The 72,089-nt window shown below is 42.7% G+C and overlaps 1 protein-coding gene across 1 annotated transcript; it reads left to right on the top strand.

Annotated features, from left to right (window-relative positions):
- The first annotated feature begins 16,661 nt into the window (after positions 1-16,661).
- On the top strand, positions 16,662-58,787 carry LOC147429058 (PITH domain protein (DUF1000)). The gene is made up of 9 exons (XM_086495326.1): positions 16,662-16,886; positions 56,913-56,993; positions 57,151-57,200; positions 57,291-57,368; positions 57,620-57,677; positions 57,761-57,810; positions 57,888-57,996; positions 58,084-58,145; positions 58,362-58,787. Exons 1-9 carry the CDS (start codon positions 16,761-16,763, stop codon positions 58,396-58,398), a joined length of 651 nt encoding a protein of 216 aa, XP_086351452.1. The 5' UTR covers positions 16,662-16,760; the 3' UTR covers positions 58,399-58,787.
- Positions 58,788-72,089: the final 13,302 nt, after the last annotated feature.

Raw genomic sequence — 72,089 nt, 5'->3', positions numbered from 1 at the left:
AGACAATATACCGCGACAGTGAATCACAGACCTCCGCCTTTGATCTTCTCCTTCTTCAGCCATGGCAGATTACCGCTCCAGATCCTTGGGTTCTCGAATGTGCTCTTCTTTTGGCCTTTTGATCTGTGTTCAAGTGTGTTGTGTGTGTGTGTGTGTGTGTGTGTGTGTGTGTGTGTGTGTGTGTGTGTGTGTGTGAGAGAGAGAGAGAGAGAGAGAGAGAGAGAGAGAGAGAGAGAGAGACTTCATCTCAACAAACTGACAAAGACATGTGCAAAAAGTGGCGTCTAGTCCCCTCTAAAGAGGCAACTGCAGCGGAGTCTAATCTACTTTGACAATGGTGGCGAAATGGAAATTGCATGGATAAAAACATCCCTGCAATGGACTCTTGGTTGAGTTGGTGGGAGGTGTGTATTGCACATCAGGGGAGCATCATGTCAGCAATAGAGAGAAGTGATGATGGGGCAAACACTCCAAGAACCAACTTGGCCGAGAGCAAGCATGGTAGTTGGCTTGCAGGCGAAGAGTTCAAAAGAAAAATCTCATTGTATGACGTTGTACTTCAGATATGGCAAATGCAATACTACAAAGCATGAAGGTAGTTTCTTACTCTCAAGGTAAACATATTGGAAATGGTCCTTCACTAGAGAGGCTCAAGGAAAGATTTTCCTCTAGTCTAGCACAAGTGATAAGAGTAGTAAATGAGGCTACATCTGTAACACCCATGTATAAGGCTCGTTACCTGCTTGAAGGAGACAAAGAAATTGTTTGGCAAAAGCGAGGGCCATTGATTGTGATTGATGTTCAGGATGAATCGACGCATAGGCCAGAGTACAATGCAAAAACACAAGACTGCACAACACAAGGAAAAGCCAAGGAAGATCATTTTCACGGAAGATTCAAGGGTAGTAGATGGGAGTGAGAATTCCAAAGAGAAAACGAAGCTTTGTGTTTTGGATCGAAAGGTCAATGAAGCTATGTGGGAAATCAAAAGAAACCCTATCGGTAGTCGTGTGACATGCAGTGGCACCCCCAGCACTAGAAAAAGATGTGGACAAAATATTGTGGCATGTAGTAAAGGGACTCATGCACCATCCTTTGAGGGGTATAGAAAACATCCAAAAATGGTTTTGGTTTTTTCCCAGACATGTTATTCATTGCTATGTGGTGGATCATAATATAGAACCAAGGCCAGCTCCTTGTCCCACAACTTGGCCAATTGATCTAGAAATAAATCTCACAGATGAAGAAGCTAAGGTACTACTTGAAGGAGGATTTCAAGTGGAGACAGTTGAGTGCAACAACCATGCGAACTCCTCCTAGGGGTGGAGGTGATTCCTCTTCCGCTTCAACAAAAGCAAGTAGCAGTGGTTCAATAGTAATAAATGGCATAAGAGTCAAATTTTGGACTTCCATTTCAGAGGAGGCAGCTAAGAGAATTGGTCTCGCTCTTTGTTTAAAGGCTAAGATGATTAAAGAGAAATGCATTGTAGACAAAGCACATGAAGTTTTCAAGGTCGAGCATCATGCAGTAGATGGACATGTGGGGGTGTATGAGGTACACATCAAGGATGTGCCCTATTGCACATGCCCTGATTTCATCAAGAGGGAGCTCAAAAAAAGATCTTATTTGTCTTGCAAGCACTTGTACTTCATTTTCTTGAGAGTTCTTGGATTGGGCCAAAATGAAAGTGTCATAAAATATAATATCTAACTTTACCAAATGATTTTCTCATATTAAATTGATCATTTAATATTGGAAGATAAAAGGGGAACAAGAGTTAGGATATAGATATATGCTTCTAGACCTATCTCAACAAGGGACCAAAAGGAGAAATGGTTGCATCTCAATAGGGGTCCAAAAGGAGATGGTCTACCAAAGAGCATTGTGCAATAAGTGCTTCTAAATTTACCTCAGCAAGGGACCAAGAGGAGAGATGGTTACATCTCAATAGGGGTCCAAAAGGAGGTAGTCTACCAAAGAGCAACGTGCATCTAATGGAGCTTAAAAGACCTTAGGATTAGCTTCATTAAAGACCTCCAAAAGTTAGTGTTAAAAAATCATTTGACCGGACCTTAGGCAAGCTAGGGCTAACCTTGAGGTGGGAATCCTACCCACGCATGAGGTGTTTGTCGGCTTGCTAACTTAAGTGCTTAAATTGTTTGTGGAAACCTTGCCCAAGCTTGAGGTGATCCTTATGCTTAAATGACTAAGGTTCTTGAAGCGTTTAATTCAAAGATAAAATCTCAAGAGGCATAAATGGTTTCCATGCTTAATTGACTAAGTGCTTGAAGTGTTCAATTCAAACTAAATGACTTAAGAAGCATGAAAGACACATGTCAAAATCCTCCACATGTGGCCCTCATGATGTGCTTGAATCCTATTGGATAGGCTTTAAAGGGGTCCAATGAGAATTTAGATGCATAAAAATAAATATTAAGTTCTTTCTCTCAAAGAGGAAAAAGAGGACACATGTCCAAATGATATAACTAAATAATACGAGAGAGAGAGAGAGAGAGAGAGAGAGAGAGAGAGAGAGAGAGGTGGACCAAGCTTGAGAGGGGGGGCGGGGGGGTATACTCCCCCCCCCCACACACACACACACACTCTCATTATGTGAAGTGAAAAGTGCAAGAGCTCCATCTCCTTCTCCAAGCTTGTTGAGAAGTTGAGAGCCTACACCAACAATCTTGGCTATGCAATGCAAATCCAACCAAGATCCATGCTTCAATGCTTAAGCTTTCCATCTTCTTCATCTTCATTACTATGCCATTACGCTATGCTAAGCAAGAAGAGTGATGATAAGTGAGGAACTATTTCTTTTTCCTATGAATGATTCTTCTTCCTCTTCTCTACCCTCATTCCCCGCTAGCTCTCTCCACCTTTGAAGGTGTTTGAAGCCTTGGGACTGAGGCTTGCGATAGTTAATTAGTTTTGCAAAGTTTATGTTATGCTCGTGATGCATGAAGCTTTCCATCTTCATAGCATCACCAAGGTCACAAGGAACACAAAGATTGTGTTGTACCAAGTCTCTCTTGATGGGAGAATTTATAATACAAACGTCTTTTGGAGGGGGAATCGGCTCCAAGTAAATCCGGTCCTCAACTATTATTATGTTCTCTAATACACTCTCTCTTGCAAAAGTATTGTTCATGCCAAATTAATTAAGTACTATGTTCATGTTGCTACCATCAATTAAGTTCACCCTCCATGTTCTCAAAGTAATCTCAAAAAAATGTTCACTCTAATTCTTGTAATTCTGCTATCTCAAAGTTCATAGGCCATTTTCATTACAAAAAACATGTTCATACATCAACCCGTGCTAAGTAAAGTACATGTCTACAATGCTCGTAGCCATAAACGCACATATCCAAACTTAGAGTGAAGCCCAAGATTGTACAATTTTGTGACGCATTTTTTGCCATATATTATAGCTGGCGAAGTTGATATAGATTGGGTAGGAATTGGACCTTTGGCAAAGATGTTTTGGATTATCTTGGGTTTTACAAATTTTAATCTCTCTTTTTGTTAGCAATAATCTTGATGTAAATTGATTTAGATGTATACTTCTCCTTGTGTGTGTGTGTGTGTGTGTGTGTGTGTGTGTGTGTGTGTGTGTGTGTGTGAGAGAGAGAGAGAGAGAGAGAGAGAGAGAGAGAGACAGAGAGAGAGAGAGGCCGATAGAGGGTCAATGGAGAGAAAAAAGGAGCAAAAGCAATGGTGACGACGATGTGAGATCGAGGTGTGTTTACCAAGGAAAAAAATCTAAGAGAACGAGAGAGAGAGAGAGAGAGAGAGAGAGAGAGAGAGAGAGAGAGAGAGAGAGATTTAGATAGATTTTATTATCGTCCTCGGAGGTCAAATATGACCTATGGGACCAAAGCTACATGTGATGTAGTATGTGTATGGCTGATGAGTGACTCTCGATGCTCCAAAATTGTGGTGATGAGAGTCTCAATGGAGAGCCCACACCATGGCTGGGAGAGGAAAGTGTGTACGTCTAAGTCATGGCTGAAAATGTGAGAGAAGCAAGCTCGGATGTGACCAAAAGCTAAGCACTCTAGTAGTGTGTGGTACTCAAACTCGCGAACTTGCAGTGAGCATAACGTGCATAGTCGATTTGACTCTTCTCCATTGCCCCAATGCCTTGTCTCGCATCGAAGGAAATGGGAGCTAAGCCGAATGGCTACGATAGTGCGTATCGCCAACAAGGGGATAGGCTCAAGCATGTAAGTGTGAGTACGGTTTCCTCTTTCAACAAAGAACATGGTTTTGTAGTTGGGGGCAATATGGGCGGTGTAATGTATGAAGCGTGACCCACCGGATTTCTCCCAAGCCGTAATACACTGGCGTTGTAGAAAAGCTTCATTCACTTGGGAGTCAATTGAAGCATCATGTAGCAAGTGTAATGCATCCCATCTCCCAAACCACTTCTTTATGTCTTACATCCATATGGTGCTCAAGATCTTACTTTTATGCGTCTTTTGAACTTTTTTGCTTGCTTCCCATGCAATTGTAGGAAGTCGATGTGAGGGGTTTTGACGCATCTTTATCACAACCCTTTCCATGCCCATAACCTCAATTGGAAGAGATCCCGACTCAAGAAGTAGGAGCATATATGGTGTTTGTGTCTTGACTTGGAGAAAGTTTGTAAGAAAACGCTTTTGGACATTCTCAAACTCTTTCCAAGTAGACTTTGAGATGCCTCCGCCCCACACTTCAACTCCGATGTGAGGGGTTTTGACGCATCTTTATCACAACCCTTTCCATGCCCATAACCTCAATTGGAAGAGATCCCGACTCAAGAAGTAGGAGCATATATGGTGTTTGTGTCTTGACTTGGAGAAAGTTTGTAAGAAAATGCTTTTGGACATTCTCAAACTCTTTCCAATAGACTTTGAGATGCCTCCACTCCACACTTCAACTCCATAAAGAAGAACCAGTGTCACCAATGCATCAAAAAGATACTTCTTGAGAACCCAACACTTGATGGTTCCCGCACTACACATGTTCTTAAATGCATAATATGCTCTCTTTCCCGCTTCCAAACGACGCAAAGCACATTCATGCCACTTGTGATTGGATGGAACCTCAAGGCCAAGGTACTTAAAGCTCTCAACAAGTTCAAGTGTCTCATTGTTATACAAAATGCATGGCTTCTCCTTATGGTTGGTTTTCACAAGCATAACCTTTGTTTTGGATTCATTCACAATCAGCCCACTATGCAAGCAAAAGTTATCAAGGACAACCATAAGCTTTTTTGCATCTTCTAAAGTGTGTGCTAGAAGCACTACATCATCCGCATACAACAAAAGCATGATTACCGCTTCAATGCATTCTTCTTGCATAAAGTATACATTTGTTCCAGTTGATCGATGCATAGACCAAAGAGAGTTGGTGACAATGGACATCCTTGTTTAACCCCATTAGTGCTTACAAAAATTTATGAAATTTATCTTCCCATGCACAATTGACAAATCACCTTCTCATAGATTCGAGAAACCGCAAGCATAAACTCACTTGGCACTTGGAGTTCTTCCATCCTTCTCCACAAATTGTAAGAGAGAGAGAGAGAGAGAGAGAGAGAGAGAGAGAGAGAGAGAGAATAAAGTTGAGAAGAGAGGAAAGAATCTTTTTGAAATCTGCTCGCCAGATTCTAAAAAAGCGCTCGCATGTTCGCCAACAAACATCCCCTGTTCTAATCAAGGTACATATTTACAAACAAAACACCTAAATTTAGCATAAGTAAAACCAACGGTAAATCTTTTGCAAGTTGAAAATTGACAAATTTTCAAAGGCTCTGTGATTTGGATCAGTTGGCTCTGGCATGCAATTAAGTATGCATTTTAGAATCCAACCTAGAGAGTATACATCCGTGGCTTTCGAAAAGGGAGGAGAGTTGGTGGAGATGCACTCGGTGGCAGCCCAAGGGTAGTCTCGAAGGTGATTGTTTCGACACTCCAAAGATAGATATATTAGCTTCAAAAATGTCTTTGTAGTTGGGAACAAGCTAGAAGTGCCCCAATCTATAATGCCGCAATATACATGCTTGCCAGCAAAATGCAACATAATGTTGCGAGGGTGAAGGTCGTTGTGCAAAAAACATGGTGATGTAAGTACTTCAACGTTTGTAGAAGAGCATTGACAATGTGTAAAATATTGTCTTGAAGGCGCTCTATATTGTCAATTGTCTGCAAAAACTCTTTGATGGCAAGCTTGCTTCCATCGAAGTGGCATGCTTGTATCCCATGGCCACCGTTCCAATATCTAAAGATAAGCATTGGCAACGAGGAGTGTCATACGAAGCCAAGTGGCAGGATTATGTGTCGATGTTGGATATTTAAAGATGTGGCTTCTTCCATGGCTTGTTATGCAGCAATTGGCATGTGTGGATGGGTCTTGAATACTTTAGCTGCATACACAAGGTCTGAGAAGACATGATGTAGTACATGAACTTGCTTGACATATGCCCATCTGCCTTCTCCGAGTTGGGATGCTTACAAGTGGAAAGCATGGTGGTCCTGTAGGAGGTGCAATAGTAGTGGATCATCGCCTTGGGCTAGTGCTCCCACGATGGTAGGTTGAGCAAGAGTTTCCACTTTTGCCTCAATGACTGGCTCCGTAGGCTCAGTCACTCTCGATCTTTTGCTCGGGCCTTCTAGCTTGCTTTTTCCTGCCATTTCTGTATGCAAATGATGAACCAATTGCATTCATTTGCGTACTAGAGGGAGAGAGTGGACTTTAGGGTTTTGCAGAGCATCAAAAGCAACCAAGATTTGTTCCAAGATGTCTTGACAAGTCCCTCATTTGATCGCTAGTGAAAATTGCAATATCAAATGATATTGTGGGAAATGATTGTTGTAATCCCTCAAAGCAATGTTTTGTCAACGTATTTATAAAATCATTGAAAATGGAAGGCTTTGCAGTTTCAAAACATCCACGTAACTGCTTCTCTTCAACACCATGTTGATAACGAACAATAGCTTTAGTGACGATTTTTTGATGTGCTCGTGATAGCTTTGTCTCTGACATGCATATTGAAACAAACAATGATATATTAACAAAAAGAGAATAATTCAAACATGCTGAACTATGTAGACATGTTTTCTAATATCAATGTTGAATATTTAGACATATTTAAAGTGAAAGATCTGTTGCATCAAATGAAATATATACAATTTTTCATGATTATGATCTTTGAATAAGAAATTATTATCAATAATTGAATAAAGGTACAATCAATTTATATGTAATGAATTGGAAGATAAATTTCAAAAGACAAATCACTAAAAGTTTAGGTTATGAAAAACTAGTCCACCTATGTGAGTTAACGACTCTAACACAAGAGTGGACACGACTAAACATAAAACACTAGAAGTTTACGTCACATGAAAGTAGTCTATTAGACTACTAAAAGTGTACGTTATGCACAAGTAGCCCGACTGTGTGAGCTAATAGCTCTAACAGAAGAGTGGTCACTACTATTTAAATGATTGAAAGATTGCACAATCAATATGGTCACTGTTGAAGTGTGAGAAGAAAATCTCTAAGACGACGCAATAGCAAACCGTTAATCATCACATCTAGAAAAAGCTACTTCTCATAGTTACAAATAACAAGTAGAGAGTATATCTTTACTCACCTATTATGAGTAGCAGACATTATACAGCCGTTTAAATGGAACCCAACAAACAAGCTTTATAAACCCAAAATTTGCCTTTTCTTAGCATTTTTGATATTATGAGTTTTTATTTATAACTTAACGTTGACTTAGGAACTAGAAATTGAGGCTTGATTTTTTTTGTTTTCTATGGTTAATATTTAATAAATGGACTTTACAAACATGAAAAATGCAATTTCTTCAAGAAGTTATAAGCAAATCATGTACTTTTTAACAAAACAACTTATAATTTTTAACTCCAAGCTTTTCATAAATCTCTTAATACATAATATATTTTGGCATGAGAAAAATTTGTCAATTTTTTAAACCTCATAACCTATTGAAACAATGAGCAAGACATGCAAAATGTGTTTTTAGCCTAATAAGATAAATGCATCAACTTGGTGGAAAAAATTGTCCCAAGGCACTTTATGTCCAATTATAGAATTAGTGCCGATGTGCTTGGCCTCTCATGTTGAATGTCCTCTAACCTATGGCAAAAGTCTTTGGTTCGCCAATGGTCTTAGTGAGTAGGTCATGGACAAGACTAAGCCAAGACTAACTGTGTACTAAAAGAAGGAGATTAAGAACTTTGACTTATTTGCAGAAGGCACCTAAGGTCAAACAATATCAGATTCTCCTTCTTTGTTGTTGAATTATCGCCGTCATTTTCATGTGTCATGTATTGATTCCATTGGATGTAGTCAATACTTCGCTAAATTTATTCATCACAAATGTCCGAGGATGAAGGCATGTTGCCATGATAGCCAACATCTCTTATACTTCTCTAAGTGACCTCTTCTTTCAAAGGGTGTGCACATGAGGCTTAAAGCAGCTCATTGCGGCAAGAAAACATGACGTGGCAAGAAAATTTGCAAAATGCATAAAAGTAGGGCTCGCTATGCAGTTTGATGTTGCAGGCCTACAATCGAGTTGGCAAGCACAGAGAGAGAGAGAGAGAGAGAGAGAGAGAGAGAGAGAGAGAGAGAGAGAGAGAGATATTTCGAGGGTTGTGAGGTAGATTGTGTGCATGAAGAGCCTTTCGCGGCAACTTTATGAATTGCAGGCTGAGAAAAAAATAGCGTGTCAAAGGGCACCCTTTGAATAGCTCCCTCTCTCCCTCTCTCTCTCTCTCTCTCTCTCTCTTTGTGTGTGTGTGTGTGTGTGTGTGTGTGTGTCTCTATCAGGTGACAAGCACTTACCACGCTTCTCTTAACTCGTGACACGTGGTCTAAGCAGAAATGTAAAATGGAGGGAACTTGGAAACATAAATCTCTTCACTTTCCTGCGAATTTATGCTGCATTTCGTATTAAGACAGCGGCCAGCTCTACTCGTTCGCGCATCTCAACGATGTTTTCGTTTCCTTACACACAGGGTTTTGCATGCAGTAAAGCCGTCCTTTGCAGCTATGGCTTGTACTCATAGTCACGACTACTCGGGGCACGAATGTGCTACTTCTTGCTCTCTCTATAAACACATCGATCTTCCTCGGGTACGTGCCTGCATGTGTGTGTGTGTGTGTGTGTGTGTGTGTGAGAGAGAGAGAGAGAGAGAGGGGGGGGGGGGGGGGGGGGGGGAGAACAAGAGGAGGAGGAGAAGTTTTAGACAAGCAAGCTAGTTTAATCTTCTAATTTCTTAGTGATCGAAACTTGCAAAATATGAGAGAGAGAGAGAGAGAGAGAGAGAGAGAGAGAGAGAGAGAGAGAGAGAGAGAGAGAGAGAAGGAAATGGGGTTGCTTTTGGAAAAAAGGGGGGTGAAGAGGTAGTAGACACCAATTTTACACCAAACGCGTTTTGCTTGAATTAGCTCGTCAGTGGTGTAAAACTTAGGTGGAAAGGGGGAGTATAAATAGGAGTGCATGGTTCAAAAATCTGTATAGAGCCCAGTAATCAAAGTAGGATGGTGCCAATTGAAGGAGAGTTACTCCCCAATTCTTTTAGCAGGTACTCAAAAAAGAGGGGGAACTTGTAAGGGATGTACAGAAAAGGAGGCTATTAAAGAGTGTACCAAAAAATATAATGGAGGGTTAGGGGGTGTAATGGAGTTACAAGGAAGAGGCCAGATAAGGTGGCAAGTATCATGGATTATTAAGAGGAGGAGTATATGAGGTGTGAAGTTTTATGGAGAACGACCTTCGGGGGGCCGGGGGGGGGGGGGGGGGGGGGAAGGTTGGGAAGGGAAAGGGGAATTATGTAGGACTGGGTTTTTCTGAAAGGAGAGAGCCCAAGATTGGTGCATTGAGCCAACATACGATTGGTTTTGGGAGGTGTGCTAGCTCGGGATTAGCTTTGAGAAGATTAGAGAGAGGTTTGTTAATGGAGAGGGAGGGGTTAAGAGTGCGGGTGAGGGGCGAGAAAGGAATTTTTACAATGGTGGGTGGTGGTTTAGTTTTGTGGTTTTTTTGTAGGAGGGAGGGTCTGGAGTGGTAAGAGACAAAATGAAAGCATGCTTCCAAGAGAGAGGGAGGGTAACCTTTAGCCCTAAGCCTGGTAAAGAAGAGGTTTCTGATACTGATAAAGCCCTCCAGGGAGCTCTCTCGAATGATGTACCTTTTGATTTCTTGGAGAATGAAGGAAATCTTTTGGTGTGTTGGATGCCAGGACTGCCAAGGGATATAATTGTAGGAATTCATACTCTTTTGATGACACTTGGAATCAAGAATCCCATGGGTGGCAAAGGAGGTTCCTTTGAAGAAGTGGATATCTAAAATAACAGCCTCTTGTAAGGAGATGAGGGAAGATATCTTTATATGCTGTTGGAGAGGGTGTCCATAGTTTTGCAGCATTTGGCTCAAACTCGAAGCAGGGCCATCCCAAATACCAAAAGCATCATCCACGAATCTTTTAAAGTAGAGAAGGGAGGGAGAGGCGAGGAGGTTCATGCCTTCTTCTAGGGAGCAAAGAAAGAGGCATGCATAGACTACAGCAAAGTTGGAACCCATTGCCGTTCCTTTGATTTGGTGCCAACACTTTCCTTTAAAGGAAAGATAGTGATGGTTGAGGATAAGGGAGGCTAGGGATAGGATAAAGTGGATTTTGGGAAGAGGGAATAAGTCCTGGATGGTGTTTTTGAGAGCAAAAAGACCCTCTTGTATGGGAATGCTTGGATACAGGGATTCCACATCAAAAGTAAATAGAAAAATGTGGGGAGGAAAAGAAATGGTGGCTAGGTCCAAGATAAGGGAGTGGGAGTCTTGGAGGTGTTGGGTTTTAGATAAGAGGATGGGGTAAAGTTGTGCATGGAGCCATTCAGAAGCATTTTCCAATATATAACCTTTGTAGGAAAAGATAGGGTGACCAACAAGGGTGGGTTTATGGATTTTAGGTAGGAGAAAGAAAGGGCACGGTTTAGGTAAGGTTTTGCCAAGAGAGGAGGAGAGGATAAAAATTTGTTCATTGTATGGTAGAAGGGGGTAACTTGATACAATGGAGGCGAGGAGGGAAGACAAAAGGTAAGGGGGGAGAAGAAATAATGGAGTAGGTGAGTGGATCCAAAAGTTGGCGAAGTGCCTCCTTATCATACCAAACCCTTGAGAGGATTACCCGCCCAAGATTCTTATCAGCCAGTTTGATTATGATGTTGTGGTCATTTTTTAAGGAGGATATGGCTTCAAACAAAAAGGGCTTGAAGTGGAAGGTAGGGGTAAGAGAGAGAAGGGGTTTAAGAAAAGAAAAAATGTGTTTGAAGGCAAGGTTAAGAGATAGAGAAGGAGAGGGGGGATTCCAAGAGGGATTGGGGATAGATAAAGAGAGAGGAGATGAGGGAGAAGTAGTTTTAAAGAAGAGTTTTAGTTGAAGTTATCTATTAAGGTTAGAGTAAGCTTCTAAGATTAAGTTAGGAGGAGGTGGAGGAGAGGGAGGAATGTAGTTTAGACCAAGCCTAAGAAGCTTTTTTTTGGTAGAGGAGAGGGAGCGATTGGAGAGATTGTGTAAGGAGAGGTTGGTGACTTTGTGTTCAAGAAAAAAGGTAGAGAGATTTTTTAAGACTAAAATTTTGAAGAGGTAAGGTTTTGTGAGAGGAAGCCAAGGAACATTTTTTACCAAAAGGGGAGGGGAGGGTGAGGAGAGGGAAAATACAAGGAGGAGGGGTCCAAAGATGGGAATAGAGAAGAGCAAGTGGACCCAAGTTGTAGGGTGCTCCTTCCCTAATTCAACCTCCTCCACTGCAAGTTTTTTGAGCTCTTAGGTAGGCTAAATTTGGGGTGAATTGGTTTATTTTGAGGTGTGCGGGAGGAGCTAGGGGCAGGAGATACAAGAGGATAGTTAGGTGTTTAGAGAAGAGAGGGTAAACAGGAAGGGTTGATAGAGGAGGGAGGGGGGCGAGGGAGAGGAGTTTTTTTTAGAGGGGGAGAGTGGAGTGGTGAAAGAAGGGTGCTTTGGAGCGAGGGAGGGGTGAGAGGGAAAAGAGGGAGAGATACAAGAGGGGGAGTTGGTGTGAGGGTAAGATAAAGAGGGAGAGTTTTTAGGCTTTTTTAAAAGGTTGATGAGAAAATCCTTCATGGGGGAATTTGGACAAGGGACAAGGGAGGGGATTTTTGGAAGCCATGGTTAGAGTTCGTTATAGGAGGAGGGAGTTTGTTGTGGGAAAAGGGATGAAGAGTCTTGTTTACATGCCTCTTTGGTGGTGGGGGGGGGGGGGGGGGGGTTTGAAGGTGAAGGTGAGAGAAGATTATTAATTTGGGTAGTGACTTCATGGTATACCAATTCTCCCACGGTTTCTTCCTTAGGTAAGGATTCTATCTCCTCTAGGAGAGAGACTTGGGACCTCTTTCTAGCATTGTGAGCCACTAAGTTCAAGGAAGAGGCTAAATGGGTTTGAAGGATCTCATTTTGTAAGAGAGCATCAAACTCATTAAGGGAAGCTTGCTTCCATAAGAGTAATTGGTTTGCCCAATCTGAAAGTAGTACTCTAGGAAAAGAGATGGGTGCAAGCTTTTTAGTGAGTTCTAAAAGCCTCTCTTCCACGGTGTCGTGGTAGTCATCAAAGTTTTTTTGGAGGTTCTTTACAAGTAAGGCTTGCGCTTGAATATAAACTCTGGTGCAATCAAGTTGGAATTGGATATTGAGGGTTTATAGCTTAGCGCTTAAGAGCGCTTATGCATGCGAGTCTTCCAATGTAAGACGGAGAGGTTTCATGCAAAGACTATGTGGAGCTTTTTGGTTGGCAAGAAGGTTTTGTAGGTGGGAGAGGTGAGAAGTTTCTTTATTGAGTTTAAGGTTTAGGGCCTTAAACTCCTCGAGAGAGAGTGATACAATTTTATGGAATTCCAAAGGTTTGTTAATGGTGGGAAGAATGGGAAGAGACAAAGAAGAAGAAGGGGTCGAATTTGAGGCGCTCGCGGAGAGAGAGCCGAAGGAAAAGGGGAAAGTAAGGGAGGGATTGGCAAGGATACCACTTTGGAGGGAATTGGAGAGGATGCCGCCAAATTTAGAGCATGAGAAGTTCGCCATGCCATCTTGAGGTGCAACGATGGGGAAGCCCTTGAGGGTAGAGGGGATGGAGAGTTGGTCTAAATCCTCAATAGGTAGGTTTGCGGTAAGACCCATAATTTCTTCCGGGCTAAACAAAGTTTTCTTCGAGGATGTAGAGGCAAGGGTAGAGGCTTGCATAGGCGTGGTTAAAGTTGCAAAAGTGGGTTGATGAGGCGCCGCCAGGAAAGGTACAAGTGCCGCTGGGAGAGGTGTTAAGGGCTTGGGTATCCATAGGGGTAGGGAATGAGGAAGAGGATTGGTTATTGGGAGGGTTGGTGGGAAAATTGGTGGATGAAGTATCGGGAGCTCCCATTATCCCCACGGTGGTGGGAATAGGGGTTACATTAGCGGGAGAGTGTGGGGGAGGGGGAGCGGTCTCCATCCGACTAAATAAAGTCTCCGGGTGAGAACCTTGGAAAGCCGAGTTTTACCGCCCGATCCAAATCTCGTAGGTCGAATGTGAAGCCAAGATTAAGAAAAATGAAGTAGCCCCGAGTTTGTAGTGCCGCCGTGCAGGTTGTCGCATTAGGAGCCGGTGATGAGTAGTCGTGCAGGTTCTCGCGTTGGGACCTGATGATGAGAAGCCCCGAGTTTGTAGTGCCGCCGTTCCAATATCTAAAGATAAGCATTGGCAGTGCGGAGTGTCATACGAAGCCAAGTGGTAGGATTATGTGTCGATGTTGGATATTTAAAGATGGGCTTCTTCCATGGCTTGTTATGTAGCAGTTGGCATGTGTGGCTGAATCTTGAATACTTTAGCTGCATACACAAGGTCTGAGAAGACATGATGCAGTACATGAACTTGCTTGACATATGCCCATGTGCCTTCTCCGAGTTGGGATGCCTCGGGGGGTTCACTATGTGTAAAACTACGATATCACGTGCGTTCAACACATGTTTGTAAAACCCCATATCTGTGAATTTTATTAGGAATATAATGTACCCTTTTTTCTTAAAATCTGTAAGTTTTTTTTAAATTTGGAAAAATAATTCTCTTTTGTATATATATTTCTGTAAGTTTCAAGAGCTTTAAATACCCTTCTATTGAACTCACGTGATAGGTTACATTTTTATTAGGTGACCTCCCCGGGTGGGATGCTTACAAGTGGAAAGCATGGTGGTCCTGTAGGAGGTGCAATAGTAGTGGATCATCGCCTTGGGCTAGTGCTCCCACGATGGTAGGCTGAGCGGGAGTTTCCACTTTTGCCTCAATGACTGGCTCCGTAGGCTCAGTCACTCTCGATCTTTTGCTAGGGCCTTCTAGCTTGCTTTTTCCTGCCATTTCTATATGCAATTGATGAACCAATTGCATTCGTTTGCGTATTAGAGGGAGAGAGTGGACTTTACGGTTTTGCAAAGCATCAAAAGCAACCAAGATTTGTTCCAAGATGTCTTGACAAGTCCCTCATTTGATCGCTAGTGAAAATTGCAATATCAAATGATATTGTGGGAAATGATTGTTGTAATCCCTCAAAGCAATGTTTTGTCAACATATTTATAAAATCATTGAAAATGGAAGGCTTTGCAGTTTCAAAACATCCACGTAACTGCTTCTCTTCAACACCATGTTGATAACGAACAATAGCTTTAGTGATGATTTTTTGATGTGCTCGTGATAGCTTTGTCTCTGACATGCATATTGAAACAAACAATGATATATTAACAAAAAGAGAATAATTCAAACATGCTGAACTATGTAGACATGTTTTCTAATATCAATGTTGAATATTTAGACATATTTAAAGTGAAAGATCTGTTGCATCAAATGAAGTATTTACAAATTTTCATGATTATGATCTTTGAATAAGAAATTATTATCAATAATTGAATAAATGTACAATCAATTTATCTGTAATGCATTGGAAGATAAATTTCAAAAAACAAATCACTAAAAGTTTAGGTTATGAAAAACTAGTCCACCTATGTGAGTTAACGACTCTAACACAAGAGTGGACACTACTAAACATAGAACACTATAAGTTTACGTCACATGAAAGTAGTCTATTAAACTACTAAAAGTATACGTTATGCACAAGTAGCCCGACTGCGTGAGCTAATAGCTCTAACACAAAAGTGGTCACTACTATTTAAATGATTGAAAGATTGGACAATCAATATGGTCACTGTTGAAGTGTGAGAAGAAAATCTCTAAGACGACGCAATAGCAAACCGTTAATCATCACATCTAGAAAAAGCTACTTCTCATAGTTACAAATAACAGTGAGAGAATATATCTTTACTCACCTATTATGAGTAGCAGACATTATACAGCCGTTTAAATGGAACCCAACAAACAAGCTTTATAAACCCAAAATTTGCCTTTTCTTAGCATTTTTGATATTATGAGTTTTTATTTATAACTTAACATTGACATAGGAACTAGAAATTGAGGCTTGATTTTTTTTATTTTCTATGTTTAATATTTAATAAATGGACTTTACAAACATGAAAAATGCAATTTCTTCAAGAAGTTATAAGCAAATTATGTACTTTTTGACAAAACAGCTTCAAATTTTGATCAAATTATGTACTTTTGGACAAAACAACTTATAATTTTTAACTCCAAGCTTTTCATAAATCTCTTAATACATAATATATTTTGGCATAAGAAAAATTTATCAATTTTTTAAACCTCATAACCTATAAGACATGCAAAGTGTGTTTTTAGCCTAATAAAATAAATGCATCAACTTGGTGGAAAAAATTGTCCCAAGGCACTTTATGTCCAATTATAGAATTAGTGCCAATGTGCTTGGCCTCTCGTGTTGAATGTCCTCTAACCTATAGCAAAGGTCTTTGGTTCGCCAATGGTCTCAGTGAGTAGGTCGTGGCCAAGGCTAACTGTGTACTAAAAGAAGGAGATTAAGAACTTTGACTTATTTACAGAAGGCACCTAAGGTCAAACAATATCAGATTCTCCTTCTTTGTTGTTGAATTATCGTCGTCATTTTCATGTGTCGTGTATTGATTTCATTGGATGTAGTCGATACTTCGCTAAATTTATTCATCACAAATGTCCGAGGATGAAAGCATGTTGCCATGATAGCCAACATCTCTTATACTTCTCTAAGTGACCTCTTCTTTCAAAGGGTGTGCACATGAAGCTTAAAGCATCTCATTGCGGCAAGAAAACATGACGTGGCAAGAAAATTTGCATCACCACGTCAACTGCATAAAAGTAGGGCTGGCTATGCAGTTTGATGTTGCAGGCCTACAATCGAGTTGGCAAGCAGAGAGAGAGAGAGAGAGAGAGAGAGAGAGAGAGAGAGAGAGAGAGAGATATTTCGAGGGTTGTGAGGTAGATCGTGTGCATGAAGAGCCTTCTGCGGCAACTTCATGAATTGCAGGCTGAGAAAAAAATAGTGTCAAAGGGCACCCTTACCCTTTGAATAGCTCCCCCCCTCTCTCTCTCTCTCTCTTTCTCTCTCTCTCTGTGTGTCGCTATCAGGTGACAAGTACTTACCACGCTTCTCTTTAACTCGTGACACGTGGTCTAAGCAGAAACGTAAAATGGAGGGAACTTGGAAACATAAATCTCTTCATTTTCCTGTGAATTTACGCTGCATTTCGTATTAAGACAGCGGCCAGCTCTACTCGTTCGCGCATCTCCACGCTGTTTTCGTTTCCTTATGCACAGGGTTTTGCCTGCAGTAAAGCCGTCCTTTGCAGCTATGGCTTTTACTCATAGTCACGACTGCTCGGAGCACGAATGTGCTACTTCTTGGTCTCTCTATAAACACATCGATCTTCCTCGGGTACGTGCGAGAGAGAGAGAGAGAGAGAGAGAGAGAGAGAGAGAGAGAGAGGAAGAACAGGAGGAGGAGGAGAAGTTTTAGACGAGCAAGCCCTCAAAGATCTACCCGACGAGTCTTGAACTCAAGACGTCTTATTCCTACCAAAGTTGAGAGAGAGAGAGAGAGAGAGAGAGAGAGAGAGAGAGAGAGAGAGAGAGAGATTATCTTTTGATTTTGTGAAAGAGAAAGAATGTACCAAGAGCACTGATAGAGTGTCTTCATATTCTCTATGCTTTTGGTTGTTATTCAAGAAGGAGAAGGACTATATACATCTTTGGTAGCACACTCGGTCTGTCCATCTGCATCTTGTTTGCTGTCGAATGTTACCATGCTAGAGCCAAAAAGGCTCCAATTTTTGGTGTTCATTGTGGGAATTGCAGGCATTATGGGTCTATGTTCGCAATCACATCTGTGCAACAAGGAGGATTTATCCAAAGCTTCCTTTATTCGTAGATCTGGTAGAAGCTCCAAGCAAAGCCTCTATCTTTGAGGAGTTACTTTGCATTTTCCATAGACATTATACAAAGGACTTGCCATGGTTCTTGGTGGACAATTCAAAGGACATACCCCATCTATTGTTCCATTTGGCGGTGCTCTTGTCAATCCTCTTGCATAGGGGCCACATAAGCTCCCAATAATCTTTGTGGACTTCAGGTGTGACATAGCTACTTATCTACTCTAAGACATCCATTTGATGGATGTTGTAGCCAATTGTTTGCGAGTAGATGTATCATGCTCCATAATCGGTGTCACCACATTGCCACATTAGCGCGAAGAAGCATCCACCAACCGGAGTAGGCCATTCATTGAAGACAATCTTGAGGTGTCTATTGGAGTTTGACACCAATGTCTCATCTTGAGCAAAAGGGGATGTCATGTGCATATAGTTGTACGTGCTATGCATAGTTGCCAAGAAGCTTGCTTCTTAAATGAAGTAACTTATAGAACGTTTCTAACGGTCTTGAAACTTCTCTCGAAACGTTTCGAAGGTGGATGCTTTTTGCTAGTTTCTCTGTCATACGGTCTTACATACTTATTGCGTTCTCAATTCAAGGAGAGTTTTGGAGTCTCTCCTAGTCTTTTATAAGTAGTTGTGTTTATAAATAAGCTTTGCACATGCATATTTATGGCTTTTCACTCATAGTTATTGGCGAACTTCTAAGGTGGCATTTCTTAATCTAGAAAAACTGTTTCGAACCTTTTGTAACTCGTTTCATATAAAAACCTTCATATGGGACGTTTCAAAACTTCATGGTTATTATGGTGCTATGTAGACATGTTACTTTGTCTTCAGAGCCAAGGTTTGTAGATTGAGTCGAAAAGATTTTGTATTAGCAATTTTGTGAGTCTGTCTGTAGGACCGACTTGTCCGGACAAGTCCATTAGATCAGTTTTTTCTTGGAACCATCTTGCATAGATGGTTTATACATGTGTTGAATAGGTGTTACTATACGTCGGAGGGCATTCGAAAACACAAGCTTGTACCCTAGGATAATAGCAACTTCGTGGTCCAATTCCGAGATGAAATGGATCACTAGGTTGGGCGATACGCACATTTGCAATACCCTCAAACCATGTGCATGCATGTTTGCATCGTTTTAGGGAAAGTTGAGCAGATACGAACTTTGAGGTATTATTATTAGTAAACTTTGAGGCCAATTGTGAGCGGGTTAGGGTTTCTGTGTCGAGGTCATAGACGCAACTTATCATTGTGTTCATTTGGCGAGTCACAGGCTCTCTCTCTAGAAAGGTGGTCCATGACAATCTTTTGGTCCGAGTCGGAATCCTCTATGAGCATTGGTTCTCTCTCTAGAACTTGTCGATTCTCTGTAATGCGTAGCGGGTGAATGCTCAGGATGGGTACTGAGTGTTAACTCAAGGCTCCTTTTACTTCATCATGAGTTCCTTGTACTTGATGTGAGATGTGCAAAGACTAGAGAGAGAAAAGAGAATGTAATGAGCAGCGGAAGTGATTGATGGTGAATGCTCAGGATGAGTGCTCAATGCGTACTCAAGGTTCTTTGTACTTAATGAGAGCTCATTTTACTTTATGAGAGATGTGCAAAGACTAGAGAGAAAAGAGAGAATGATCTTATGAATGAAGGCTTTGTGTGTGTGTGAGAGAGAGAGAGAGAGAGAGAGAGAGAGAGAGAGAGAGAGAGAATAACATTAGATGGGGTTCCAAACCTCCCTTCAAGGACCCCTTTCTCTCTAGCTAGAGAGGTATTTGCTTTAGATTGCACAAATGCTGATACAATGGTGCTAGATGGTGAGATGTTATGGATTCTTGCTACTGATTCTTAGATCTACAAGGCTAAAGGCTATAAACTGAAAACGCTAGGGATGCTGAATGGGATCTGCGACTGTGATGAGGCTATGGGCTTATTTTTTGTCGGTGATGGGTTGAAAACTGAAAAAGGTTGATTGATCCGAGGGTTGAATCTGAAAATGCTAGGGATGTTGAATGGAATCTGCGATTGTGACGAGGCTATGGGCTGATTTGTTGTCGGCGATGGATTGAAAATTGAAAAACGATGGCTGATCCGAGGGTTGAATCTGAAAATGTTGGCTGGTTTGTTGTCTTGGGTGAAAAACTAAAAACGTTGGTACTAATGGCCGATGTGCGACGATACAGCGAGGTTTCTAAAAACGTTGGTACAAAAACACAAGAGGTGCTGAGGTATTGCGAGTACTAGGGCTAGTAGTGAGGGTACTGACTTTTGTTCTCTAGGGTCACTTATATATGGGATTAAAGTTGGGTTGGGCAATACCAATAGAAATCCCACGATTTTTAAAAATGTCACTTATTAATGAGTTAATAAACTCACTTATAAGAGGTGCTTCACATGCACATAAACACTTAAGATGGGTAATAATGTAAATGTATGGGAACACTTCCCAATGCCTAGATGTAGCAGGCTATTCTAAACCCTAGAAATAGGAGTTAGCTTGTCCACATGTACATAGGGTTAAATGCGCATGTGACAGAATTATATCGTGAGTGAAGGTTTTGTGAGTGATGGAGAGAGATGATCAACACCAGATGGGTCCCAAACCCCCCTCCAAGGGTCTCCCCTCTCTATTGCTAGAGAGATATTTTGCTTTAGATTGCACAAATGTTGATACAATCGTCATAGATGTTCAGCTGGTGTGTAAGGTGTTGTCACGTGACACATCCAACCCTATGTGTCCGTGGACAAGCTACAACATGATCTGGGTTCAGTCAGTCCAGTCAGTATAGATTAGAAGTGATCTTGCACTTTTGTGAGTCTATTCGTAGACCGTGTATCATAGCAGCTACGGTACGAGACGGGACGTTTTATACGCGGTGTACAATACGCATACTAGACGTATTTTTGAGAATCAAAAATAAAATATGTCCACTTTTTCTAGATATGATACTTTAATAAGGGCAAATGAAGCCTCAATGACTCTTCAATATTTAACCATAGCATACATAAATAAGCACCATGAAGCTCTAAAACACAATTTATTAACTAGGAAAAGACATACGTTTTGCGCAAAAAAACGTTAGAATAGAAAATGTTATGAGACGTACTGTATGTTTCAATACGGGACGTCGTGTATTTTAAATAAAATACGTGTATTTTAGTTGCTATGCCGTGCATGCCCAGTCACTTAGTATAGATGCATATCCTCTGGTTGCACACAGCATAATCATAAGCATTCCCATCAGAATCCATCAGGGGAATTTTCCGGTACATTTAGCCTATTTTACCTATTTTTGGCATTTTTCACTTATTGATTTAAGTGACTTTCCAACAAAAGTAGGCAGGGCAATTTTGCTAAGTGTGTATATAAACAAACTAGAGCTAGCACTATTTGGCAGAAGAGGCAACAGGAGCCAAGATCAGCAGGCAACTTCTCATCAAGACCTTGGCGGTTTCCCCCACCAAGCAAGAAGAAACAGAACCTTCCTTAGCGTTTTTGACAGAAGCATCACAGCCTGGCGTTTTGCATCATCATACCATCGCCAGAACCCCCAGCATACCTAGCGTTTGCATCAACAAGGAATCGCTAGCAGAAACCAGCTTCCCTAGCGTTTTTGGATCCCAGCAGTATGTAGCAATGCAACGAATTTCAGCGTCAGAAGACCATCAAGATCAGCCCTAAGAAGTAGTAGATTCGGCCCGGAAAAACCATCAGTTTTCAGCCTTTAGGAACCTCGGTTTTCAGCCCTAAACCTGCAGATTTTCAGCGAAAAAGACCCACCGAAAACAGCCCCCAAATCAGCGTTTTTCGATCAGTCGCAGATTTCAGCCCATAGCGTTTTTGGACAGCAGTAGAAAGATTGCAGATTTCAGCCCTTAGGTTGACTTCGTCATCACCGTCCTCATCGTCGACATAGCTTAGACTTGCATTAGTCCCATGCATTCCATTTGTACCAATTTGTGCAATCATAAGTAGATCACTCTCGCCGACGAGATTGGGGCCTTCGGAGGAGGGTTTTACAACGTCTCTGGTGTCGTATTTCTCTTCTCTCTTTCAGTCCTTAGGTCGACTTCGTCATCACCATCGTCATCGTCGACATAGCTTAGCCTTGCATCAGTCCTATGCATTCCATTTGTACCAGTTTGTGCAATCATAAGTAGACCACTCTCGTCGACGAGAGTGGGGCCTTCGGAGGAGGGTTTTACGTCTCTGGTGTCATATTTCTCTTCTCTCTCTATCTCTCAGTCTTATACACTTGCACGCATAGTGTCCATTCACTTTGTTTGTGATCATAGCATTCTCTCATTAAGAACGGAAGGCTCTACCTTCCATAAGAACAAAAGGAACCTTTAGCACAGTTCGGAGCACTCATCTTGAGCAAAGCGCAAACATTCATTCCGCTGCACCTAACATTGGTATCAAAGCTTTGGCAATGTTCTTTGTCACTCAAGGAAAGAACCACAAGAATCACAAGATTTTTTTTTTTTTGCTTGTTGTGGTCGCGCGAACCCAAGTTCGCTTGGGCGTGTCGATTCCTAATCGTGTTTTTGAAGAGTGACAGGAATCTCAGGAAAGAAGGGCTTGTCCAATCTCCCCTTGTGTCTCTTTTTACTCATTGAGAGCTGATCGTGTACTTAGCGGCTGGCCAATCGACATGAGGTGGGAAAAAGCAACCTTGGTGTGAGCGCAAGGCCGCTAAGGGATGCACCCGCGGAAAGGAGTAGAACTCGGGTGAAGAGAAGATCCTTCTCAAACACGGTTTGCAAGCGAAAGAAAACCTCAAGAACCTCAAAAACTCAAGAACCCTAAGAACCCAAGACCCCCAAGAACCCAAGTTCCTCGTGAACTTAAGAACCCAAGACCACAAGAACCCACAAGAACCCCCGACTTCAGAATGGTCATCACTCGAAGCGGAATGGATACTTCGCTTGGAGGTGATGAGCATGAGAGAGGCGAAGAAGAATTTTTTCCACCAAGAGGTTTTTTTAACTCTTCCCCATCTATGCCAACGATTGCACTAACTCCTATGGAGGAGTTGGAGCTGATGTTTTTGGAATAGAATTTAGAACGCGAAGCAAGAAATGCAGAAAGAATGACAGAAATGAGACGCAGACATGCAGAAGACAAAGCGGAAAGAGAAGCAGAAAGAAAGGCAAGACAAGAACAATGCGAGCGACACATGCAAGAGTTCTTGTGACTTTTTTCTCAAGTGCAGACACCGATGCAAGAGATTCGGGAAAAGGAGACTCTCTCAGTCTCTTCTTCTCCAAAGCATGATACACAGGATTTGCATGATTGTGTGAAGCATGATGATGATTTGATTGACAATGATTTGCATGATGATTTGAATGACAATGATAAGCATGATGATTTGGATGCCAATGATTTGTATAATGATTTGGATGACAATGACAAGCATGATGATTTGCATGATCAAGATTTGATTTCTCACAAGCATGATGAGTTGCATGAAGATGATGTGATTGTTCACAAGGATGATGTATTAGTGGATGCTTTTTCTAGCAAAGCTAACCTCGTTGCAGATTCGATCAATCACGAAGAATCGATCTTGGCTTTCGAGTCGAGGTCCACAGATCCCCCACAAGAAGATTCGATAGATCCCGAAGAACCGATCTTGGCTCTTGAGCCTAGGTCTAAAGCACCCTCACAGGAAGTATTATATGTTCGCATGATTGATACGCACGCATTGTTCGAGTGTTTCATTCGTGGTCGTTTCTTATATTTTAGTCAGCGTCTTTTTGTGATCCCTTTTCCTAGGCATGACATTGTACGTTGAGCACGTTTCACTCATAAATGAGCACGAATGTATGCGGATTGTTCATGAAAAGCTGAAAGGTATGCATTCAAGGGAGTCACATTCCATGTCTCTTCCTTGGCATGACACACTTGTAGAAAGAGCACATGAAAGTATGAGCACCAAGCATGGGCATTTTCATTGCGAATTGGCACAGTTGATTGCTTTAGATTCGAAGAGAAAGATTCGATCTCATTGTTTGCGTGTGTGTGGTGAACGGGTTGGCACTCTGTCTCTTTGTTCATCTACATTGCATGCATAGTCTTTGAGGAAGACAAGATTTTTTCCACTCACTTTACATGGAATAGGTATGTTCATGGTTTTGTGTTGGGAAATGGTTTCATGAATTTTCAACCATGGAGATTCTTGAAGAAGAAAGAAGCATGACTCTAGACGACGTTGAAGCATTGAAGGAGCCACATAAGACTGTCGCTTTCGGCGCGGCCCAAAGAAGCAAGCGATGTAGATCTTTATGAAGTTCAAATACCGCACTACCCACACATCAGAGTGGGCCGGCGAAGAGTCCCTTCGAGGATTCCGGATGCTATTGGCGATGTCCCTCGACGCCATACAGTTCGGTACTAGTACCTTACTTTGAAAAGGAGGGGATGTCACGTGACACATCCAACCCTATGCGTCCGTGGACAAGCTACAGCATGATCAGGGTTCAGTCAGTCCAGTCAGTCTAGATTAGAAGCGATCTGGTACTTTTGTGAGTCTATTCGTAGACCGTGCATGCCCAGTCACTTAGTATAGATGCATATTCTTTGGTTGCACACAACATGATCATAAGCATTCCCATCAGAATCCATCAGATTCCATCAGGGGAATTTTCCGCTACATTTAGTCTATTTTACCTAATTTTGGCATTTTTCACTTATTAATTAAAGTGACTTTCCAACAAAAGTAGGTAGGGCAATTTTGCTAAGTTTGTATATAAGCAAACTAGAGCTAGCACTATTTGGCAGAAGAGGCAACAGGAGCCAAGCTCAACAGGCAACTTCTCATTAAGACCTTGGCGGTTTCCCCCACCAAGCAAGAAGAAATAGAACCTCCCTTAGCGTTTTTGACAGAAGCATCACAGCCTTGCGTTTTGCATCATCACACCATCGCCAGAACCCCCAGCATACCTAGCATTTGCATCAACAAGGAATCGCCAGCAGAAACCAGCTTCCCTAGCATTTTTGGACCAACTTTCCTAGCGTTTTTGGATCCCAGCAGTATGCAGCAATGCAGCAAATTTCAGCATCAGAAGACCATCAAGATCAGCCCTAAGAAGTAGCAGATTCGGTCCGGAAAAACCATCAGTTTTCAGCCTTTAGGAACCTCAGTTTTCAGCCCTAAACCTGCAGATTTTCAGCGACAAAGACCCACCGAAAAAAGCCCCCAAATCAGTGTTTTTGGATCAGTCGCAGATTTCAGCCCTTAGGTCGACTTCGTCATCACTGTCGACATAGCCTAGACTTGCATCAGTCCCATGCATTCCATTTGTACCAGTTTGTGCAATCATAACTAGACCACTCTCGCCGACGAGAGTGGGGCCTTCGGAGGAGGGTTTTATAACGTTTCTGATGTCGTATTTCTCTTCTCTCTCTATCTCTCAGTCTCATACACTTGCACGCATAGTGTCCATTCACTTTGTTTGTGATCATAGCATTCTCTCATTAAGAACGGAAGGATCTACCTTCCATAAGAACAAAAGGAACCTTGAGCACAGTTCGGAGCACTCATCTTGAGCAAATCGCAAACATTCATTCAGGTGCAGCGGATGTGAATGTTGAACTTTGCTCAAGATGAGTGCTCCAAACTGTGCTCAAGGTTCCTTTTACTTATGGAAGGGAGAGCCTTCCGTTCCTTTAGTGAGAGAGTGCAAATTATCACAAACAAAGTGGCAAACACTCTGAATGAAGGTGCTGAGACTGAGAAATAGAGAGAGAAGAATACGACACCTGAATGTTGTCAAACCCTCCTCCGAAGGCCCCACTCTCTATGCGAGAGCGTTCTTTCCTTGAGTGATACAGAACACTGCCAAAGCTTTGATACCAATGTAAGGTGCATCGGATGTGAATGTTGAACTTTGCTCAAGATGATTGCTCTGAATTGTGCTCAAGGTTCCTTTTACTTACGGAAGGGTCCTTTTACTTACGGAAGGGAGAGTCTTTCATTCCTCTAGTGAGAGTGCAAATGATCACAAACAAAGTGGCAAACACTGTGAATGAAGGTGCTGAGACTGAGACATAGAGAGAGAAGAATATGACACTAGAATATTGTCAAACCCTCCTCCGAAGGCCCCACTCTCATAGGCGAGAGCGGTCTTGTAAGGTGCAGCGGAAGTGAATGTTGAACTTTGCTCAAGATGAGTGCTCCGAACTGTGCTCAAGGGTTCTTTTTACTTACGGAAGGGAGAGACTTTTGTTCCTTTAGTGAGAGAGTGTAATGGACACAAACAAAGTGGTGAACACTGTGAATGAAGGTGTTGAGACTGAGAGATAGAGAGAGAAGAATACAACACCAGAATGTTGTCAAACCCTCCTCCTAAGGCCCCACTCTCTATGGCGAGAGCGGTCGACTATTGATTGCACAAATCTCTACAATGCTTTGGACTTGCCCACGATGAGGACGACGATGAGACGGGTTGAAATTTGAAAACGCCAAGGGCTGAAATCTGCAAATATTTATCTGTTGAATTCTGACTCTATGTCGATGACGACGATGTGACGACGACGCGCATGCTGAAATCTGCGTTTTCCGGGCTGAATGTGCAAACTACGCTGGATCTGACCGTGCGGTGAGGATGTGCTATGGGAAGGTGAGATCTGCGAGGTTCGGGGGTTCTACTGCGGTATGTCTGTTGAAAACTGGAAACGCTGGTGCTTTTGATGGTTCTGTCGCGCTTAATTTGCAAAACGCTAGGGTTGGTTCTGAGTTTTGCTGCAAAAACGCTAGTGTTTCTGCTGGTCTTGTTGTCGCCGAGGCTGATCTGCAATGCAAAACGCCAAGGCTTGACTGTGGATGAAAACGTTGGGCTTTTGTTGATGAAAAATGCCAGGCTTGGTGTGGAGGGGGATCTTGCTGAGAAGGTGCCTGTTGAACAAGATGTTCCTGCTGCCTCTTCTGCCAGAAAGTGCTAGTGCTAGGTTTCCTACTTGCTTATCAAAATTTCCCTACCTAGTTCCCAACAAAAGTCACTTAAAAATAATAAGTGAAAAATGGCTAAAATAGGAAAAATAGGTCTATGCACTGTAAAAATGCTCCTGATGGGTTCTGACTAAAATCTGTTGTGTGCAACCGGAGGATATGCATCTACTCTAAGTGTCTAGACATGCACGGTCTGCGAACAGACTCACAAAAGTGCCAGAACACTTCCTAAGCTAGGCTAACTGAACTGATCTTGAACCCATGTCATGAAGTAGCTTGTCGACATACACATGGGGTTAGATGTGCACGTAAACATCCCCTCCTTTTCAAAGTGAGGTACTGGTACCAAACTGTATTGTGTCGAGGGAGATCGCCAACAGCGTTTGGAATCCTGGAAAGGACTCTTCGCCGGCCCACTCTGATGTGTGGGTCGTGCGATACTTGAACTTCATAAAGGTCTGCAACGCTTGCTTCTTTGGGCCGCGCCGAAAGCGACACAAAGTCTTCTGAGGCTCCTTCAATGCTTCAACTTCGCTAGAGTCATGCGTCTACCTTCTTCAAGAATCTTCGAGGATGAAAATTCTTGAAACCACTTCCAACACAAAAACATGAACATACCCATTCCATGTAAAGTGATTGGAAAAATTCAAGTCTTTCGAAAAAACTGTGCATGCAATGCAGATGAACAAAGTGACGGAGTGCCAAACCGTTCATCAAACATACGCAAACAATGGGATCGAATCTTGTCTTTTATATCTAAATCAATCAATTGTGGCAAATCACAATGGAAATGCCGATGCTTGATGCTCAATCTTTCTTATGCTCTCTCGGATACTGTGTCATGCCAAGGAAGAGACATGGAACGTGAATTCCTTGGGTGCAAACATTTTATCTTTTCATGAGTAATCTGTATACATCCGTGCTTATTCATAAGTGAATCGTGCTCATCGTGCAATATGGCATGCCTATGAAAAGGGATCACATAAGGACGGTGACTAAAATATAGGAAACCATCACGAATGACACACTCAAACAATGCGTGCTGACTAATCATGCGCACACATAATACTTCCTGTGGGGGTTCTTGGGACCTCTACTCGAGAGCCAAGATCGGTTCTTCGTGATTGATCGAATCTGCTATGAGGTTAGCTTCACTAGACAAAGTATCAACTAAATCATCATCCTTGTGAACAATCACATCATTATCTTGCAAATCATCATGCTCGTGAATAATCACATCTTGATCATGCAAATCATCATGCTCGTGAATAATCACATCTTGATCATGCAAATCATCATGCTTATCATTATCATGCAAATCATGTGTGTCGTGCTGTGGAGAAGACAAGAGTGAGAGTGTCTCCTTCTCTTGATTCTGTTCAATCTGTGCCTGCACACTAGAAAAGAGTCGCAACAACTCTTTCACGTGTTGGTCTCTCATCGCTTTTCTTTCTTCGTGCTCGTGCTTTATGGCTGCCCTTCTTTCTTCGTGTTCACCGCTATGGTTGCCATTCTTTCTTGGTACTTTCGATCAATTGCTGCCTTTCTTTTTGCATTTCTTTCTTCGCGCTCGCGCTCTAAGGCGGCGCGTTGCGCTTCTTGTTGTATCCTCTTGTCCATCATCATCGTGACCAAAGCCTCCATAGGAGTTGGTGCAAACCTTGGCGTAGATGGGGAAGGGTCAGAAAAACCTCCTGGTGGGGGAAATTCTTCTTCGCCATTGCCATGCTTATCACCTCTATGCGAAGTATCCATTCCGCTTCGGGTAATGACCATACACTGAAGTCTTGGGTTCTTGGGTTCTTGCTCAGATGTTGAGGTTTTTACATCCCATGCGAGTGTATATGATACATACGCTCACTCACTCGAGCGGATTCGAGTGAACTACCAGAAACCTCGCCACAAATGGGCGACAAGGTTAGTCAATTTCAAGTTATGTTTGTTTTGGTTTATGTTTTACTTTTCATTTTGGACAAGATCTCTCTGCTGTGCAAAGAAAAGTGCTTGGGCAGACTCCATACGAAGCAACTGTACAAAGCAAAGTGCTTTGACTGTCTTCGTGTGAAGCACGGCTTCTCTTATGTGTCATAGTATTATTGATTGACTTCGGCTCAATGATAATGGCACACATCTTTGGCACTATGTGGATATAAGCTCATAGTTTACGCAACGGCGCACGGTGATATATCCAAGCCAGTGTAATCGTGCAAGGCATGTATACCAGCGGCTCACATGGTTGAGACTATCATTGAAGCCAAGGGCTTATCATTCCATTTTTTGATCTATATGTATGGCATACTAGTATGATGGACGTACACCACCCATCATTGCATACGCTTCTGCTATAGTGCTAGCTACTCTGTCAAGGACGAGCTCAGTTGTTGTTTTTAGATATTTTATTTTTATATTTATTCACAGGCAACATGCCATACATCTGCACCCTGATACAGTCACGCTCATATACACGGTAAGTGGGTCAAGATGTGACTTTTGGTACCTTTCTCTACAAGGGCATGGTACAATTACATTGATGTACCCTTATAGGATAAGCTATGGCACAGGCACGGTCTGCACTCAAGCATTTGAAAAGGGCATACAACACATTGGAATAAGGGGATTTCCTCAGCCCAACATTCTCTCTTTCTCTCTCTTATTAACTTCTATACGAGAAAGGTGAAACTAGGCATGATTTTATTGCAATCTTTCTATGTGAATACGGTAATAGGAAGGGCTAAGAGCCATCTATTGCCACCTATTTTAAAAGGCTAAGAGCCATCTGTTGGTAATTCATAAGTGATTCCTTTCAAGATCGAACAGTTCTATTCAGTTGAGTACCCATCGATTATAATGGACAAGCAAGAGTTTTGCCATTAGTGATTTTTTGGACATTATTTTAGCACTCCACACTTTATAAGTGTGAAAGTCAAGTTGAGTTTTTGAACGTCTGAAACTTGTAAGGGCTTATCTCTACCATGGTGTATGGATGAAGCCAGCATTTCCGACTGCATGACTGTTCACACAAACCTAGATTATGAATTTTTGGGTGTGAAAAGGATCTAGTTGTGAATACGACTCCAAATTCAGTGGAGCTCCTATTAGCACTAAGAGTGCCAATATGAGTACAGTTTTGGGATACGACCCGGCTCATGATTACTAAATCACTTAGTAAGAGTGGATGGTCCATTATTGGAACCTTCACACTTGCATTTTCAAGGAAATAAGTCCACCGACTGCCAAGGGGTAGTGTAATACCACGAGCAAAACCAAGGGGGGTCACGGACATAGGCCAAGGGCCAGTTTCTAGTTGAGCAATTTTTCTGCAAAGTTTAACCAAGGGGTTTGACAATTTTGACTTTAACCAAGGGGTCTGGATTGCAAAGGCAACACCCAAGGTTACAAGTGTAATACTACTTGCATTTCACTAGTTTTTCATTAGTGTTTCTAGGCCTTTGCCGATTGGAAATTTGGGCAGGTGTCTTTACTCCGGATAAGTGAACACTATGTTTCACCTACAATATGCAGCTATAGACCCACTTGTAGGGTTTATTTGGCACATGTTGTCACATGGGATGCAACATGGTCTAGGAACTCAAGGAGTTCGGTTTAGCGAGTGTGGAGCAAGGCTAAAGAGGGTCCCTCTCACTCTCGTCGTAGAGTGTTTGCAGTTACCTCCATGCACAAGTACAATTGTACTTGAAGGATGTTCTTTTTTCAGACACCTTACATGAGACATATTCCACATGTGGAGAATATGCGTCTTTCGGACTGACACTGGTGTCGGCTCTTTCAAGTATGTGTCAGGATAAAGTCCCTAGATGTTGGTCAAATCTGTTTTCTAGACCATTCTCAGCACGACGTATCAGGAGCAATTTCGGTGGCCAGAAATTGTCGGATACTTAGAATGACTTGTTTAGGTACAAGTACTGCTAAACAACATTACAGATGGTTGTTTATACATATAGCAAAGCTCTGAGTTGTTAATGAAAAAGTTTCATTGTTTGTCCTTAGAAGTGATTAATGTTTCACCTTCTATTATGGTTCAAACATTTCAGCAAAGCTTGAAAATGATTGCAACTGAAAGTATTTAGTTTCTTTTTAGAACTATTTACATTACTCTTTAATGTGTGCTAGAAGCATCACATTCGCCATACGTATTGGCAAGGATAATCATGGATATACAGGTTCGGATCTGTTTTTTGCTAAATTCATGCACACTATGTATTATAGGCCCTAGTGTTTAGCGAAGGTTGATTTGGAGCGGCATGCATATTCATCAAACTAGTTGCTTATGAAGCATTTTTCACTTAAGTGTAGTATCTCTATGAGATTCCTTTTGGGGTCTATCAATCACCAATAGAGGTCATGGCTCGGTTTGGCTGTTTGTAGATCTTTCACGTTAACCCAGATGGTTCTTCAGGACATTGTTGTTTGCTCAACAATGTTGTATGATATTGTGATCCCCGTTTACCACCAGTCATCTGGGACGACTGTTTGTAAACCGTGGGGCAAAATACATCTCAATACTGTCAGAATCTAAAGAGGATAGGCAGATTACAAGTTACAAGTGTACTCTTATGCTGAAGGATATGCAAGGCCCGTACGTTAGCACCAAGCAATCCAATTAGCAAGAATGTATCGCTCTAATTGGTGTTGCTTACAATAAGGTAATGCTTGTTTGTGACTCAATTTAGTTTCTTCATTTTTAAGTCAGGTTTTCAACCTTGAACACTATTTATGGTGGGGTTTTTTATTGATGAAATTTGCGAACAAGTCAAGGATTTAAACTTGGCTAATGAATTATGTCAGTAAGTTACTTTTATGAAAAGTGAAAAGCGGTACTCTTTCGGGTATATCTATGTTATGATAACTCGTTTAGCATGCTCCTGTGCGTTCTAAATGGACTCTATACACTATGATTGGATAGGAACTGGTAACACAAGATGGTTACAAATGGACAACAATATGGAAAATCAAGATGTCACTCTTGGTTTCATTGAACCTCCTACTGAACCGTGTTCCGGTCAAGCAAACAGTTGGATCCATGAAGGATGCCACTGTGGAAAACATTAGTGTATCATCACTCTTGTTTTCGAGGACGAAAACGCTTCTCCAAGGGGGGAGTAATGTCATGCCAAGGGCATATCCACGGGAGGTCACGGACCTGGGCCAGTAAGTGGCCGACTGCGAGTGTGGAATAGGGGATTCAGTAGCCAGGGGCTATATAAGGGAGGTTGGGCGGTGAATCGAGTCTAGGCAGTTCCCCGAGCTTTACTCTGGGTTCTTGCGTGTCTTGGGTTCGGGGGTTCTTGAGTCTTGAGGTTCTTGAGGGTTTGGAGTCTTGAGGTGTAACAGACTTGGACACTCCAAGTCAAGAATCTACCACGACAACACCAAATAACCACTTCAAAACAGTTCATAGTTCACAGTTCACAAATTTATTCTATTCGACATTGGCCTGGTGGAGTTTCGTGCCTAGAGATATTGGCCCCAAAGATTGGTGCCCCTTTCGGTATTTCTTTTTGTATTAATCTGAGTTCAAAGTACAAGAGTGCGGGCAGGCGCTCACACTCAGACTCTGCGTCCAGATGCCCTGAGTTATGAGGCCTGCTCACATATTTAAAAGTACAAGGGATGCCAAAAGGAGAGCCCAAAAGCTGAAAATCAAAAGCCCTTTAAAAATAAAGCAAGAGCTTTCCTTTTCTCTCTCTCTCTCTCTCTTGCTTACTAAAATAAAGCAAAGAGTCTCTCTCTCTCTCTCTCTGTGTGTGTGTGTGTGTGTGTTAGGTGCAGCGGAATGAATGTTTGCGCTTTGCTCAAGATGAGTGCTCCAAACTGTGCTCAAGGTTCCTTTTGTTCTTATGGAAGGTAGAGCCTTCTGTTCTTAATGAGAGAATGCTATGTTCACAAACTAAGTGAATGGACACTGTGCGTGCAAGTGTATGAGACTGAGAGATAGAGAGAGAAGAGAGATACGACACCAAAGACGTAAAACCCTCCTCCGAAGGTCCCACTCTCGTCGACGAGAATGGTCTACTTATGATTGCACAATCTGGTACAAACGGTATGCATGAGACTGATGCAAGTCTAGGCTATGTCGACGATGACGACGGGGATGATGAAGTCGACCTAAGGGCTGAAATCTGCAATCTTTCTACTGCTGTCTAAAAACGCTATCGGCTGAAATCTGCGACTAGTCCAAAAACACTGATTTGGGGGCTGTTTTCGGTGGGTCTTTGACGCTGAAAATCTGCAGATTTAGGGCTTAAAACTGAGGTTCTTCAAGGCTGAAAACTGATTGTCTTTCTGGGCTGAATCTGCTACTTCTTTATGGGTTGAATCTGCTACTCTTCGATGATGAAAAACGCTGCATTGCTGAATCTGCAAAGGTTGAATCTGAGACCAAAAATGCTAGAGGCTGAAGTTGGACCAAAAACGCTAGGCTGATGTTTCCTGTTGCGAAGATGTTGATGCAAAAACGCTATCTGTTGTGTTCTTTTGGTCAGGACTTGCTGATGCAAAAACGCCAATGGTGAGGATGGCTGGCGATGGTTCTTGTTGAAAACGCTAGGCAATGGGGGGATCTGCTGCTTGGAGGGAACCACCAAGGCTTGGTCTTGCTGAGAAGTGGCCTGTTGAGCTTGGCTCCTGTTGCCTCTTCTGCCAAATAGTGCTAGCTCTAGTTTGCTTATATATTTTCTTACCCAATTTGCCCTACCTACTTTTGTTGGAAAGTCACTTAAATTAATAAGTGAAAAATGCCAAAAATAGGTAAAATAGGCTAAATGCACTGGAAAATTCCCATGATGGAATCTGATGGATCCTAGTGGGAATACTGGTGATCATGCTGTGTGCAACCAGAGGACATGCATCTATACCAAGTGACTGGGCATGCATGGTCTACGAATAGACTCACAAAAGTGCTAGATCACTTTTAATCTAGACTGAGTGGACTGACTAAACCTTGATCATGCTGTAGCTTGTCCACGGACACATAGGGCTGGATGTGTCACGTGACATCCCCTCCTTTTCAAAGTGAGATACTGGTACCGAACTGTATGGCGTCGAGAGAGATCGCCAATAGTATCCGGAATCCTGGAAGGGACTCTTCGTCAGCCCACTCTGATGTGTGGGTTGTGCGGTACTTGAACTTCATAAAGGTCTGCAACGCTTGCTTCTTTGGGCCGCGCGGAAAGCGACACAAAGTCTTCTGTGGCTCCTTCGATGCTGCAACTTCGTCGAGAGTCATGCTTCTTTCTTCTTCAAGAATTTTTATGGCTGAAAATTCCTGAAACCATTTCCAACACAAAACCATGAACATACCTAGTCCATGTAAAGTGAGTGGAAAAAATCTTGTCTTCCTCAAAGACTGTGCATGCAATGTAGATGAACCAATAGACGGAATGCCAAACCGTTCACCACATACACGCAAACAATGAGATCGAATCTTTCTCTTCTGATCTAAAGCAATCAATTGTGGCAATTCACAACGGAAATGCCCATGCTTGGTGCTCATACTTTCATGTGCTCTGTCTACAACTGTGTCATGCCAAGGAAGAGATATGTATTGTGACTTCCTTGAATGCATACTTTTCAGCTTTTCATGAAAAATCCGCATACATTCGTGCTCATCCATGAGTGAAACGTGCTCAATATACAATATGCCATGCCTAATAAAAGGGATCACATAAAGATGTTGACGAAAATACAGGAAACGATCACGAATGAAACACTCGTACAATGCGTGCTGACTAATCATGCGAACACATAATACTTCCTGTGAGGGTTCTTTGGACCTAGGTTCGAGAGCCAAGATCGGTTCTTCTTGAAGGGCTTCTTTGGACCTCGACTCGAGAGCCAAGATCGGTTCTTCGTGATTGATCGAATCTGCAACGAGGTTAGCTTCGCTAGAAAAAGCATCAACTAACTCATCATCCTTCTTGTGAACAATCACATCTTCTTCATGCAACTCATTATGCTTGTGAGAAATCACATCTTGATCATGCAAATCATCATGCTCGTGAGAAATCACATTTTGATAATCCAAATTATCATGCTTGTCATTGTCATCCAAATAATCATGCTTATCGTTGTCAATCAAATCATCATCATGCAAATCATTGTCATTCAAATCATCATGCTTATCACAATCATGCAAATCTTGTGTGTCATGCTTGGGAGAAGAAGAGACCGAGAGAGTCTCCTTTTCCTGATTCTGTTGCATCTGTGACTGCATTTGAGAAAAGAGTCGCAACATCTCTTGCATTCTTGCTTTGGTCTCGCGATCAAATCTTGCTTGACGTTCTTTTTCTTCCAAATCGTACTGACGCTCTATGGCTGCCATTTCTTCTTCGTAGTCACGATCTATGGCTGCCATTTCTTCTTCATAGGCCTTTCTTTCTGCTTCTCTTTCTGGTCCAACTCCTCCATAGGAGTTAGCGCAATCCTTAACGTAGATGGGGAAGGGGGAGGGTCGGAAAAACCTCGTGGTGGGGAAAATTCTTCTTCGCCTCTCTCATGCTTATCACCTCCAAGCGAAGTATCCATTCCGCTTCGAGTGATGACCATTCTGAAGTCGTGGGTTCTTGTGGTCTTGGGTGACCTGTTGATGCAAAAACGCCAATGCTGAGGATGGCTGGCGATGGTTCTTGTTGAAGACGGTAGGCAATGGGGGATGTGCTGCTTGGAGGGAACCACCAAGGCTTGGTCTTGTTGAGAAGTGGCCTGTTGAGCTTGGCTTCTGTTGCCTCTTCTACCAAATAGTGCTAGCTCTAGTTTGCTTATATATTTTCTTAGCCAATTTGCCCTACCTACTTTTGTTGGAAAGTCACTTAAATTAATAAGTGAAAAATGCCAAAAATAGGTAAAATAGGCTAAATACATTGGAAAATTCTCCTGATGGAATCTGATGGATTCTGGTGGGAATATTGATGATCATGCTGTGTGCAACCAGAGGATATGCATCTATACTAAGTGACTGGGTATGCACGGTCTACGAATAGGCTCACAAAAGTGCCAGATCACCTCTAATCTAGATTGACTGGACTGAGTAAACCTTGATCATGCTGTAGCTTGTCCACGGACACATAGGGTTGGATGTGTCACGTGATACTCTCTCTCTCTCTCTCTCTCTCTCTCTCTCTCTCTCAAATTGCGTAGAAAAAGCAATTGCCTAAAAACTCCGCCAGAATTGCTTTTCGGAAATTTCGCCGCAAATCACGGAGGCGTTCGTACAACTGCCACGTGTTAGCCTTGCCACGTCAACAATTAGGGTTAGGATTTTTCCTCTAGTTAGGGTTAATTTCCAGCAATTAGGGTTTCCAGTAGAGGGGGTGTGTGTATAGCGGGCAACCACGTCATCACTTTGTGACATACCCCCCTCTTGAAAGCATTGTAATCGTCCTCGATTACGATTGCAAAACTGACAGAGGCCATAAACTCTCTTAGTAGACACTTACTGTTAGTACCTATGCACTAGAAACACACATCTAGCACATGCACCAATCGACAGTCACATCACACGACATCACAGGACATCTGTTAATAGACTTGGACACTCCAAGTCAAGAATCAACCGCGACAGCACCAAATAACCACTTCAAAACAATTCACAGATCACAATAGATTTGCACTGGCCCGGTGGAGTTCCGTGCGTAGAGATATTGGCCCCAAAGACTGGCGGCCCTTTCGGTATTTCTTTTTATATTAATCAGTTCAAAGTACAAGAGAGTGGGTCGGGATTCACTCTCAGACTTTGCGTCCAGATGCTCTGAGAAGTGAGGCCCTCACCACTAATTTAAAGATTACAAGGTATGCCCAAAGCAAAGCCCCAAAAGCTTTCCACTTAAAAGCATAAGAGCTCAAAAGCTCTTCTCTCTCAAGCTCTTCTCTTTTTTTTATTAAAAAAAAAGCATTCTCTTCCTTTCTCTTGCGTAGAGTAAAAAGCAAGATTCGTGTCGCTCATCATTAAAAAAAAAAAAAAGCCTCCGTGATTTCCGAAAATTAGGGTTTGTGGCAGAAATTAGGGTTCGTAGGTTTTTTTAGGGTTTCTAGCAGAAATTAGGGTTTTTGTTGTCCGCCACGTCGTCACTTTGTGACATACCCCCCTCTTGAAAGCAATGTAATTGACCGCGATTACGCCTGCAGAACCAACAAAAGCCATAAACCGTCTTAGCAGACACTGACTGTTAGTACCTACGTAGTACGTACTAGGGACACACATCTAGCACATGTACCAAATCGACAGTCACATCACAGGACATCACAGGACATCACATGACATTCAACATTCATTCGGATCTTAGACCATGATTTATCGGCAATGTAGCTAGCAATCACATCTAGGTCCAATTGGGACCTCATCGATGTCCGATTGACTAACCCCTATTGCAACCATGTCTATTCGAGATCAATCAGACCAAAATGCTGCAGTCATTTCGTCTATCAGTTCCTGCACTCACAAGAAGTCAAGAACAAATCAGTATCATTATCAGGAATTCCATTTCATAAAGTCATCCAACAGAATACTGCCAGCTCCCAGTATCCCTAAAGCTCAAAGAGACATCAATGACTTTAGTATCAAAATCAAGGTATCTGTTGACAAAGGAGCGGAGTAACTCCTCTCTTGTGCATCCCACTGCACCAGATCTTCGGCCAAGCTGAATTTCTGGGTTCCGTTTGGAGTAGACTATGCTAAACCAAAACATCGAGGTAAAGTTTCACAATTCGAGGGTCCTCCTCCTCCATCCACTCCGCATCAAATGCAGGAAAGTTCTTGAACTTAACCAAGAACCGCCTTTGGACTTTACCTTTCTTCGTATCGTTATGTGCCAAAATCTGTTCAGGAACAAGGATCTCCTCGTTTTCTTCCACTTCGGGTTGCTCATCAGGCTCCCCATCATCAGACACATCACCCTTAACAGGTTTCAAGAGACTCACATGCAATGCATTGTGAATCCTCCAAGTATCTGGCAGTTTCAATCGGAAGGAGACATCATTTATCTTGTCAGTGATCTGGAAAGGTCCGTAGTATCGCATACTAAGCTTTGGAGAAAGCCTCTCCTTTCCCTTTTTCTTTCGTAGGCGTGCCTTCTCAAAACGTAAGAGCACCCAATCATCCTCCTTCAATTTCAAGTCGCGACGATGGCGATCCGCTGCCTTTTTCTGTCGTTCTTGAGACTCCTGCAAAGTCTCGCGAACCTTGGCAAAAGCCGTATCCAAATCTCGCGAATATTCATCCGCTTCCAATATCTAATCTTTCGTGCTCAGGAAGGATGGAACCTTCGCAGCACTTTCAACAATCTCACATGCCGTCTTCCCCGTCGAAGAGTGTATCGTGTTATTGTAGGTAAATTCCACCAAAGGTAAGTTCTTTTCCCATTGAGTCTTCTGATCCGAGATACAAGACTTCAATAAATCTAAAATTACTGAAGTGAATTGGCAATCTCAAATTGCCCGTCAGTCTGCAAGTGGATCGATGACGAGAACTGCAACTGCGTGCCAATGTTCTCCCAAATTGCCTTCCAAAACAAACTCATATATCTGGCGTCTCTGTCGGAGACAATCGTCTCAGACGTGCCATGTAATGTGAAAATCATCGTGATCATTCTGTGTTCTCGGGAGATCAAAAATGAAATCCATTTCAATACTTTTCCAGGGGTGGGTGGGTATGGGTAAAGGCTTTAACAATCCCTGTGCCTTATGCCTGTCAAACTTGACCTTCTGGCATACCAAGCAACTGCGCACAAACTCTTCCACATCTTTCTTGAGTCTCGGCCAAAAGAAATATCTCTCTACCCCTTTCATGGTGGTAGCAATGCCTCGGTGACCCGTAAAAGGTGGACAGTGGCATTCAGTCATAACCTTTTTCCTCAACGGTTGTGTAACGCACAACATAGTCTTTCTCATCAAGTAGCCTTCCCGAAGGGAGTATCCAGCTACTGTCTCCCCATCTCGTATCCGTGTGAAAATATTTGCAAAATCTGTATCTGTGGCATACTGATCGACCATATCCTCGAAGCTCTTATGATGTATAGCAGAAATAGCCAGAACCAACGGTTTCCGAGACAAAGCATCTGCCACCACATTCTTTTGTCCCTGCACATGGACAATCTGGAAGTGGAACTGTGACAAGATGTTCGCCCACCGCATCTGCTTTTTCGAAAGCTGCTTCTGTGACAAGAAGTAGCGCAAACTCTGATGGTCTGTAAAGACAGTAAAATCCGCTCCGAGTAGGTAATGCCGCCACTGAGTAAGAGCATGGATAACCGCCAAAAGCTCTTTCTCATAAATCTGTGCTGTCATCTCCGGCCTAGAGAACAAACGGCTCTCGTAAGCTATGACATGGCCTTCTTGCATCAAGACCGTACCCAGACTACGACCACAAGCATCACAATATACTTCAAATGACTTCTGCAAGTGCGACAAAGTCAAAATAGGTCCCGTAGTCAATTTCTCTTTCAATGTCCGAAAGGCAGTCACCTCTGTGGGTCCCCACAAAAAAGGTACTCCTTTCTGTGTCAAGGTATACAAAGGGGAAGCAACCTCTGCAAACTTTCGTATGAACCGCCTGTAGTACGAACACAGTCCCAAGGAGCTTCTAACTTCATGGACATTCCTCAAATCGGGCCAATCACGGATAGTCTCTATCTTGGCCGGGTCCATTTGCACTCCTGTTGCTGACACAATGTGTCCCAAAAAGTGTATCTTTGATAGGAAAAATTCACTTTCCTTTGCATTAATCACCAACGTGTTATCTCGTAATGCTTGAAAGACTTGAACCAGATGATCTCTGTGTTTTGCCTCATTCTTGGAGAAAACAATGATGTCGTCAAAGAAAGTGCCAACAAATAGCCTGTACTCTCGAAAAATCTTGTCCATCATCCGATTAAATGTCGCAGGAGCATTGGTTAAGCCAAAAGGCATCACCAAAAACTCAAATAACCCAAAAGTTGTCCGAAAAGCTGTCTTGTAGACATCTCCTGGCGCTATCCTGATCTGATGATATCCACTCTTCAAGTCAATCTTGCTAAAGCACGAGGATCCCTGTAACCTGTCGAGTATATCATCGATCCTAGGAATCGGAAATCTGTTCTTGATGGTGATTTCGTTGAGAGTGCTATAATCGATGCACATTCTCCAAGATCCGTCTTTCTTCAAAACCAACAACACTGGAGAGCAATACGTTGAAGTACTAGGCTGGACAAGACCCTTTTCCAAGAGGTCTTTCACTGGGTTCATAATCTTTTCATTCTGTACTCGGCTCACACGGTAAGGTGGCCGGTTCGATGACGTGCTTCCAGGTATCATGACAATGGTCTGATCTTCAGGCCCTCTAAAAAAGAAACAATCGGCATGAGTGTGGAGAAAAATCTTGGCGTTCTTTTGATCAGGTCAAAATATATTCAACCGTTATCCATTGTTCAGTTCTCTCCCAAAAGAATGAGTAAGAAACTGAAGTTCGTCAAGTACAATCTCTAAGCCCTTCATTTATCAAAGTCGCTTTCTCGGTCCGGTAGTCAACCACGGCGTAGTTCTTGTGGTACCAAGGGATCTTGAGTAGAACGTCACTCGCGCGCCCTGAACACCCTTGTCATTGCAAACGAAGTTTGCCAATGCTCGGTGTAATGGCAACATCCCATTCGGGTGCCAGTCGAACTACCTCCACCTGTGGCGTCAATCTGTCGGGCGTAATTCCAAATCGAGCCGCCAATTCCAAGTTAAAAGAAGTTGGCCTTGGCTCCTTCAAAAGGGCTTCCCGATCCTTCACTTTGTCCCAAAAGCGGCAAAGTTTGTACTTTCATTCATTAGATTCTGTGCAAGTCCCACGCCATGTGGTACCAGTTCTACCTTTTCTGCCACATTCCTCAGCTGCTCTCGAATTCTCAGGCCCGTCGTCGTCTTTATCATTCTGTTCTTTCTGTGCCTTTTTAGGGCACTTCGTGGAGATATGTCCATGTTTCCCGCATCCAAAGCACTTCCCCTCTCTGATGAAGCGAGCTCTCTCCTCAGGAGTAAGCTTGGGTCGTGCATCCTTTTTCTTTGGGTTGCTCTTTTTCTTTCTACTTTCATTCCCGGAAGTCTGTTCGGCTCGTTGTGTCATGGCCTTATCTGTGGGGTAGGTCAAACTGCCAGAGTGAATGGCAAAGCCCCGCTTCGCATGACTCATCAACTCCTAAATAGAAGCTGACTTCTATTCCAAGCAGTGATCTCGGATCTCTGTAGGTAGACCCAAGGTAAACCGCTCAATCTCCTCTTTGAGGAACGAGATGTTCTTGAATGAAGAGGCGGGTAGAAAAGAGCTCAAGAATCTTTCACAATAAGCATTGATTGTATCTTTCTTGGTCAGCTGAAGATGGTTCCAAGCAGCTTGTACATCTCGTTCATATTCGTGCGTCAACCAAGAAGAAATAAAAAGCCTCTTGAATTTCAGCCATGTAACTGGCACAGTCTTGCTTAATACAAGCGTGGACCACCAGGTGCGAGCATTCCCCTTAAAATAAGAGGCAGCTCTCCGAATCTTGGAATGCTCTGAATAGCGTCCTCCCGCGAAAGCGATGTCAAACTGCTGTATAAAAGACAAAGCCTTCGAAGCATCTGAGTATCTTGAAAAAGTATCAAACTTGATCGAGTGGCCACCTTCCTTAAACTCTCGGACTTTCTTGCTTTTATCTTCGAGAAAGTCATACTGGTTGGCTTTGTAAAAATTCTTCTTGTTCGCATAAAAGTTTCCGTCATCGGAATCTGAGTTGTCTGTAGTAGACGAGTCCTCAGTAGAACTGTCAGTCTCTGGGCGAGATGTAGCCTTCTTTGCCTTTTTCTTGCCCTTTCCGAAGCTTTGTTTCTTGCTTCGCTTTTTACCTTTTCCTGTCTTCTTCGCTCGAGTCTGAAGAGCTAGAAGAACTGTCAGAAGAAGAAGAAGAAGAACTGGGTAGGTCTTCAAACTTGACGTGCTTCCTCAATTTCTTTGCCTTGTCAAATGTTGACCGACGACTCAAATATCCCGGGAAGTCAATGCCTTTCTTCTGCTTTTTGCCGTGCTTTTTGTCTTTCTTTTGCACGTCGAAAAGCTGAGCAATCCGTGCATCAACCACGTTCTCTAGTTCCTTCTCCGTATATTTCTTGGAGGCAGAAAGTTTCTTGAGAGCGGGTTTCGGGAGTGGTGGTGTGGTTCTCTGCCACTCCGTCTGTACCTCTTCCAAAGAGGTCCGGTTCATATATTTTGCCGTCTTCGGGTCCCTAGCAAAATTGAGCATCATCTTTGTTGACGCTCCATCTCTCGCTGCTCCGCCTGAGTAGGCCGAGGCGGGCCATACTCTCTGTCTGAATCTTCGTTGTGATCCCAGCCCGCATCTCCAGATGCAGAGGGAGTCGACTGATCCTTGCGTGAAGCCATAGGTGCCGCGGAAAAAAAATTGGGGATCAGATTTCCCGTAGAAGAGAAATCGGCCGTGCTCTAATACCACTGTAACAGACTTGGACACTCCAAGTCAAGAATCAACCGCGACAGCACCAAATAACCACTTCAAAACAATTCACAGATCACTAGATTTGCACTGGCCCGGCGGAGTTCCGTGCCTAGAGATATTGGCCCCAAAGACTGGCGCCCCTTTCGGTATTTCTTTTTATATTAATCAATTCAAAGTACAAGAGAGTGGGTCGGGATTCACTCTCAGACTTTGCGTCCAGATGCTCTGAGAAGTGAGGCCCTCACCACTAATTTAAAGATTACAAGGGATGCCCAAAGCAGAGCCCCAAAAGCATTCCACTTAAAAGCATAAGAGCTCAAAAGCTCTTCTCTCTCAAGCTCTTCTCTTTTTTTATTAAAAAAAAAGCATTCTCTTCCTTTCTCTTGCGTACAGTAAAAAGCAAGATTCGCGTCGCTCATCATTAAAAAAAAAGAAAAACTTTTTTTTTAATTTTTATAAAAAGCCTCTGCGATTTTCAGAAATTAGGGTTTGTGGCAGAAATTAGGGTTATTGTTGTCCGCCACGTAATCACTTGTGACAACATCACTCGACATCACAAGACATTATATGACATTTAACATTGATTCGGATCTTAGACCATGATTTATCGGCAATGTAGCTAGCAAGCGCATCTAGATCCACTCAGGACCTCATCTATGCCCGATTGACTAACCCCTATTGCAACCATGTCTATTCGAGATCAATTAGACCAAAATGCTGCAGTCATTTCGTCTATTAGTTCCTGCACTTAAAAACAAGTCAAGAACAAATCAGTTTCATATTCAGGAATTCCATTTCATAAAGTCATACAACAGAATACTGTCAGCTCTCAGTATCCCTGAAGCTCAAAGAGACATCAGTGACTCTAGTATTCAAAAATTCGTGTTAGGTGCAGCGGAATGATTGTTTGCGCTTTGCTCAAGATGAGTGCTCCGAAGTGTGCTCAAGGTTCCTTTTGCTCTTATGGAAGGGAGAGCCTTCCGTTCTTAATGAGAGAGTGCAATGGACACAAACAAAGTGAATGGACACTGTGCGTGAAAGTGTATGAGATTGAGAGATAGAGAGAGAAGAGAGATACGACACTAGAGACGTTGTAAAACCCTCCTCCGAAGGCCCCACTCTCGTCGGCGAGAGTGGTCTACTTATGATTCACAATCTGGTACAAATGGAATGCATGAGACTGATGCAAGTCTAGGCTATGTCGGAGACGACGACGGCTTTAGGGCTGAAATCTGTGGTCTTCTATCTGCTGTACATAAAAAGGCTATGGCTGAAAATCTGGGACTGTCTCGGATGGCTGAAAATGACTGTTTTGGCTGCGTTTTTAAGGGCTGAGGTTTTTCTGCAATTCTCCAGGGCTGAATCTGTTGCTATCCGTGAGGCTGAAAACGCTGAACTTCCTGCTGCAACAGACTGAAAATGGAAAACGCTGGGCTGCTTGTAGCGTTAGTAAAAACGCTAGGGGTCTGGGACTGCTGGCGAGGACTGCAAAGCTGAAATCGCCAAGGCTTGAGGGAGGTGCTGATGAAGACCAAAACGCTAGGCTAATGGGAGAGGGAAAACGCCAAGGTTGATGGTGCTTGAGGGGTTCTTGCTGAGAAGGTGCCTGTTGAGCATGTGCTCTTGCTGCCTCTTCTGCCATTTAGTGCTAACTTGGGTTTGCTTATATACAAACTTAGCAAAATTGCCCTACCTACTTTTGTTGGAAAGTCACTTAAATTAATAAGTGGAAAATGTCAAAAATAGGGAAAATAGGCTAAATGCATTGGAAAAATCCCTTAACTGATTCTAATGGATTCTGATGGGAATAGTGATGATCATGTTGTGTGCAACCAGAGGATATGCATCTATGCTAAGTGACTGGGCATGCACGGTCTATGAATAGACTCACAAAAAGTGCCAGATCACTTCTAATCTAGACTGACTGAACCCTGATCATACTGTAGCTTGTCCATGGACACATAGGGTTGGATGTGTCACGTGACATCCTCTCCTTTTCAAAGTGAGGTATTGATACCGAATTGTATGGCGTCGAGGGAGATTGCCAATAGCATCCGGAATCCTCGAAGGGACTCTTTGCCGGCCCACTCTGATGTGTGGGTCGTGCGGTACTTGAACTTCATAAAGGTCTGCAATGCTTGCTTCTTTGGGCCGCGTCGAAAGCGACACAAAGTCTTCTGTGCTTCCTTCAATGCTTCAACTTCGTCGAGAGTCATGCTTCTTTCTTCAAGAATCTCCATGGCTGAAAATTCTTGAAACCATTTCCAACACAAAACCATGAACATACCCATTCCATGTAAAGTGAATGGAAAAAATCGTGTCCTCCTCAAAGACTGTGCATGCAATGTAGATGAACCAATAGACAGAGTGCTAAACCGACTCACCACATACACGCAAACAATGAGATCGAATCTTTCTCTTATGATCTAGAGCAATCAATTCTGGCAATTCACAACGGAAATGCCCATGCTTGGTGCTCATACTTTCATGTGCTCTTTCTACAAATGTGTCATGCCAAGGAAGAGACATGGAATGTGACTTCCTTGAATGTATACTTTTCAGCTTTTCATGAAAAATCCGCATACATTTGTGCTCATTCATGAGTGAAACGTGCTCAACATACAATATGTCATGCCTAGGAAAAGGGATCACATAAAGATGCTGACAAAAATACAGGAAACGATCACGAAAGAAACAGTCGAACAATGCGTGCGTATCAATCATGCGAACACATAATACTTCCTGTGAGGGTTATTTGAACCTAGGCTCGAGAGCCAAGATCGATGCTTCCTGAATGATCGAATCGGTCTGGGGGGGGGTTCTTTGGACCTCGACTCGAAAGCCAAGATCGGTTCTTCGTGATTGATCGAATCTACGAGGTTAGCTTCGCTAGAAAAAGCATCCACTAACACATCATCCTTGTGAACAATCACATCATCTTCATGCAACTCATCATGCTTGTGAGAAAGCCCATCTTGATCATCATGCAAATCATCATGCTCATCATTATCATCCAAATCATCATGCTTAGCAATATCATTCAAATCATCATGCTTATCATTGTCCTTCAAATCATCATGCAAGTCATTGTTAATCAAATCATCATCATGCTTCACACAATCATGCAAATCTTGTGTATCATGCTTTGGAGAAGAAAAGACTGAGAGAGTCTCCTTTTCCCGAATCTCTTGCATCGGTGCTTGCACTTGAGAAAAAAGTCGCAAGAACTCTTGTATGCGTCGCTTGCTCTGTTCTTGTCTTGCCTTTCTTTCTGCTTTGTCTTCTGCGTGTCTGCGTTTCATTTCTGCCATTCTTTCTGCATTTCTTGCTTCGCGTTCTAAATTCTGTTTCAGAAACAACTGCTCCAAAGCCTACATAGGAGTTAGTGCAATCCTTGACGTAGATGTGGAAAGGGGAGGGTCGGAAAAACCTCCTGGTGGGGAAAATTCTTCTTTGCCTCTCTCATGCTCATCACCTCCAAGCGAAGTATCCATTCCACTTCGAGTGATGACCATTCTGAAGTCGTGGGTTCTTGTGGGTTCTTGGGGGTTCTTGTGGTCTTGGGTTCTTAAGTTCACGAGGAACTTGGGTTCTTGCGGGTCTTCAGTTCTTGAGGTTTTCTTTCGCTTGCAAACCGCGTTTGAGAAAGATCTTCTCTTCACCCGAGTTCTACTCCTTTCTGCGGGCGCATCCCTTGGCGGCCTTGCGCTCACACCAAGGTGGTTTTTTCCCACCTCACGTCGATTGGCCGGCCGCTAAGTGCATGGTCCGTTCTCAATGCCGATGTTAGGTGCTGCGGAATGATTGTTTGCGCTTTGCTCAAGATGAGTGCTCTGAACTGTGCTCAAGATTCCTTTTGTTCTTATGGAAGGGAGAGCCTTCCGTTCTTAATGAGAGAGTGCAATGGACACAAAGTGAATGGACACTGTGCGTGAAAGTGTATGAAACTGAGAGATAGAGAGAGAAGAGAGATACGACACCAGAGACGTTGTAAAACCCTCGTCTGAAGGCCCCACTCTCGTCGGCGAGAGTGGTCTACTTATGATTACACAATCTGGTACAAATGGAATGCATGAGACTGATGCAAGTCTAGGCTATGTCGGAGACGACGACGGCTTTAGGGCTGAAATCTGTGGTCTTCTATCTGCTGTCCATAAAAACGCTATGGCTGAAAATCTGGGACTGTTTCGGATGGCTGAAAATGATGTTTTGGCTGTGTTTTTAAGGGCTGAAAATGAGGTTCTTCTGCAATTCTCCAGGGCTGAATCTGTTGCTATCCGTGAGGCTGAAAACGCTGAACTTCCTGCTGCAACAGGTGGCTGAAAATGGAAAACGCTGGGCTGCTTGTAGCGTTAGTAAAAACGCTAGGGGTCTGGGACTGCTGGCGAGGACTGCAAAGCTGAAATCGCCAAGGCTTGAGGGAGGTGCTGATGAAGACCAAAACGCTAGGCTGATGGGAGAGGGAAAACGCCAAGGTTGATGGTGCTTGAGCGGTTCTTGCTGAGAAGGTGCCTGTTGAGCATGTGCTCCTGCTGCCTCTTCTGCCATTTAGTGCTAACTTGGGTTTCCCTATATACAAACTTAACAAAATTGCCCTACCTACTTTTGTTGGAAAGTCACTTAAATTAATAAGTGAAAAATGTCAAAAATAGGGAAAATAGGCTAAATGCACTGGAAAAATCCCTTAACTGATTCTAATGGATTCTGATGGGAATACTGATGATCATGCTGTGTGCAACCAGAGGATATGCATCTATGCTAAGTGACTGGGCATGCATGGTCTACGAATAGACTCACAAAAAGTGCCAGATCACTTCTAATCTAGTCTGACTGAACCTTGATCATGCTGTAGCTTGTCCACAGACACATAGGGTTGGATGTGTCACGTGACAATTCGAGGTATCTGTTGACAAAGGAGGGGAATAACACCCCTCTTGTGCATCTCACTGCACCATATCTGCGGCCAAGCTGAATTCTGGGTTCCATCTGGAATAGACTATGCTAAACCAAAAGCTTCAAGGTAAAGTTTCACAATCCAAGGAGTATCTTTTAGGTCCTCCTCCTCCATCCACTTTGCATTCAATGCAAGATAGTTTTTGAATTTAACCAAGAACCGCCTTCTTGCTTTACCCTTATTCTTTGTGTCCTTATGTGTCAAAATCTGTTTAGGAACAAGGATCTCCTCGTTTTCTTCCATTTCGGGTTGCTCATTGGGCTCTCCATCTTCGGGCACATCACCTTTAAAAGGTTTCAAGAGACTCACATGAAATGCATTGTGAATCCTCCAAGTATCAGGCACTTTCAGTCGGAAGGAGACATCATTGATCTTTTTGGAGACCTGGAAAGGTCCGTAGTATCGCATACTAAGCTTTGGAAAAAGCCTCTCCTTTCCCTTTTCCTTTCTCAAGCGTGCCTTCTCAAAACGTAAGAGCACCCAATCATCCTACATCAATTTCAAATCACGACGATGGCGATCCGCTGCCTTTTTTTGTCGTTCTTGAGATTTCTGCAAAGCCTCGCGGACCTTGGCAAAAGCCGTGTCTTTACTCATCAGCTTCAAGAATCTTATCTTTCGTTCTCAGGAAGGATGGAACCTTCACAACCTTCACAACACCTTCAATAATCTCAAATGGTGCCTTCCCTGTCGAAGAGTGTGTCGTGTTATTGTAGGCAAATTCCACCAAAGGTAGATACTCTTCCCATTGAGTCTTCTTATCCGAGATATAAGACTTCAATAAATCTAAAACCATTGAATTGGCAATCTCAGATTGCTCGTCAGTTTGCAGGTGGAAAGAAGGCGAGAACTGCAACCACGTGCCAATGTTCTCCCAAATTGCCTTCCAAAACAAACTCGTAAATCTGGGGTCCATGTCGGAGACAATCGTCTCAAGCATGCCATGTAATCTGAAAATCTGGGCCACAAACAGTCTCGCTAAGTGATCCGGCTTGACTCTTTTCTTCACTGGAATGAAATAAGCCTGCTTGCTAAATCTGTCAATAACAGTCCAGATACCATCATGACCATTGTGTTCTCGGGAGATAAAAAATGAAATCCATTGCAATACTTTCCCAGGGACGGGTGGGTATGGGCAAAGGTTGTAACAATCCCTGTGCTTTATGCCTGTCAAACTTGACATTCTAGCATACCAAGCAACTGCGCACAAACTCTTTTACATCCTTCTTGAGTCTCGGCCAAAAGAAGTCTCTCTCTACCCCTTTCATGGTGGTAGCAATGCCGCGGTGACCCGTAAAAGGTGGACAATGGCATTGAGTCATAACCTTTTCCCTCAACGGCTGTGTAACGCACAACATGGTTTTCCTCATCAAGTAGCTATCCTGAATGGAATATCTCGCTACTGTCTCCCCATTCTGTATCCGTGTGAAAACGTCTGCAAAATTTGGATCTGTGGCATACACTGGTCGACCATATCCTCGAAGCTCCTATGATGTATCTCGGAAATAGCCAGAACCAACGGCTTCCGAGACAAAGCATTTGCCACCAATTTCTTCTGTCCCTGAACATGGACAATCTGAAAGTGAAACTGTGACAAGATGTTCGCCCATCGCATCTGCTTTTCCGATAGCTGCTTCTGTGACAAGAAGAAGCGCAAACTCTGACGGTCTGTAAAGACAATAAAATCCGCTCCGAGTAGGTAGCGCCGCCACTGAGTAAGAGCATGGATAACCGCCAAAAGCTCTTTCTCATAAATCTGTGTTGTCAATTCAGGCCTTGAGAACAATCGGCTCTCTAAGCAATGACATGGCCTTCTTGCATTAAGACTGCACCCAAACTACGACCACAAGCATCACAATATACTTCAAATGACTTTTGCAAGTCCGGCAAAGTCAAAATTGGTCCCGTAGTCAATTTCTCTTTCAAAGTTTGAAAGGCAGTCGCCTCTATAGGTCCCCACGAGAAAGGGACTCGTTTCTGTGCCAAGATATGCAAAGGGGAAGCAACCTCTGCAAACTTTCGAATGAACCGCCTATAGTACGAACACAATCCCAAGAAGCTTCTAACTTCATGGACATTCTTCAAATCGGGCCAATCACGGATAGTCTCTATCTTGGCCGGATCCATTTGCACTCCTCTTGCTGAGACCATGTGTCCCAAAAAGTGTATCTCTGGTAGGAAAAATTCACTTTTCTTTGCATTAATCACTAACTTGTGATGTCGTAATGCCTGAAAGACCTGAAGCAAATGATCTCTATGTTCTGCCTCATTCTTGGAGAAAACAATGATATCGTCAAAGAAAGTGCCAACAAATAGCCTGTACTCTCGAAAAATCTTGTCCATCATCCGGTTAAATGTCGTAGGAGCATTGGTTAGACCAAAAGGCATCACCAAAAACTCAAATAACCCAAAAGTCGTCCGAAAGGCTGTCTTGTAGTGTCTTGTAGACGTCTCCCGACGTGATTCGGATCTGATGAGATCCACTCTTCAAATCAATCCTGCTAAAACGAGGATCCGTGTAATCTGTCGAGTATATCATCTATCCGAGGAATCGGAAATCTGTTCTTGATGGTGATTTTGTTGAGAGCTCTATAATCGATGTACATTCTCCAAGATCCGTCTTTCTTCAAAACCAACAACACTGGAGAGCAATACGGTGAAGTACTAGGCTGGATAAGAACCTTTTGCAAGAGGTCTTTCACTTGGTTCATAATCTCTTCGTTCTGTGCTCGGCTCACACGATAAGGTGGCCGGTTCGGTGGTGTGCTTCCAGGTATCAGATCAATGGTATGATCTTCAGGACGCGTAGGTGGTAACTTGCTTGGCAGGCCCTCTGAGAAGCAATCGGCATGAGAGTGGAGAAAATCTTGGCGTTCTTTATCAAGTTCAGACATATTTGTCCTATCCTCATCACTCAGCTCTTTCAAAAAGATCGAGTAAACAAACAGACTGGATTTCATTAATTTAGAAATGGCCGAAGCCGATACAATAGGGACAGACTTGCCCTTCAGTTTTATATCGAGTACAATGGTTCTGCCCTTCTTTGTAGTCAATGTCGCTTTCCTCGCGTGATAGTTGACCACGGCGTTGTTCTTGTGGTACCAAGGATTTCCCAAGAGAACATCACAACCTTCCAAAGACATTATGTAAAAGTCCTCATGCCCCAAATACCCCTGACAATGCAACCGAAGTTTGCCAATGACAGGTGTAATGGCTACGTCCCTATCGGGTGTCGCTAGAACAGCCTCTGCAAGTGGTCCCATCCGATCGGGAGTGATCTCGAGCCGCGCCGCCAATTCCGATGAAATGAAGTTGGCCTTGGCTCCTCCATCAAACAAGATCAGGGCTTCTTGGTCTTTCACTTTGTTCCAAGCTCGGCAAAGTTTTGTACTCTCGTCCACCGTGCTGGGATCGGTACCCACGCAATCTGGAACCAGTCCTGTTTTCATCTTGCCTTTTCTTCCACGTTCCTTAGTTGCTCTCGAACTCTCAGGCCTTTCGTCGTCCTTGTCGTTCTGTTCTTTCTGTGCCTTTTTAGGGCACTTTGCGGAGATATGTCCAGGTTCCCCGCATCCAAAGCATTTCCCCTCCCTAATGAAGCGAGCTCTCTCCTGAGGAGTAAGCTTGGGTCGTGCATCTTTCTTTTCTGAGTTGCTCTTTCTCTTTCTACTTTCATTTGTCGAAGTCTGTTCAGCTCTTTGTGTCATGATCTCATTGGTGGGTAAGTCAGATTGCCAGAGTGGATGGCAAAACCCCGTTTCGTATGACTCATCAACTCTTGAATAGAAGCTGACTTCTATTCCAAGCAGTGATCTCGGATCTCTGTAGGTAGACCCAAGGTAAACTGCTCAATTTGTTCCTTGAATGAGATCTTCTTGAATGAAGAGGCGGGTAGAGCTCCAAAATCTCTCGCAATAAGCGTCCACTGTATCTTTCTTGGTCATCCGAAGATGGTTCCAAGCAGTTCGTATATCACGTTCATACTCTGGAGTCAACCAAGAAGAAATAAAAAGCCTCTTGAATTTCAGCCATTTAACAGGCGCAGTCGTGCTTAATAGAAGCGTGGACCACCAAGTTCGAGCATTCCCCTTAAAGTAAGAGGCAGCTCTCCGAATCTTAGAGTGCTCTGAGTAACGTTCTCCCGCGAAAGCGATGTCAAACTGTTGTACAAAAGACAAAGCCTTCGAAGCATCTCTATATCCCGAAAACGTGTCAAATTTAATTGATTGTCCGCCTTCCTTAAACTCTCGGACTTTCTTGCTTTTGTCTTCGAGAAAGTCATACTGGTTGGCTTTGTAAAAATTCTTCTTCTTTGCATAAAAGTTGCTCTCATCAGAGTCTGAACTGTTTGTAGACGAGTCCTCTGTAGAACTGTCACTCATGGGGCGAGATTTATACTTCTTTGCCTTTTTCTTGCCCTTTTCGAAGCGTTGTTTCTTGCTTCGCTTTTTGCCTTTTCGGTCTTCTTCGCTCGAATCAGATGAGCTAGAAGAACTGTGAGAAGAAGAAGAAGAAGAAGAACTGGGTACTCCTTCAAATCGAACACACTTCTTCTATTTCTTTGCCTCTTGAAATGTCGACTGACGATCCAAATAACCCGGGAATTCAGTGCCTTTCTTCTGCTTTTTGCCGTGCTTTTTAGCTTTGTTTTGCGCGTCAAAAAGCTGAGCAATCTGTGCATCAACCACCTCTTCTAATTCCTTCTCTGAATACTTCTTGTGAGCAGAAGGTTTCTTGAGAGCGGGTTTTGGGGGTGGTGGTGTGGTTTTCTGTCACTGCTCGTGCACCTCCTAGAAAGGAGTCTCGCTCATATATTTTGCAAATTTTGGGTCCTTTGCAAAATTGAGCATCATCTTTGTTGCATTGCCGATCAATTGACGACGCTCTATCTCTCGACGCTCCGCCTGAGTAGGTTGAGGCGGGCCATACTCCTTGCTGGAATCTTCGTTGTGATCCCTTCCCGCATCTCCGGATACAGAGGGAGTTGACTGATCTTTGCTTGAAGCCATAGGTGCCGCGGAAAAAATTTAGGGATCGGATTTCCCGTAGAAGAGAAATCGGCCGTGCTCTGATACCACTGTAATAGACTTGGACACTCCAAGTCAAGAATCTACCGCGACAGCACCAAATAACCACTTCAAAACAGTTAACAGTTCACAAATTTATTTGACACTGGCCCGACGGAGTTCTGTGCCTAGAGATATAGGCCCCAAAGATTGGCGCCCCTTTCGGTATTTCTTTTTATATTAATCTGAGTTCAAAGTACAAGAGTGTGGGCAGGCGCTCACACTCAGACTGTGTCCAAATGCCCTGAGTTATGAGGCCTGCTCACATATTTAAAGGTACAAGGGATGCCAAAAGCAGAGCCCAAAAGCTGAAAATCAAAATCCCTTTAAAAATAAAGCAGGAGCTTTCCTTTTCTCTCTCTCTCTCTCTCTCTCTCTCTCTCTCTTGCTTCATAAAATAAAGCAAAGAGTCTCTCTCTCTCTCTCTCTCTCTCTCTCTCTCTCTCTCAATAAAGCAAAGAGGCTTTCTCTCTCTCTCAAATTGCGTGGGAAAAGCAATTGCCCAAAAACTCCACCATAACTGCTTTCCGAAAATTTCGCCGCCAATCACAGAGGCGTCTGTACAGTTGCCACGTGTCAGCCCTGCCACATGAGCAATTAGGGTTAGGATTTTTCTTGCAGTTAGGTTTAGGGTTTCCAGCAGAGGGTGCGTGTGATCACAAACAAAGTGGCAAACATTGTGAATGAAGGTGTTGAGACTGAGAGATAGAGAGAGAAGAATACGACACCAGAATGTTGTCAAACCCTCCTCCGAAGGCCCCACTCTCTATGGCGAGAGCGGTCTACTATTGATTGCACAAATCTCTACAATGCTATGGACTTATCGACGATGTCGACAACGATGAGGACGACGACGAGACGAGCTGAAATCTGAAAACGCTAATGGCTGAAATCTGCAAATCTTTATCTGCACAATTCTGACTCTATGTCGATGACGACGATGCAACGACGACGCGCTGAAAACGCACATGCTGAAATCTGCGTTTTCCGGGCTGAATCTGCAAACTTCGGTGGATCTGACCGTGCGGCGAGGATCTGCTGCGGGAAGGTGAGATTTGTGAGGTTTGGGGCTTGATCTGCGGTGTCTACATGCTGAAAACTGAAAACGTTGGTCTAACTGCTGGTTCCGTTGCGGAGAATCTGCAAAACGCTAGATTGACTGCCTGATGCAAAAACGCTAGGGCTGATTTTTGACCTGTTGCAAAAACGCTAGGGGATCTGTTGAGTCTGCTCTCGCCAGGTTGGTTTGCGAATGCAAAATGCTGGGGCTGATCTGCAATGGATGAAAAAGGCTGGCTGATTCTTGTTGATGGCTGAAAACGCTAGGGCGGGGGGGGGGGGGGGGGGGGGGGGGGGTCTCTTGATGAGAAGGTGCACTGCTGGATGTCTGGTCCCTGTTGCCTCTTCTGCCAGAGAATGCTAGCGCTAGGGTTTCTTATATACATGCTTGTCAAAATTGCCCTACCCAGTTTCCCAACAAAAGTCACTTAAAAATAATAAGTGAAAATTGGCTAAAATAGGAAAAATAGGTCTATGCACTGAAAAAATGCTCCTGACTGGTTCTGACTAAAATGTGATGGTCATGCTGTGTGCAACCAGAGGATATGCATCTACTCTAAGTGTTTGGACATGCACGGTCTGCGAACAGAGGCACAAAAGTGCCAGAACACTTCCTAAGCTAGGCTAACTGAACTAAATTGAACCCATGTCATGAAGTAGCTTGTCCACATACACATAGGGTTAGATGTGCACGTGACATGGTGATGGGTTTGTTAGATGTTTGGATCTCCTGCTAGGGGCTAGAAATCCAAAACGCTAGGGTTGCTGAGTGGAATCTGCAAGCTCGATGAGGCTATGGGCTGATTTGCTATTGCCATTGTCAAGGATGTGCTGAAAACTAAAAACGCTAGGGCTGCTCTAGCTTGGAACTGCAATTTGACGATGAGGTATTGGCTGAAATTTGCAATCGCTAGTGTTGGCGAGCGAATGCTGAAAAATGCTGGGCTGATGGCTGAAAACGTTGGTGCTGTAGGCGGATCTGATGATGTATGTTGAAAATGCTAGGTTGGGTGCTGGTGCCTGGTGGTGGTGTTGCTTGTAGTGCAGGTACTCGACTATCCTTTAGAAGTGACCCTAAGGGTCACTTATATTTGGAATCAAAGCTTGGTTGGGCAATGCCAATCAACACCCACGATTTCTATAATGTTGGCTAAATAAGTTAATAAACTCACTTGTAAGAGATGCTTCACATGCAGGTAAATACCTATGCTAGGTACTAATGCAACTATATGGGAACACCCCCCAGTGCCTACACCTAGCAGTCACTGGTTGTGGTCATGTGCAATCAGAGGGTATACAACTAATCAAGTGCCTAGACATGCATGTCCTGCGTACAGTCTCACAAGGGTGCCATAACACTTCCTAGGCTGTCCTAAACCCATAGGAGTTACTACTTATTCAAATGTACATAGAGTTAGATGTGCATGTGACATTTTCTCTCTCTAAACTTGAATTTCCAAATTTTCTCTCTCTAATAGGGATTTTCTCTAGAATCTGTTGATTTTCTCTTTTTTTTAAAAAAGTTCTCTATCTAAAATTTAATTTAAAGTAGCATAAAAAAAAAGCGGTTTTTTTCTCGAGCATCACTTGCATACAGAGAGAGCACTTGCAGATTGACGCTGCGTGATTGCATGAGCACCAACACGTAGATTTCAGCTCTTTGATCCTTATACAAGAAGAGTTCAATTTGATAAAGAAATACCCTAACAGGGGTGTCGAGAGTGGCAATTCAGGGCCACCAATTGTGTATAGGGGCATTCTGCTCTAATATCCCCCCCCCACCCCCTTAACTCTTTGTTTCAGTTAAGTTATTCAAGTTGTTTGAATTGATAAAGTGTTCCCAAGCTTTGTAGATTGTGGTTTCTGTGTGTCTTCCATCAGAGCAACTCGCTAGTCGCTAGAAGCGATTACACCAACTGTTCAAAACTCGACGTCTGCTTTCGCACACACAAGCCACTTGGTCACCTACGGAATGCGAGGTCCTAAACCCCCTACAAATGTAGCCTCATTTGCTAATGCTTAACATAGAGGAGGTTTGCTTGTGATTTTCAGCTGCCACATGTCTCGCTTTTGACAGCAGCAATGGGCCCCTTGTGTTTTCAGTCTTGGTTGCACCTGGCTCTTTTGGAGTAGCAAATCGCCCTCATCTCAGCCCATCTCCTTGGCTTATTGAAGCGCTCCAGTGTTGCTCATCTTGTTGTCATACCCTCCCCATTAGTGTATCCCTCATCTGCTTGCAGATGTGCTGTGTTTTCTCAGCCCTTGAACATGTAGCCAGATCTGTGTTCTTGCAGCTGGCATTGAACTGTAGATCCCACTCATATCGGGTGTGCAAATCAGCCCCAGATCTCTCATGTGGTGGCCATATGCAGCTCACAGAGAATCGGATCACATCGCTGTATCATATTTGCCGTGGAGGTGCATCATCTTTAAGAATTGCAGTGGTGGTAATCTCCCTAGGGTCAAGTCAGTCATGCATTGAAGTATATCATCTGTTGTAAATTTGGTTTATGCGATGGAAAGCAAATACCACTCCAGTAATAGGGTGTGGGCTTCTTGAGAGGGTAATCAGTACTCCCCAAAGTAATCAAGGTTGAGTAGAAAGCATTGCAGTGGAGTGTGAGCCGAGCCATCAAGATGATAGCCATATCCTTCAAAGACATAAGATTTTGTGCGTGAAGGATCACTTGTTGCATCTCTTGAATTTTTTGTATTTGATCCTTCATAATATTACCTTTTGAGGTTCCAAAGTCTCCAATTGTACCTCTAAGTGAGCTCTCTTTAGAGGGGTCGTCCTATTCTGAACCGTGTCCAACTGAGTCAAGATCTTTCGAGCATTAGCCATACTCCAATAATGTGTGAGTGCCTGTCGAGTATAATTCAAGACGATGAAGGAACAGATCGCAATCGGAGCATTCAGCCTATCCCATGTGCGTCGACACTGCTCAATCTTCCCCAACTTCTTGAAAGAGAGCTTACGGTTCTTGCCGGATGAAATCAAGTCATTCACTATCAAGGTAAGGTAAAGTTCATAGGTGTCATGGTTAAGCAGCAAGCTACTCCAAAGTCACAAGGGAATTCTTGGTTGGATGGGTACAAACTTGGCTTAAGGCTGCAAGCAACCTTTCGTGAGAGGAACCTCCAACCTGCTTAACAAAGGGCCAGATGAACCGGGCTGACAGGTTGAAATCAGCCTTCTAAGCAGCACATAATCGGTGCTTGTGGCCTTTGTTGAGGAGCCACAAGTCGCCCAATGCACTGCTGAAGATCCATGCACAGGAGTAACCTCACAAGGCCCTGCAGCCACAAAGAAGCTCTCTCCCCTTAGATCTAGGTGGAAAACCCAAGAGATCTTCAAAACTCTATGATCTCCACTCTCTGTGCTCATTTTTGTGAACAGCATATGGTCAGGCACAGCCACAAAACAGCCCAACAGCCGATACTTCACAGGAAACTGAGCTAGGATTTGGATGACCATAACCTCCAAAGACTGCTTGCTCATGTCAGTATCTCCTATTGGAGCTCCTGCATCTTGTTAATGTGATCCTTCAAGGGTACCCTCAATGCATCGAGGGCCCTCAACTGCGCTTCCAGGACTATCCGCTTTGTTGCGGAGATTCGATCATATAGGGACATGTTGCTAAATTAGCTACAGCTTAGTGAAATAAACTTCTAAATGCTTGGGCTCTCCACTAGCACGGTAAATGGTGGCTGCTGTCACAAATGAGGCTTTGTTTCAAGAAAGGGTGGTGCGCTCTTGCAGTGTTGTGTATTCTCTGAATAAATGTGTTGCCTTTCTGAGGTGTTTATTTGGTACAAGAAGAGAATAAGGAATGATGTCTAGAGAGGGTGCTTTTGCAGTTTTGCCAGTTTACAGGTGTTTTCATCTTTTATAACCTGCCTTACATCCACTGATCTTCTTTTGTTTCTTCTTGTTTGTCTTTCCTATTGCTAGCATCTCTGAGGATCACCTTGTTGCTTTGCAGAAGAATGATAAAGCTAGTTTGTGATGACGAATCTCTTGATTGGCATGTACAGGTTTGGGCTCTAAATGAAGCCGTTGAAGGCAGTGCAAAAAACGTTTTTAGGAGCTGGGACCTTCGGCTGGACACCTCAAATGTATGAAGCCTAAAAAAACAATTGTTATTTTGTACTTTGCTGTAATTTTCAATAACTTAGAGAGTTGTTTATAGAGACCTTATCAAAATTACTTTGTAATATTTCCCGGGGCATCTGGCTCATTGATCATTATGTGGCACCTGATGATGTTTTACAGGGATATCTGGAGAGTAATGATGGTGACCCTGAACTCTTGTTGTTTATACCGTAAGGGCATTAATTGGATCTAGTAATTGTTTGAACAAGAAATCATTACTTTCTCGACACTGACATTCTTTTTCTGGAGAACATTGACAGTTTTACAACTGATGTAAAAATCAAAAGCATCTCAATTATTGGTGCAGGAGATGGTCGAAGTCCATCCCGCATGCGAGCGTATGTCTGTTTCCTTGCTGTGCTGAATTTAGAATGTCAAAACAAGGGTCCTTTGGAATGGTTTTACTGATAGTTTTTTCTGCAATGGTAACAGTATAGTAGGTTTTGCTTGAAGTTCTTTGAAGTTTATCTCCCAGTTTTAACTTACTACCCCACTTTCTTCTTTCATCTGTTCTAGTCCTAGTGTTAAAAGGTGGGTGGGGAATTGTTCCTTTTAGGTCATGTTTGGTTGTGGATGTGGTTTCATGCAGTTTTTTGAACCGTCAAGATATTGATTTCTCAACTGCAGCAGCAATGAATCCAATTCAGGTATTGTTGCAAAACACCGCTCCGCATTCCATCTTTTTCTTTCTGAAAGTTTTTCCAAGTATTTTGCCACTGTCCTTTGATAGGAATGGGAGCTTGGGGAGAATTTGCAAGGAACCTTAGAATATCAAATGAGGTACCAAAATCTCAAGGCAATTACTAATCTTTATGTAGCCTGTGATGCGCTCCTCTTAAGTCTAATGCTGGTCACAGGTATGCAAAGTTTCAAAGTGTGGCTAGCCTCATTTTACACTTTCCTGAGAACTTTGGGGCCGAGACAACTGGAATTTCCTTTATCGGGCTGCAAGGGGAAGCAACACAGGTACTCACAGTTTGAGTCAACCAGAATTTAGGAAGTTTAATTGCTGGAAGGCAGTTTATCAATTACATTTGCATGGATTTTCCGCAGTTGAAGAGGGATGCAGTTGCCAACGTAGTGTATGAAGCTTTACCCAATCCAGCAGAGCACAGGTAAGTTTGTTCTGAGATGTAGCTTAAGCATATTCTGTCTTTCTGATGAGAGGTTGCTTGTGCTTTAGAGTTTTCTGAAGGTTAGGCTCAGTATGTGCATTTGCTTTTAGTGTTTTAGAGGGCAGAATTTTTCTTGTATGGTGGTAGTGTTTGCAAAGATTAGATTGCATTTTGGGTGTTTAGGCTTACTTTTCTTCCATTTTGATGCTTTTGTAGAGTTCCTGCTGAAAACAATGTTCCGACGGTTTTGTAAGGCTGGTCCTTTAGCATGATCGGTTGCATCGAGTTGAAGGAAACTCCTTTTAGAGGCGGTGTGATACTTTTGTAAAGTTACTTCTTGATGCAGCAGAACATGAAAGAGGCTTGAAGATAGCAGGAGGGAATGATCTTTCCACATGTAAATTTACATCTCCATGAACAGCTGCGAAAGGGTTTTTTGTAAGTAGTGTAACCACTTTCTCACAACTAGTGTACCCACCAGACGTCTTTTGCCTTCTTCACAGTACGAATGCACGAGTGTGACACTATCAACGTCAGGTGATGTCTTGGATGCAATGAAACAGCTAGATATTACCATCAACATGAGATAAACAGATACAACGATCAATTACAGTGTTAGCATGTTCCTTTTGCAAAACTAAAGCGCTCTCTCTCTCTCTCTCTCTCTCTCTCTCTCTCTCTCTCTCTCTCTGTGTTTTGTCTTGAAAGGGGTATTGCTACTTTTGATTGTGTTTTGGTGTGCATAGGGAAATTTATCTTTCACTTGTTTTGATCTTTAAGAGGGAGGACTAATCTGTAGATGTGCTGCTGCTTAATGTTCACATGTTGAGTAGCTGCTTCTTGCAACACCACTAATAGAGGTTTCCAAATGGCTTACTTACGGTTTCAAAGCCATTCTGCTTAGCATTCATGAACTCTGGAATTTTTTTAGAAAGGAAGCAGACTCAGTTGGATCCTAAACGACTCAATAGCAAGCAGGTGTTATCCATGTTATTAAGTTTTTGAACTCTTATATATGAGAAATCATCTCCTTTATGTTGAGGTAAGTTCGATATCGCGACAACACATTGAACAAGTCCTATGGCCCCAAGACAGGTTGGTGAGTAAACATATTTTTGTTTTTGGCCAAGACCAAGAAGTCACCTGAAGACCAAGTGTAAATGGTTGCATGCTAGATATGGCCTCTTCTTTTTTGTATGTTCAGTGCAGTTTGGACAAGAACAGCTAGGCTCTCGTGACACAAGCTTTGTACTTAGCAATGTGTTCGAGTGTCCCCATGCGACTCTATCTTGAAATCTTCATTGATGTGCTTCACTCTATGAATGTCTTGTCCTCCATAACCCTCCATTCAATTCAAGGGCAAAGCTGATCCTCTTTGTCCACCTTGGAAGAGATGGGGTGTGATACTTAACCCTCACACCATTGCATGTTACTGATTGTCCACTATCAATTGGCATCGCAGAAGAAGTAATGTAGGAGGGAGAGAGAGAGAGAGAGAGAGAGAGAGAGAGCACAATGAGAGAGAGCAAGCCTGCCAAAGCTTTTTTTCTCTCTCCTATTCACGAAGCGCGGACGAATTGTTATATGCTGAATCTGTTACTTGTAGTCTACGATGGGTAGTTGTCGTATTGGAGTATGCTGTCAACTTCCTTGTGTTGGGTCATGAGATTGAACATATCTCCATTGTTGATGTTGAAAAGTGCATGAAGCACCTCCACGTCCGGGGTGGTGAGGTCGCCCACGTAAATGGTGGGTCCAGAAAAGCTTACTCTCATTTTGGGCGAATGGAAGCATGACACACAAGCTCTACAACCCTACGTCTTCGGCTTGGGTGTGCAGTCTGAACCTGCTCTTTTACACACGCTTCCACTCCCCAAGCGTCCATCATGGTCATGGCCTTTTATACTTGAAGACAATCATGGGGAATGGATTAGGGGAAGAAATGGTGATTGCCCTATCTCAAGAGAGCGTTTTTTCTCTAGCGGCATCATCAATTGAATATTCGCCTCTATCATCCATGACAAATATTGGCGAAGGATGACACTAATGCATTTGGTAACATTCAAAATCAAGTTTAGCGAGCATATTCACTAGGACTTTGGGACTCGTGTTTAATCGCACACGTGTCGATTGGGTGGATCGCCATAGTCCCTTAATTCCTTTGTGTTGTCTTCTTGTGAATTTTGCGATTAGCACCAGCAAGGATCACATTCTTGTGTTGACAACCTCAATAGCTAGAAATGCCTACCATGACATGCTTAATAGTCTCAAAGCACTTCCTTGGTCAAGGTTCTACTTTGTTCAATAGAATATATGTTATGTTTGACGACGAGTTGCAGTAGATACCATAGCTTAGCCATATAAATGACAGTGTGTTTATAATGTGGGATGGAAAACATTGGTTGAAGACATGGATTGAGCGGGTTGCCAAGTAGTGCTTAGCCAAGGATGCTAGGGTAAAGGGGCCAATAAAAAACCGGCCCCCTTTGATGGGACCCGTGGACTGCCTAAAATAAAGCCGTTTTGCTCCAAGTTTGAGACACAATCAAGCGGGTGTTGGGTTGGTTAGGGCAAGCGACGATTGAATGCATGCTGTTGGATCTCGAGTTCAAGTCTTAGTGGCTCATTGGCTCAACTTATGCCCCATGGCGTCTCCCTATTCATGGCGTTTTTTGTTACACATGGAATTTTGTTCCATCTCGTGCGTCCTGCAGCCTTCAGTGTTCGCGACATCGCTTCTACAGCTAATAGCCCTTGCGCTCAGCTTTTGATTGCACCCTCCCAAGCTGAAAACAGTGCATCAGACTGGTCGCAATTCATCGCCTTTCTTAGGTGGCCTTAAGTTGGGTGTTTTACCCTACTCCCTGGTCAAGTGCGCACTTGTGGCATTTGAGCCACATACGATTATAGATTTCCTCTTGTTGTTAATCTCAACAATTCTCCTTCTTTTTTGATTGTACAAGGTGACAAGGTGGCTCTGCCTCACACGATGGCTCATGACATCTTCGTGATACACAAAATTGAGCTCGTTGACCCCTTGTCAACTCAAGAATGTGATCCTTGCTTGTGCGAATCATAGAATTCACAAGAAAACACAAAGGCACTTGAGGTAACAAATGGGATTAAGGGATTCTATGTCGAAATCCACCCAATGATGCATATGTGCGATTAAACATGAGTCCCAAAGTCTTGGTGAATAGGCTTGTCAAACTTGATTTTGATTGTTACCAGGTGCATTAGTGTCATCCTTCGCCAACATTTGTCATGGATGATAGAGACGGATGTTCAATTGATGATCCCACTAGAGAAAAAACACTCTCTTGAAATTGGGCAATCACCATTTCTTTAGTCTGATCCATTCTCCATGACCGTTTCCGAGTATAAAAGGCCATGATGGACGCTTGGGGAGTGGAAGTATGTGTGTAAAATGAGCTGTTCAAATTGCATGCCCAAGCATAAGACGTAGGGTTGTAGAGCTTATTTGTCATGCTTCCATTCGTCCAAAATGAGAGTAAGCTTTTTCGGACCCACCATTTACTGGGGCGGCCTCACCACGCCGGACATGGAGATGCTTCATGCATTTTTCAACATCAAAAGTGGAGATATGTTCGATCTCACGACCCCACCACGCAGGGAAGTTGACAGCACACTCCAATTCGACAACTGTCCGTCGTTGATTACAAGCACTAGATTCAGCTTTTATTGAGGGGAAGCGGCACACATCTTCACACAATTCCAAGCTGTGTGTGTGTGTGTGTGTGTGTGCGTGTGCGTGCGCGCGCCAAAGGAAGACACTGTCACACTTGCACCCACATACACGTGTGTGTACAAGAGCAAAGGTAGATAAGACGATAAAAAAAGGAAGAAAAATGAGTTTTCTTGATAATGGAGAGCTCTATCTTTTCTCTCTGTGTACAATCATGGTTTTTTTACGTGTGTCTCAAATAGGAAAAAAAATTTCTTCTTGGAAGTCTTGTCATTTTCTTTTTTCAGTTGCATGTACTTGCGGCCCGCTAATTTTGGTAGCTCAGCATGTTTGCGCCTTCCCCTCAATAAAAGCTTTTATTACTTTAGGGATTTATTGATAATTTGTCTCTTCAATCCATATGGGATCTCTGACTTTTACTTGAGTACGCGAGAAAAACATTTATACTTGACTTCAATCCACACAAGATCCCTTACTTTTACTTGACTGCTCGAGAAAAACACTTTTTTGATGTTCTTTTGCTTGAATGTTACATAAACTTCCTGAAATATCAAAAAAGAAGTAACAATGTTTGATTGATGTACATCCCAACCAAAATGAGCTGCCAATGCACATAGAAAACGCACAGTAGTCATACGACAAGTGGGAGCAAAAGTTTCTTCATAATCTATGCCTTTTTGCTACGCATAGCCTTTTGCAACAAGTCAAGCCTTATGGCGATCAACCTCACCATCCAGCTTGCTTTCAACTTGTAAACCCACTTTGTACCCAATGGTCTTTTTGCCTAGAGGCAAATCACATAAATTCCACGTGTCATTTTCTATAAGTGCATCTTATTCTGATTGCATGGCAGCCATCCAATTTTATGAATTCTATGCTTCATCAAAAGAGAGAGGTTCCTCAACATCATGTAAACTAGACACAGCCAAAGCATAACAATCTGATGTATAAGATGCATAGCAAGAGCCTGAACCAGTACGACTAGACAAAGGTGCGTCCAATTTACTGTCATGCAAAGTATGCACCAACCATTTTGGCATACCTATAGCGTGCTCATTTTCAACCCTTTCCTTATCAAGTATATCATGTACATCTGCATCTGTAATAGGTTGATCTGTAACATTTCGGAAACCCCCATAGACTGTACATTTGCCTCATTGGAATTTACATTGGAACTTCCAACACTGAAAAAAGGCAACAAAGTGTCATAAATTATTTGTGAGCTTACATTTCTGTCTCTAGTTAATGACAGCAAGGGCTGCACAGAAACTTCTACAAACACTACATCCCATGAAACCAGAATACGCTTTGTTTGCGGATGATACAACTTGTAACCTTTGGTTTCAGCACTATAACCAACAAAAATACATTTGCCAGCTTTATCATCCAATTTTCTGTGCTGTGTTTATGGCATTAAAACATATGCCAAACATCCAAAAACACGCATGTGCTCAATAGAAGGCTTTCTATCATGTCATGCTTCATATGGAGTAATAGACTACAAAACTTTTGTAGGACACCTATTTAGTACATAAGTGGCACACATGATGGCCTCAAGCCAAAAAGAATGCGGCAAAGCTTGACTTTTGACCATGCACCGTGCCATTTTCGTAAGTGACGTGTTTTTCCTCTCAACAACACCATTTTTCTTAAGCGTATAAGGCACTGTACATTGGTATTTTATCCCACGACTAGCCAGAAATGCATTGAATTCATGAGACATATACTCTCCCCCCTCGATGGGAACGGAGGGTGCCCATAGTACATTTCGAGACATTTTCAGCCATAGCTAGAAATTGTTTGAAGCACATAAAATCTTCGGACTTCGCTTTAAAGGGAAATACCCATGCATGCCTGGAGTAATCATCAATGAAAGTCGCGAAGTAAAGGTAATTCCCCAAGGACGGAGTTTGCATGGGCCCAAAAACATCACTATGCACAAGCTGCAACCTGCACGTGGCCCTAACTAAACCATCCTTTGGAAACTTTGAATGCTGCATCTTACCCACAATATAGCCTTCACAAACATGTTTGACATGTGCTTCAAGAGGCGGTAAAGAAGCAATTATATCAGATTTCTGCAAACGTAGCAAACAGGCAAAATTCAGATGCCCAAAACGTGCATGCCACAGTTTTGCATCTGAAACAATCCTTGAATCTGCAACTGCATTTGCAAAGTTATGTCCACACTTGTCATACAAAGTAAGATTATATAGCCCACGACGCAAAAAGCTAGATGCCACAATTTCATCACCAAAACTGAGATCATGAACTGTACATCTGTCATCCACAAATTTGACCACAAGTCCAAGTCTAGCAAGTGCAGATACAGACAAAAGATTCTTCTTGATCTCAAGTACATAAAGTACATCAACAAGTGTGAAAGAACTGCCATTTGCAGCAATAAGCACAATCTTTCCAACTCCCTGAACAAGATAAGAGGCATTGTTGGCACAAGTGACTGAATTTTCATGAGGGACAGACTCGAGAGAGTTCAACAATTCACAATGTGAGGTAATGTGCTTTGTAGCACCATTATCAAAATACAACACATGTGAATCTGTAGAAATTGACATGCATGCATTATGGACAACAAGATTGTAAGTGCACTTTGCACTAAAAGCCCATTCTGCATCAACATCAGCATCACAGTCTCCTTTCACAGAAGACACAACAATGGTTGTATTTATAGTGGAACTAGCATTTGCAATGGATACACTTTCTTTCTTCTTAGCCTCTTTGGCCTTCAACTTAGGACACTGCTTGATCAAGTGATCATTAGCTTTACAATAATGACAATGCATCTTCTTTTTGCCCTTATCACCAGAATTTCCATATGAACTGCTGCCAGCAGAAGCATTAGGAACAAAATTTTTACCACTCGCAGCAAAACCATAAGAAGTGGCTGCATTGTTATTACCACCCTTTCTTTGAGAAGCAATAAAAGCTAGTTCAACTGCATGCTGCCTAGTCCTTCTTTCTTTGGAAAGTGACTCTTGCAACAACAATGTGCATAATGCATCAAACTTGACAGCTTCAGGATTTTCTTGGGTCATAAGTGTCCAAATCTCATTGAAATCAAAGAAAGTGAGCAAGCGTGTGCTAGAGCAGCTGACGACTAAGCCCGAGAGGACGCAAGGTGCTCTGATACCAATTGTTGGAACTAGGGTTGCAGAGAAACACACACATCTTGGAGAAGATGAAGGAAGCTCAAGGCACACAACAGAGAGTGTATAGGCTTAGTGTGCAATGGAAAGATAGATAGCCCTACAGTGATGGACGTATATACAATGCACGGGGGAAAAAACTTCCTAAAAAAGAAAAAAATGCCCCGGTAGTCCTAGTGTGTTTTCACACATCACTACCACATGTATATGATAACATGAATCCTTTCCTCTTTGATAGAGGGAGCCTTCTAGGAAGAGATAGACACTTGCCTTCTTTATGAGCTTCCTCTTTTGAGATTTTGTAAAGTCTTGTGGAAAATCGCCCTCCAAAATGTTGCCAATAATGAGAGCCAATGACTCCAATCCTTGATTTCTCGGTTTCTTGATAGCTACTGTCACCATGATGACCTGCACTTCTTTCTCAACACATGCACCTGCTTGTTGTGCAAGTAAGTTAGCATCTTCATTTTGTTTCCTAGGAATATGATAGAATTACACCTCTTCAAATTGATTAAACAACCTACGGATGGCATGAACTTTTGTCCTTAGGATTTCATTCTTACATGTCAAAATGCCTAAAATTTGCTTAACAATGAGAAGAGCATCTCCCTTTACCATGAGACGTGTATACCTTGACTAATGCACATCTTCAAACCATGAAGTAGCATGTCGTACTACTCGATTTTTGTATGTTCAGTGCAGTTTGGACAAGAACAGCTAGGCTCTCTTGTGACACGAGCTTTGTACTTAGCAATGTGTTCGAGTGGCCCCATGCGACTCTACCTTGAAATCTTCATTGATGTGCTTCACTCTATGAATGTCTGTCCTCCATAACCCTCCATTCAATTCAAGGGTAAAGTTGATCCTCTTTGGCGACCTCGGAAAAAGAAGAGTCTGCCCCCTCATCTACCATCCCTATTCCCTCACGCAGTCTCCCTCACGCCACACACACATCCGGAACGCGCACAACAATTGCTCTCTTAACAATCATACATCTCTTGGGGCGGGTTCATACTGCACAAGCGCGCAAGCCTGCCAAAGCTTTTCTCTGTCCCCTATTCACACAGCGCAGACGAATTGTTATATGCTGAATCTGTTACTTGTACTCGACGACGGGCAGTTGTCCTATTGGAGTATGCTGTCAGCTTCCTTGTGTTGGGTTGTGAGATCGAACATATCTCCATTGTTGATGTAGAAAAGTGCATGAAGCACCTCCACGTCCGGGGTGGTGAGGCCACCCAGTAAATGGTGGGTCCGAAAAAGCTTACTCTCATTTAGGGCGAATGGAAGCATTACACACACCATCAGGGTCATGGCCTTTTATACTCGAAAACAATCATGGGAAATGGATTAGGGGAAGAAATGGTGATTTCCCAATCTCAAGAGAGAGGTTTCTCTCTAGTGGCATCATCAATTGGACATTCGCCTCTATCATCCATAACAAATGTTAGCAAAGGATGACACGAATGCACTTGGTAACATTCAAAATCAAGTTTGGCGAGCATATTCACCACGACTTTGAGACTCGTGTTTAATCGCACACGTGTGTCGATTGGATGGATCGCCATAGAGTCCCTTAATTCCTTTGTGTTGTCTTCTTGTGAATCCTGCGATTCGGACGAGCAAGGATCACATTCTTGAGTTGACAACCTCAATAGCTAGAAAGGCGTACCATGACATGCTTAATAGTCTCAAAGCACTTCCTTGGTCAAGGTTCTACTTTGTTCAATAAAATATATGTTATGTTTGACGATGAGTTGCAGAAGATACCATAGCCTAGCCATATAAATGACCGTGTGTTCATAACGTGGGATGGAAAACATTGGTCGAAGACATGGATTGAGCGGGTTGTCAAGTGGTGCTGAGCAAAGGTTGCTATTCCCTGGTTCAAGTGTGCACTTGCGGCATTTGAGCCACATACGATTGTAGATTTCCTCTTGCTGTTAAGACATAGTGAGCAAGTATGTTCTCAACAATTCTCCTTCTTTTTTGATTGTACAAGGTGACAAGGTGGCTCTGCCTCACACGATGGCTCATGAAATCTTCGTGATACACAAAATTGAGCTTGTTGACCCCTTGTCAACTCAAGAATGTGATCCTTGCCCGTGCGAATCACAGAATTCACAAGAAAACACAAAGGCACCTGAGGTAGCAAATGGGATTAAGGGATTCTATGTTGATCCACCCAATGATGCATATGTGCGATAAACATGAGTCCCAAAGTCCTGGTGAATAGGCTCGCCAAACTTGATTTTGATTGTTACCAGGTTCATTAGTGTCATCCTTCGCCAGCTGATAGCACACTCCAATTCGACAACTGTCCGTCGTCGATTACAACCACCAGATTCAGCTTTTACTGAGGGGAAGGCGCACACATCTTCACACAATTCCAAGCTCTCTCTCTCTCTCTCTCTCTCTCTCTCTCTCTCTGTGTGTGTGTGCGCAAAAGGAAGGACCGTGAAACTTGCACACACATCCACATACACCCATGTGTACAAAAGCAAAGGTAGATAAGACGATCAAAAAAGGAAGAAAGATGAGGTTTCTTGATTATGGAGAGCTCTATCTTTTCTCTCTGTATACAATCGTAGTTTTTTACGTGTGTCTCAAATAGGAAAAAGGTTTTCTTCTTGGAAGTCCTGTCATTTTCTTTTTTCGGCTGCATGTGCATGCGGCCCGCTAATTTTGGTAGCTCAGCATGTTTGCGCCTTCCCCTCAATAAAAGATTTTATTACATTTGATAATTGTCTCTTCAATCCACATGGGATCTCCAACTTTACTTGAATACTCGAGAAAACATTTATACTTGACTTCAATCCACACAAGATCCTTTACTTTTACTTGATTGCTCGAGAAAAACACTTTTGCGATGTTCTTTTGCTTGAATGAGCATGATGCAGAATACGCGGATAAGTATACCATTGTATTTTTGTGTTGCTCTATGACATCGGGAAATTTGAATTTCTTGAGAAAAATGATCCACCAGGGTTCTTTGATGTAGAGACATATGCTATCACACCTTCCATGATTGTTGTTGAAAGGTCCACTTAGCTTTTTCTTTGTCCATAATTATAAGATTTTGTGGCAATTCTTGTGACACTTATAATTTTGAATCCGTACCTAAACAATTGCTTACTACCACTTGGAAAGGATAGCAAAAGCATTGTGTCTCCTTTGTAGCTTTTGTGTTGGTCTAACCACGGATGACCAAGGATGACATTAAGGTGGTCCGGGGCGGGCAACAAGAAAGGCCACCTCTAAACGCCCCTCAAGGCTTTTGTGATGCTCAATTGGGGCAACTACAAGCAAGAAAAAACAACAACCAAACAAGTAAAGGGGCACCACCTAGTTATGGGATGCGAATTAGGACGCAAGAGAGATTTTGTCACGACCAAGAAGAGGTGCAACAAAAAACACACAAACAATCTCACACCAAGACACACACCAATGGAGCAAGAGAGAGCTAGAGAAAAGGGAAAGAGAAAGGAATGAAACTTGTGTAATACCTCGTTTGTGACTTGCGAATGGAGATGGTTTGTTATGATGCTATCATACATCTTGACCGAATGCTAAACATTGTCATCACACACACACACACACACACACACACACACACACACACACACAGTCTTAGAGTTGTGGGACACCTCTCACCACCATACCCTTTTACAATGAGCAAGAACTTAGCAATGAAACACATTAATCACTTTCTCAAACAAGCTCAAATGAGAGAACTTAAAAGGTACAAGTCACCTTGTATTTGCCAAAGAACTTTACACAAGTGGAAGGACGAAAATTTGAAAGCCAAGAGGAGATCAAACATGGTTTACATGTTGACTTTTATCAGTGGCAGCTCAAAAAATTATGACAAAATTTAAGGAGATTATTCAGTGTGTAGGCTACATTTTATATTTTGATGACTTTTTCAAATTCGGAGTTGAGATGGACTCCAAAAATCCCATCAAAACGGATGAATTCATGCTATTTTAGATTCCATGAAATGTTTATATACTAGCATGTTTTTTATCATCATATCCATATATCATATTTGTAAATAATCCATATCCATGCATGTTTTCAAACCCCTAGGAATCTTTAGGTCATGCTCTCATGCAATGAGGGGCTCACTCTTGGAGGAGTATGCAAATTCAACAAAAGAGGGGACACTGAAGACTTTTGCAGGGAGAAAAAACAGACATTTTGATTAAAAAGTCCCTATATTTAAACACTATATACAATGAAATATTTACACATAAATAGATCATAATCTATTTTTATTTTCTATTTTTATTTATTTATTGGCTCAACTATCAAGTGACTAGCTAGTTGAGGGGTTTTAAGGAGATATGGAGAAAGTCCCATAACTCACACACGCTTATGTATAATGAAAAGGTGAGGATAGCCACAGTTTTTGAGTGATTTTGATAGGGCGAGGTAGCTCACTATGGCAATTTGGGATAGCCAAAAAACGGCTATCATTAGCCCTCCCCCAAGATGATGGTACATTCATGTACCATCATAAGACATCTTTTTCAATGAGAGTGGTTATGGGTCCTCTGTGATACTTGGTATCTTGACAAGATTTTCATTGTGTTGCTCCTTATTAATTTGGCTCGAGTTACACACGTGCATCATGCAGCAAAAATTACATGAGATAGTCGCCCTTTGACAATTCTTTGGTAGAAGGAGGCTCAAATAGGGCTTCAGTCTCGATAACCGTTTACCTTCCTAGAGTGCTCTTTACCATTCAAGTCCATGAGCTGGTAGTAGCTTGAGTTGAAGGCCTTCTTGACAATGTATGGTCCCTGCCATCTAGTCTCAAACTTGGCATCAAAACGATTGTCATATCTTAACACAAGATCTCCTTCCTTGATACCTTTATCCTTCAGTTTCTTGTTGAGCTTCTCTTTTTCTTATGTAGCTTTCCTCTTGTAGCACTCATAGGCTGCTTCTCTCTTCCACTCAAGCTCTACTAATGTAAGAAGTCAATCCATCCATGCTTGTTGATCATCTTGTGCCCCCTTTCTGTGAAGTTGCATTGTTAGAATGTTGAGCTCGATAGGCTGCAAAGCCTCTTGACCATAGACCAACTGAAATAGCGTGAACTCTGTGGCCTCCCTGTATGTGGTTCGGTATGCCCACAATGATCCATCCAAGAATTCATTCCACAACTTTGTCTTGTTTTTCACCATCTTTCTTATGATGCCTGTAATTGTACCATTAGCCTTTTCTACCAAACCATTTGATTACGGATAGTAGGGTGTACTATGACGATGTAAAGTGTGAAGCTCTTCACAAACTTTTGTGAGCAAACCCTTTCTAAATCGTAGACCATTATCAGAAACAATCTCCAAAGGTGTGTCAAATCTACAATAAATGTGGGTGTAGACAAATTTGCTCAATGTACTCTCATTTACCTTTGCCACACTTTGTGCTTCCACCCACCTAGTCATATAGTCTACAACCACTAGGATGTAAAGTTTATCATTTTTTGTTCTTGACAGTGGAGCCATAGCATCGATTCCCCATTTTTTGAAGGGTCCATTTGCAAGAACTATTTGCCTTGGAACATGCACCAAGCTTCTGTTTCCATTAACCTAACAATTGTGATAGCTTCTACACCAATGTTGAACATTCACATGCAAACTTGGCCAAACATACCCTAGAAGTAAAACCTTCTTCACAGTTAACTCTTGGAAAAAATGACCACCACATGCTTCCTCATGTAGACCTTCTAAAATGGCTAGGATTTCCTTCGTTGTTGGTACTCTTCTACACACCTGATCTGTTGGAATTAGGGTTGCAGAGAAATGCACACAGCTTGGAGAAGACGAAGGAAGCTCAAGGCACACAACAGAGAGTGTATTACTTAGTGTGCGATGGAAAGATAGATAGACCTAGAGTGATGGGCGTATATAAATGCACGGGGGGAAAAACCTCCTAAAGAGGGAAAAAATGCCCCGGCGGTCCTAGTGTGTTTCACATACATCACTATCGCATGAACTTCTCACAAGACAATGCCTTTGTGAAAAGATTTGCAAGGTTGTCCTGTGTTGGCACATAAACCAAGCTGATCTCTCCTACTGAGAGCCTCTCCGTGACATAGTGGTAATGCACCTCAATGTGATTTGTGTGAGCATGAAAAACTGGGCTCCTCGCACTGCCAATGCGCTCTAACTGTCAGTGTAGATAGTGTTGGCAGTGTCCTGTCTGACACCCAAATAAGCCATAAGGCGTATGAGCCATACACACTCAATTATAGCTGTGAAGACTTCCCTGTACTCAGCCTCACAACTCAAAGTGGCCACAATAGGTTGCTTCTTGCTCAACCATGATATACATGAACTACCAAGCATGAAACAAAAACCACTTGTGGACACTCGCGTGTCAAAATAACCAGCCCAATTTGAGTCTAAAAAAGCATGTAAGTCTAGCGACAATGATCCTCCCTTGGGATAAAACAATCCAAGATGTAAATTGCCACTAAAATAGCAAAAAATCCTCTTCACATCTTGCCAATGCTTAGACCCTGGGCTATGCATAAATCTGCTGACGTGTGAGACTGCAAACTGAATATCCGGCCTCGTGTTGCATACATCAATGAGGCATCCAACAACAATTTGGTAAAGAGTGACATCAACAGGATCACTAGCATCATGAAGACTCAGTTTAAAATTTGTTTCCATGGGAGTGGCAATAGGTTTGCAATCCTCAAGTCCAAACTTACATAGCAATATCTCTATGTAACTTTTCTGACACAAAGTAATGCCACCATTACACTGCTTAAACTGTATACCCAAGTTATGATGCAACAACCCCAAATGTTCATTTTCAAAGTAGCATTCAAATCAGCCTTAAACTTAGCAACATGTCTCTCATTTGGTCCATTAATCAACAAATCATCTACATAAAGAACCACAATGAGAAGTACATCACCCTCATGCTTTACATAGAATGTGCTTTCTGCTGGACTATTATGAAAGCCTTGTTTGATGAAATGAGTGTCAGATTTCTCACACTAAGCACAAGGAGATTGCTTCAACCCATACAAAGGCTTCTTACATCTGCACA

This window comes from Adiantum capillus-veneris, chromosome 22, assembly GCF_014529385.1.
Source record: "Adiantum capillus-veneris isolate H3 chromosome 22, ASM1452938v2, whole genome shotgun sequence".
In the NCBI taxonomy this organism is placed as follows: domain Eukaryota; kingdom Viridiplantae; phylum Streptophyta; class Polypodiopsida; order Polypodiales; family Pteridaceae; genus Adiantum; species Adiantum capillus-veneris.
Note: the sequence above shows the minus strand (reverse complement) of the source record. Positions and strands in the feature narration are given on the sequence as shown.

What these genes read in the sequence shown, in the direction of transcription:
- LOC147429058 (XM_086495326.1), top strand. Translation starts at nt 16,761, where the DNA reads ATGCACAGGGTTTTGCCTGCAGTAAAGCCGTCCTTTGCAGCTATGGCT. An exon ending in TTCGGCTGGACACCTCAAAT is followed by an intron (nt 56,994 to 57,150) that starts GTATGAAGCCTA and finishes GATGTTTTACAG; the next exon opens with GGATATCTGGAGAGTAATGA. An exon ending in CAGCAATGAATCCAATTCAG is followed by an intron (nt 57,678 to 57,760) that starts GTATTGTTGCAA and finishes GTCCTTTGATAG; the next exon opens with GAATGGGAGCTTGGGGAGAA.